The sequence below is a fragment of the Melozone crissalis genome, unplaced genomic scaffold, assembly GCF_028551555.1.
Source record: "Melozone crissalis strain CALT ecotype California unplaced genomic scaffold, PUWL_Pcris_2 ptg000056l_1, whole genome shotgun sequence".
NCBI lineage: Eukaryota > Metazoa > Chordata > Aves > Passeriformes > Passerellidae > Melozone > Melozone crissalis.
Window position 1 is genome coordinate 7688908 of NW_026535834.1, and position 70798 is coordinate 7759705.

Consider the following 70798-nt stretch of genomic DNA (forward strand, 5'->3'; position numbering starts at 1 on the left):
CACTGACCAGACAGAATCCTGTGTTTGAATGGAATTTATGCATCATGGATGAGGTGTATGAATATGCAACAGGCTGTTGCTTTTAAGGGTTAATCCTCTGTTAACGTGGGTCCTGTTTCAGGCTTATTTTGCCCAGAAAAGGTACCCGGACTGTCTGTAACTCTTTGTTCTTATTATCTTGTATTATCCTAAATCCTAATTGTCCAAATTTTTAGTACTGTAATTATATTACTATTTTTATAACCACTTTATTACCATTAAACTTTTAAAACTTTAGAAACAAGTGACTGGCGTTTTTCACGCCCGCCCTGCCCTTCCCAGCTATGGCACTAATCCCGAGCCTTTCCATGCCCGCAGAATTCCGTTAAACTCAGCAGAAACGCGGGCACGGCCGATGCCCAGCACATGCTGCTGGCGCCCTTCCCTTGGGAGAGAGCATCTGTTTGTGCTCTTCAAGGTCATTATTTGGCCTTTTCTGAAGTAGCAGGGATAATTCAGTGGTAGGAGCAAGAGCAGGGTGCTCGTGTCCTGGGCTGTGTTCCCAGGAGAGTGAGCAGCAGGGAAAAGGGGGGATCTGCCTCTCTGCTCCAGTTTCCTGAGACCCCACTGCAGTGTTGTGTGCATCTCTGGGACCCCAACATCAGGAGGTGGAGCTGCTGGAGCAAGTGCGGGGGGAAATGATGGAGCTGCTGCAGGGCTGGAGGCAGGCTGGGAGAGCTGGGAATGTTCCCCTGGAGAGGAGAAGGCTCCAGGGAGAGCTCAGAGCCCCTGGCAGGGCCTGAAGGGGCTCCAGGAGAGCTGGAGAGGGACTGGGGACAAGGGATGGAGGGACAGGACACAGGGAATGGCTCCCAGTGCCAGAGGGCAGGGATGGATGGGAGATTGAGAAGAATTCTTGGCTGTGAGGGTGGGGAGAACCTGGCATAGGTTGCCCAGAGCATCTGTGGCTGTCCCTTTATCCCTGGAAGTGTTCAAGGCCAGGTTGAACGGGGTTTGGAAAACCTGGGATAGTGGAAGGTGTTCCTGCCATGGCAGGGGGTAAAACAAGACAAGCTTTAAAGTCCCTTCCTGCCTAAACCATTCTGAAATTCAGTGGTAGCTAACAGGCATGAAACTGCAATGTTTTTACTGACTAATTTCCATAAATAATTACTACCCAAACTAAATGGGCATTTGCTCTAGACTTCATGCCATAGGGACATGACCACCTGCCCTCTGAATTTAAATAAAAGCCGCAGAAATTTTTGGGCTGACTTCACAGCTCTCACAATTGCCTTTCCGAGTCCAGGGATCACTGGGAGTTCCTGTAGGAGCAGCCCTTTTGGCATGGCAGAAATGAGCAAATAAGAATGAACCCAATGCTCCTCCCAGCTGTGCTCAGGGCACCTTTGCTTCTCCACGCTTCAAAGGGCAGCGGGGTGGGTGCTGTCCTGGGCTGCCAGTGGTGACAGCAGGAGTCCCCAGAGCCTGACGTTTCTTCCTGAGCAATCTGCTAGTTAGAAACCCTAATTAATGAGCAAGCATGCAGCTGACAACGGTGGTGATGTCTCACTTTAAATATCAGGCTGGGACTGCAGAAGCACTTTTAATCAATAATCTCACCGGCCAACCTCACTGAGCTTCACGTTAGGATCACTCAATGTGTAGAAGTAGAAAATGATGAATTTTTGAACTTTCCCCCCTCCCTTGGGCAAATGCAGCTCTTCAGCTGTGTGTGTGTATTTGCTGAAGGCTGTAAAATTAATCCCAGACTGGTTTGGGTTGGGAGGGACCTTAAAGATCATCTTGTTCTAACCCCATGCCATGGGCAGGGACACCTTCCACTATCCCAATTTGCTCCAAGCCCTGTCCAACCTGGCCTGGAACACTGCCAGGATTGAGGCAACCACAGCTTCTTTGGGCAGCCTGTGCCAGTGTGGAATTTACATTCAATTGATTCATCTCAGTGCCAGGAATAGGTCTTGGGAAGGGCTAACACCAAGCCCTGGCCACATCCTATTGCAAGATGTTAATTTGCACACTAAATTATGTAATGAAAGAAACGTTGGGGTGAAACAGTGAATTTAAATTATTCAGAAAGGCTGTTTGGTGTAGTAATGTGAGGGCAGTTCTTCATTGCAGGGCCTGCACCCTGCCTGTGTGCTCCAAGTGTTGGCCACTCTGTTTTTAGCTCAGCTGAGTGTAAATATTTGGGTTGGGAGGAAGCTCTGGTGTAACCTCTGTCTTAGAACAGGGACAGCTGTGAGCCTTGTCTGCCTGAGTTCTGAGTGTCTCCAAAGTCAGAGATTGCTCAACCTCTCTGGATGTTCCATGCCTGGGAGCAGCCCCTGTGAGAGCTGCCATTATTCCCTGCACCCTGTCAGACTTTCCCTTGCTGGACTCGTGGCTTGTTCTCCTGGCACGAACCTCTGCCCACTCAGTGCCACCCGCCTGGATGGCTGGAGGCTGCCCTGAGCTCCTTCCCAGCCTCTCTCCCAGCTCAGAAATACAATTTCCACAGCCTTTCTTTGTGCCCTGGCCCCCAACTGTGCCAGTGGCCCCTGCTGAACTCCCTCCGGTTTCAGCATCTCTCTTGTCTTTCAGTGACAAAATTGGGCATAATTGCCTGCCTCAGCCTTTGTTTTGGGGTAAAAGACCAACAGACAATACTTAAATTGTCTGATTCGGTACTTTTCAGGGACAATAGCACAGATCTTGAGCTGTGACAGGCATCAGAGGCAGGGAACTTTATCACACCCGGAGGGCTGTTCATGTCATGAACAGTAAATTCAAAGGAACAATAACAATATCTTTGTTGTACCTCCCTTTTACATCAGCCAGTCAGGAGGAACAGCACACAGTGCAGGCATCACTTTGCCATCCAACTCGGAAAAAAAAGGTTTTTTTTTTTAAATCAAGTTTAAAATTCTGGAATGTAACGTCAGCTTTCATTAAGAAAATGCCAGTCTCTTGCTGATGGGCTGGAACAGTGAGATGTAAGATATTAATCTTTAGTTCCAGTGTTGATTCTTACAGAGCGATGTCACTCGCTTTTCAATTCATGCTTCAGTGTGCTCTGTGAACATCAAGCACTCTGAAGAATTAGCTGAGCCACCCTGAAGCTAGATTTTAAAGGATACCAGATGGTATGTTCAGTGCATGTGGTAAGCTTTTATATGCTTTTCCCCTATGGCCAATCACTGACTGATCATTTATTTCAAAACTCTGATAAAATAAATCACTTTGAAAACGACGCTGTCTCTAGTTAATAAGTGCTCTTCCTCAAAGCAGAGGCTTGTTGCCATGAAGATAAAATCATAAAACTGGTTCAAAGTGCATGGGGATGGCAAATTCACCCTATTGAGGAGAGGAGATAAACTGGATTGAACTGGAAAGGAAGCGTAGCTGTCTGCTTGTTGTGAAATGCTGAGCAGGTGAACTGTCATTAAAGGCACTCCGACAGCCACTTTGGTACTAACACATGAGCTCTCTGTGACAACGAGTGAATTTTTTGGGGACATTTTCTTCCCACATCGGTGGATATGTAAAGCCTTGATCATGTGTCAAGTTGCTGTATGAGTTTGTTTTCAGGTTTTGGAGTTAGTGATTATGTCTGGCAGCAGAAAACAGAGCTCTCTTCACTTTTTTTTTCTTCTTTTTTAGTGAATAAGAAGTAGGAAACTCCTCTGTGGGTGACAGCAATGGAAGCCACCCCATCATCTGTCCTCTCAGAGAGGTGCTCACCTTCTCCTCACCCCCAAACTGGGAACCACATTTTCCTGGAGTGATCCAAGCCTTTGTCACTACTCTGTCATGCAGCCACAGAATCATTTAGGTTGGAAAGGACCTCCAAGGTCATTGAGTCCAACCTGTGACTGTCACCACCCTGTCACCACCAGACCAGAGCACTGAGTGCCACATCCAATCATTCTTTGAACACCTTGAGGGACAGTGACTTCATCACCTCCCTGGGCAGCCCTTTCCAGTGTTAAACTACCCTTTCCATGAAGGAATTCCTTCTGATATCCAAAATTCCTTCTGATTCCTCCTTGCCCTTCCCCTTTGCTCCACAAGCCCAGTCCCAGAGCGTGGCTCCCAGCACGGTGTTGCAATCCTCGCAGCCTCTCAATGAGTGTGTGACATTTGCTGGCTGGCTGGCAGCCACGGCTCCAGCAGGCAGACGATAATATAGAATTATGGCCCTTCCTTCTCTGAAGGATCATGTTTTCAAGTGCTCAGTGCTGTGCAGAAAAAGCTGGAAAATTTCTTTATCCAAAACCTTGAAAAGAAGATAAAAGGACCTCTTGTTTTATTTCACTCTGATGTTGCAATTGTAAACAAAGCTCTTTTTTTTCTTTTTTTTGGAGAGGGAGGAGGAGGAGGTGAAGAATAACTGGCTGTGGAGGCTTTGCCCTGGCAGTGAGGGCAGAGTTGATTTTCCCCGTGGCCCAGATGCTCTGGCAGATATAAACACACAGGCACATTCACACATCTCCGGGGGAGAGATTTTGGAACAGTCACAGTGGGACAGCCCAGAGGTCCCGTTGGCCTCATGAATGTGGGCAACACCAGGTCCTCAGGAAGAGGAGAAAGACAGGGAATGTGGAGTGATCCTCCCCTTGCCAAACCTCCAGGCCCCTGGCAATTGGCACTCCAGGGTTACATCTGCAGCAGCAGCCGTGGCACAGTGACATTTGTGCCATGGGATGGCTGCTGGTGATCCCTGCTGTCCTGGGAGCAGCTCCCAGCAGGAAGATGTGCCTGGATTGCCAAAATCTCAATCATTTCCCCGTGACACCGATAGTGGCTGTATGTTGTGTCTCGTTTTTATCTTTCTGTGTTGGGATCCATTTGCTCACTGGCACAGGCTTCCCTGCTCAGGCACTTTTCTCTGCAAACCTCTGAGGCGTGTGGTTTAGCACAGCCATGACACAAGCCCTGGGGACATGGTTTAGTGGTGAATATGGCAGTGCTGGGGTAATAGTTGGGATGATCTTAGAGGTCTTTGCCAACCTAAACGATTCTAGGATTTTGTACATGACGTTAAATGGTCGATACCAAGTTGTTCTGATGTGTATTGATGCTGTGGCCTTACTGGCAAGGTCAATGCTCCACTGATGGGTGCCAAAGAACACATTTACAGGCAAATGGCTTGTAGTAATGCAGGGAATGAGGCACGGAAGGATCGTTTGAGCTCCTGAAAGAGCTCTAAGTCATTGATGTGACAAAGGTGCTGCTGAAGGGCATGTGATGAGTTATCGACAGGAGTATTGAGTAAAAAACACTTTGAGCCGTGTTACATCCAGAGCTGATCCAGGGGAGGGGGTGGCAGCATGGGCTGAGCTGCATTCTCAGCTTTCCTGATGTGCTTCTGGTAATTTCAGTCGTTTTAGGAATCTTTCAGGGTGGGGGAATTTTTCCCCAACATTTCTTCGCTAAACTGGGGTGAGCATTTACCAAGCACCTGGTGCAGCTAAGAGAGTTTATTCCATTCCAGGACTGAGTTTTGTATCTTACCCTCCCTGCTCTGGGCAGGGATTTGATGGCTGCAATTCCTTTGCCAGTTTTGGGCTACTTCATCAAAAGAACCCGAATTTCACCCACTGCAACTTCATACAGTGAAACCTCGTCCCTATTAGCCATTTAATGCTCCAAGAAATTCTGTGGGAACAACACCCATGCTATTCCTCCTCCTTCTCTGCTTTCAGGCCCTGATTAAGCAAATAGCTTAAGTGCCAGGCTGAAGTGGTGCCTTTTAGTTGCTAATGCCATGCAAAAATGCCCTGAGAATAAAGCAGTTTTCATGATCACTGTTAAGAATCCACTTCCTTCTTTGGGTTTTATTTTTCCATCAGCCTGCTGGAAGAGTAGAGCCAGAAAACAGATTAGCCCGGGACAGACTTCTCAGCTAATAAACAAACCACAAATACACTTCTTAGTCATATTTTAGGTCAAATGGGTTTGTCAAGTCAATAGTCGCCCAACTATGAAGAAGTCCTATAAATAAATGAGACATATATTTTTAATATCTGCCTAAAAGAGATGCTTTAAAGTGCAGATAGAGCTGGAATTAACTGAAGATCATTTCCAGAGTCATTAAAAAAAAAAGAAGAAAACAATAATTTGAACTTTTTAACCTTGGGCTTGTTTCCAGCCACATCTCACAATGATAATAAATTCAGAAAATTCCATGAAAATCTCTGTTCTTTGGACTCTTGAGGCATTTAGCATAATGTTCTCAGTTCCTCTTTCTCTTATGAAAACAGGAAGAAATTATGCAGGGTAGTAGCTGTTTAAATACTAGAAATTCTCCCTGGGGAGAATTACAGCCATTTCAGTGATAAATTGCAAGTGAGATAACGGAAGGTTGGGAATGAGCCTGATCCAAACTTCATTTCCAAGCTTCCTCACTGATTTCAGGGCTTTTCGGATGAGGCTGCAGACGAGAAAGTCTCCACCCTGCTGAGTTTGAGTGGCAGGTTTGTCTTACGCTGGGGAGTTCTCGTTGGAGCAGGGCGAAATAATGTCAGCTCAGCACTGGATTTTTTTTTTTTTTTGCATGGAAATCCTACATCTAGAATTCATCCTGAGCCTTCCCAGCAGCCAGGCTGGGAGTGAGCATCATCCTTACCTCAGCTGTCCCTGCCTGGGGCCGGCACTCCTCCTCCTCCTCCTGTGAATATTTGCAATATTGGCTGTAGAAACAGACTCCAAATCCCCGCCAGGGGCGAAGGCATCCTAATTAATTAGCGGGAATACTCCTCTCTGCAGCCATTTAGGAAGCAAAAGGGACTGACTGTTGTGATAAAGTGCCCGGCAAAACATCCCGGGCTGAGCTCTGACAGCATCGCAGGGACCCGAGGACATAATTGCCTTGTTATTTCCGTGCTCCCCAGGGCTGTGCTGGAGGCACTTTAGGAGAACGGGCACTTCAGAAGTGCCTCCAGCAAACTCCGCTCCCCGCTGCCTGCTTTCCCAGATCCCTTGTTGCCTTTGCTCCGCTTGGCAGGAGCTCGTTTTCCTCCTCCTCCTCCTCCTCCTCCTCCTCCTCCTCCTCCTCTGGGAAATTCCCGTGCTTTGGTTCCCCATGCGGTGCCTGCAGCCCCGGCCGTGGTTAGCGCTGCAGAGCCCCGCTCCTGGAGCCAGCTCCTGCTTCCCACTGCGAAAAACGCCAATCGCACGGTTTTAAAATTTTAAAAGTTTAATAGTAATAAAATGGTTATTGTGGAAAACGCCAGTCGCTCGTTTTTAAAAATTTAAACGTTTAATAGTAATAAAGTGGTTATTGTGGAAAACGCCAATCACTCGGTTTTAAAATTTTAAAAGTTTAATAGTAATAAAGTGGTTATTGTGAAAAACGCCAATCACTTGGTTTTAAAATTTTAAAAGTTTAATAGTAATAAAATGGTTATAAAAATAGTAATATAATTAGAGTAATAATAATTTGGACAATTTGAATTAGGACAATATGAGACAATAGAAAAAAGAGTTACGGACAGTCCGGGTACCTTTTCTGGGCAGCACGAGCCCGAAAAAGGCCCCACGTTAGCAAAGGATTAACCCTTAAAAGCAACAGCCTGTTGCATATTCATACACCTCATCCATGGTGCATAAATTCCATTCAAACACAGGATTCTGTCTGGTCATCGTCAGCATCTTCCTCTGAATCCTGACAGCGCCTTCGAGGCGGGAAGTTCGTTTCTTCTGATAAAAGACCAATAAATTCTTTTTCTCTGAAAGATTTAGGTGTCCTGTGGCTGCTGTCTCAGTGCAAGTCCTTTCTTTAAAAAAAGTATCCTACATAGCATCGTTTCTATTGTAACATTTTTTATAACCTAAAACTATATTTAACACACTGCTTAAGAGAATTAATGCAGCATAACTTTCTAACACAACACATCTAATATTCACGTTAATATTTGCGAAAAGCCAATCATAAAATAAGTATTTTTCACACCGCTCGGAATTTCTTGGTGACGTGGAGCATCTCCTTGGTTGGGTTTGGTTTCGAGGTCTGCAGCACCGGGCGCCTGTTGCAACACAAATAAAGTGAATAACATCTCCCCGGTGACATTGCCGGCTGGTGACCTGAGAAAACCAGTCTGGTTCGGGAGCCGGGCACGCTCCTCCCTTCCCTCGGCGCTGCTTCGGCTCAACACATTCTGGGAAAACAACAAGGTATGCTGCCAAAATAGCAGAGAGCACAACTCCCCAAACAGGAGGCCTCCCCCGAGCCTGAAGCGCGGGTTTAATGAAGTAACAGGAGGTAAAAACAACCAGTGCAGTGCTCTTTAAACCTCTGAATAGCTCCTAATCACACACATTGTCTCTGAAGAACACGTAGGTAGGAGCCGGGATTGCAGGATGAGACTCCAGCGAAACCATTATGTTAGAGTGCAGTGAAAAATGAAAGGACTCTTTCCCTCAGCAAAGATTTCACCGAGGTTAGGTCTGTACTGCTAGGAATTACCTTTCTTTTAGGCAATGTATCCATCACACGTGTGCTAAAATGTATTTTCATAGTTAAAAACTGGCTGTAATTAGCAAATGAATTAAGTGCACTTTTGTGGAGATCCACTCTCATTCACTCACTGATTTGCAGTCAGTTGTTTGCAATGACTCTCCCTACTGACAGAAAATCTGACACTTTATGGCATTTAGCCCATAAATGCAGAATCACAGAATTGCAGAATATCCTGAACTGGGAGTGACACAAAAGGATCATTGAGTCCAAGTCCTGGCCCTGCACAGGACAGCCCCAAGAATCCCAACACGTGCCTGAGACCATTGTCCAATGCAAGAATTCAGTGTTTCATTCAAAGCAACTTCACACAATAATGCTGATTTTTATTTTGAGATGAGCAAAGCACACATTGATAAATTGGGCTGAGCTCCTCTTCCTTGAACCTTCACTTGTGGTCACTGTGGGATACAGAGGACTCGTCCATATGGACTTTTGGCCCAGCCTGGCATGGCCATGAACATGTTCTGCTTTTAGAGAAAACCAAGTCTTGTCTTAGAGTACAAAAGGGAATTTTGGATGTTCATGACAGCACTCCAGCCAGAAGGTGATGGAGGGAAGTGTACATGGATTTTTTGCTTTACTCCCTCCCACTGAGCATTTCAGGTTAAGGTGAATAAGACCCACTTGTGATTTCAGCTGTTACAGTATTAAATTTCATTTGCTGATGCCATATGTTATTTGTGTGCTAACAAATACGCCATGTTTAGCTCGTGAAGTGCTGAATGAATTTATCTGGAATAATTTCCACCCTAACATGGCCAAACATTTGGCAAACAAAGTTCCAAAGTGAGCTTTTGGGAGTTGTGTTTGATGACAGCGTGTGGGTATCGAAATAATTAGGAGAGCAGGCTGGGGGAAGGAGGACAGAAGATTACAGAGCAGGGACACAGCTCATAGCTTGGGAAGCCCTTGGAAAGAGGTGACTCCGGTTCCTCAGTTTCCCTGCCTCCTCCTTCTGCCTCCTTCCTCCCCTTCCTTTCCCCCTTGATAATCCTGCCTGTCTGGAATCAATAGAAGGAGCACATCAGATAAGGCAAGGGGTTATTTCCTTATGCTTTTGCTATTATATGAAGCACAATATCAAAGTACTCTGTGCATCCTCCCAGCTCCTTGTGAAAGAAAGGATCCTTTTATTCCTTGGCTGGCCTTTTGTCTAGCCAAGTATCTGCCACCCACTCAGGTAATTTGTACCAACAGATCATACCTGTGCTAGCAGAAGATCCTGTCAGGAGGGAATATCCAGCAGAAAGCAGGCATTGCTCATGTGTGAGGAAGGCTGGGAAGAGGAGGAGAGCTGATTTTTTTTTTTTCAATTCCTTTGGAGGAGGGGAAAACTTGGGAAGAGGCTTTTCCTCAAGCAGGGAACTTTTTTTTAATCTTACCTTAATAAATGTGTGTGTTCCTAGTGAGATGATGAAGTGCCTCATCTGCTGAGTACTCAAACTCACACCCTCCCACTCAGCGTCCCCCTTGGCCATATCTTCCCCAGTAAAATATTCTCTTATTTCCCCTTCCTGTGTGCCCTCTCCTTGGGCACAGCACCCAGATTCCTGGGTGTGACAGTGTTCACAGGGGTTTGAGGATGAGGGAAGAGACAAGGATCTGACTCCATGTTTCAGAAGGCTTGATTATTATTTTATTATATATATTATATTAAAACTGTACTAAAAGAATAGAAGAAAGGATTTCATCAGAAGGCTGGCTAAGAATAGAAAAAGAAAGAATGATAACAAAGGCTTGTGCCTTGGACAGAGAGTCCGAGTCAGCTGACTGTGATTGGCCATTAATTAGAAACAACCACATGGGACCAATCCCAGATGCCCCTGTTGCATCCCACAGCAGCAGATAACCATTGTTTACATTTTGTTCCTGAGGCCTTTCAGCTTCTCAGGAGGAAAAATCCTAAGGAAAGGATTTTTCAGAAAATATCATGGCTACACTGGTGTACAAGGACACCAGATCCAGCAGCATCACACTGGGATATAATTTGTCTCAGAGAGTATAAAAATGACAGGAGTGCAGAAATGACAGGATGTGCCCATGGCCAGCCCTTGGTGGCAGTGACATCTCAGGCAGCTCCCAGCCTGATGCCAGAGGTTCTGCTGGGAAGAGAGGGACAGAACCAGCCTTCAGCTTGTCCTCAGCTTCCAGCTTTGCCAGGTCAAAGATGTCAAAAACCTCCAGGGTGGGAGTTCCCATTCCCACTGCTGTGAGGCCATAGCCAGCACTGGCTTTTTGCCTTGCTCCAGCTGTTAACCCAGTTCCCCTCTCTTGCTCCTCAGTCTGGTTTTCCTTCCTGCTCCTGCAGACACCCTTCCCTCAGGCCGACAGCTCCCTTGGTGTGCTTGTTGCATGAGAGGCTTCTGGAATAACACTACAATGCTGATAAAGAAATTAAGTTTGGGGATGTGTGGGTGGATTAATTTCTAATATGCTAAAACCATCCAAAAATAGCCACAAATCTGAAATCACCCCAATTTGCAACTGAGCAAATGTCATATTTAATAGAGCTACTCCCTTTTCACTGCCCCAGGGTTCATAAAGACCTTTCCTCCTTCCCCTGAGTCAGAGGATGAGAAGTTTTGGATGGCTCCAAACAACACAGCCAGTGCTCAGATTGATTATTCTTGACTAAGTTTGCTTAATTTTTTTTTCTTTTTCAGGCTTTGGATATCAATTAAAAGAACACAACTCTTTTGTCTTGTGTGTTGTTCCCCTCAAAATAATGAACTGTTTAATACACCAGAGGCAATTTCAAATTATCTAGTTTAATGAGGAAGGTTGTGACAGAAGATTTATTACCCATTCTGATCTGCTAATGTATTTTCTCAACCATCCCAGCAGAACCAATCACTGTATTTTCATTATACACTCTATTTTCAGGGGTTCATTAGTTGTAGACTAAAAATAACAGCGAAGGTCTCAATCTGAAAGCTAATTCAATTTTTTTTTTAATTGGAAATAATATTTGATCAGACAACTTTCTAATCATAACAGCATTAAGCATCAAGACCCTTACTAGGTGTTTTGTCCAATTTGGAACTTCATTTGGCTACACATTAAGACCTGACCTAGAAATACAATCATGTAACTGCTAGGAAGGACAAACCCAGCCTTTTCCTGAACAAAAAAAAAATCCCACATTAGCACAAGCCATGGACTGTGGTCTAGTCCAATTGACACACATTAAAAATAAAATGTCTGGCAATGAACCTGCTCATCTGAAACAAGAGATGTTCTGAGGTACTGGCTCAACATCAGGCTTAAGAAATAACTAAGATTTTTTTTCCCCCAAAGAATTAAAAATGAGATTAAGGGAAATAATATGGAAAAGCTTCTAGATAGCCAAATTATCTCCTGCCTTCATTCTGGATTCAAATCTTTGGGCTGGCACTTCCCAGCAATGTTGGATTATAAGATGTAACAGGGGCCCAGTGTTTTTCCTGCTGCATCATTTTGACGTGCAAGAACCACAGGAATAACAAGAGGACAGAGAAGAGGGATAACAAGAGGACAGAGAAGAGGGATCCATATTCCCAAGGCCCAGCTTTGGCCCTTGGCTTTGTCCCTCTGCACAGGCCAGATATCCTTCCTGGGAAATGATGGTAATTATGTTCTGGGATGTTCCTCACAGGATCATGGAATGGTTGGGGCTGGAAGGGACTTTAAAGACACAACATTCCACCCCTGCCATGGCAGGGACACCTTCCACTGTCCCAGGCTGCTCCAAGCCCTGTCCAGCTTGGCTTTGGACACGTCCAGGGATCCAGGGGCAGCCACAGCTTCTCTGGGTACCCTGTGCCAGGATATCAAACCCCTCACAGGGAAGAATTTCATCCTCATATCCCATCCAAACCTACTCTCTGTCAGTTTGAGTCCATTCCCCCTTCCCTGTCACTCCATGCTCTTGTAAGAAAGTTCCTCTCCATATTTCTTGTGGGCTCCCTTCAGGTACTGCAAGGCCACAATTAGATCACCCTGAAACCTTCTCCTTTCCAAGCTGAACAATTCCAATTCTCTCAGCCTTTCCTCACAGGAGAGCTGCTCCAGCCCTCTGATCACCTTGTGGCAACCCCAGGAGCTGTGCTTGCTGCAGGCATCCCTCAGGCTGGTCCCAAACCCACCCTGTTCCAGGGATTCTCCACAGCCATAAAACATCTGGGATGCCCACACAAGGCCATCCAGGGGCAGCCATTCCTGAAGGATCCCCACAGGAAGATGCTTGCAATGACCTGCCTGTGGGCAGGCTGGGCTGAGGATGTGTTTTGTCCAGATAACACATCCCCCAGACACCCAGGGGATTTTTAAAAGGGATACAGGGAAGTTATTGCACCTCCTGCCAGCCCCACGCTATAGATTTCAGATGCATAAATTATATATTTACGTTCAAAACTCTATTATTCATAGAGTTGAGTAAACAGGTATCGATTTTTACACTGCAGCACGGATGAGGATTTGCAGCCATGCAGAGGCTCCTCTTTCCCCCTGCCTACCTCTGACCTCATCGGTGCTTCCTCAGCACGGAGCATCCTTCGGCGAGGATGATCAAGTTTAAAACCAGCCGGCTGCTGCTGCTGGCAGTGGAAATCAATGTGCATTTCCTTCTCAATGGACGCCTCTCCACCCACGCCCCATCACGAGTGGCTCGCCGGGATGCGGGGCCAGACAGAGGCGGGCACAGAGCGAGGGGAGGGAGGATGTGTGAAACCATCTCAGCTCCCTCAGCAGCCCCGGCTCTCCCGCCTCCCGGGCACGGGCTGTGCCAACAGAGCAGGAAAAAGCAGCCTGGGTGCATTTCAGAAGTGATACTACTGCAGAGATCACCTTAAACCCTTTGCGAAGCGTCAAGATTTCTCTCTATTAAGTATTCCTCTCTATTAAATATTGCTCTCTATCAAATATTTCTATCAAATATTTCTCTCTAATAAATATTCCTGTCTATTAAATATCTCTCTCTAACAAACATTTCTCTCTGTCAAATATCAATATTTCTCTCTATTAAACATGTGATGCCACCACGCACATTTAGGGGTGGCAGAAAAAAAGAAGAACTTCTTTTTTTCTAACTGCGTTTTCCAGTGCTCCGCTGTTTCAAAGGTTAACCAAAATCACTTACTTCATGGCTAACTTTGCTATAGTGAATCAATGAACAAGTTCCTTATTGGATTTTTATTGCAGGTAAAATTGACAGGGAAAATCACTGGGATATACTTAAAAATGGGAAGGAAATGTACGTTTCCAATAAAAAGGTCTCTGAAGGTCTCTTGTTTCATAGGAAGGAAGCTGTCTTTATAGTGCATGAACTATAAAAAATGATTAAAACTGAAGAGAGACAGGAAGCTGATAATTTGATTTATCATCTTAATGGCTATGATTCATGAATAAATAATATAATGGTTTATGTCTCTCTTGTAAAAGAAGTAGAGAAGAGCAATTTGTCTAATAAATGACTTCAAAAATTACAGCTGAGTCTTGTTTGCCACGTTTGTTCTATTTAAAAAGAATGAGCGAGTATCTTATTTCTTATTACTTACTAGGACATTTGTTGTATTATTTATAAGAGTCAAAAACCTTAACTAAAAGCCACTCATCTCTGACCACAGTCTCCCATTAGCTTTAAATTCAGGAAAGAGAAAAGGATTGATCACTAGATCAATAAATCTAACCTTGGATCTGACTAAAAGCTTCCTTTAACCTCCTTCCTCCAGCATCCTTTTTCAAAATTAAAGTATCCCCGTTTTTAATTATTTAAGAGCATGTCAATTTTATAGTAAGGCCCTGTATGACTGCATCATACAAGGATTTCTTCTTTATGCTGGAAGCCCACCAGCGTCTTTAAAAGGAAAAATTTAAATCATGATAATTTGTTGGTTTGGTGTTTTGGTTTTTTTTTTTTTTTAAGTTGGATGTGCTGCTATAGATACACGTATATGTATCCAAATACACAAATTTCTTGATGTGGATTTCATCAAGACAAATGCTAGAATAGGAAAATGGAGAAGAATTGTCATTCCCCATTATCAGACTCACAAACCACCCCAAGCCCATCAATGACTCTGCTGCAGCTGAAGTTGCTCTGTATCGATGGCCCCGGGCCAATGAGTGACATTGGTGCAGACCTGCAAAAAGTCATTCCAGGCAACAGCAAACTCCAGAGGACACAATTAATGGAAAGAATGTTTAATTTTTTCCTAAACCATCCCATAAAAATAACTTGTATGTGTAGTTTGCCTGGTGTGCATCAAGAGCCTGACCATTTCCCTCCCTCATATATCAAAATAATTTAGGAAAATCAGATTTTTTTTTAACCAGAACTGTTCACACCAATTCAATACACTCTGTTTCCACTGTGCTGCTGTGGGACAACCTTCAAAACAACTCAAAGCACATCTTGCAGACACAACTCCTGATGCAAAGCTGGTTGGGTGGCCCAAAGCAGGGAGCTGTGACCAGAGTCACCTCTGGATTTATGACCTTGCTCATCCACTGGCCTTCATAATCTTGAACACCTGGGTTTGGGCACATCTCTGCACCTTCCCTTGTTCCACTTCAAATCTTCATCCTGAAGAATGGAGGATTTCTGTCTTGGCAGGATTTGGGCTGAGAAGAGAAGCTGAGGATTCCTCATCCTGGGAAGTGTCCAAGGCCAGGTTGGATGGAGCTTGGAGTAACCTGGGCTAGTGGAAGGTGTCCCTGCCCATGACAGGGGGTGGAACTGCATGATCTGTGAGGTCCCTTTCACCCCAAACCATGCTGGGATTCTGTGATTCTAGAAAATAGAAGTTCTTACCCTGGTTTGGAGGCTAATTTTTAACAGGGTTTCAAAACTGAACTCAAGACTTGCTTGTCTTTGGGCCAAGGTGTTGTAAGGTGGCACTGGAATGAGCAGCACTGGTAGGACTGACAGTGACAGCAGTGGGAGGAAAACTTTAGGGTGACAATTCTTGGCATATTGTAAAACCAGTCCTGCCAGGTTTATTTAAAACAGAGAGGGAAAGAAGAGAAAAAAAGGTAAATGGACTGAAACAAAATAGACCTTTTGAGTTCTTCTCTTTCATAAAACAGGTATGAAACAGTTTATGGCATGGATCTTGCACAGAATGCATGTGTGACACAACTCAAGTGTTGTTAGGGACAAATGTCACACAGGTGGACAAAAATCAGGAAAAAATAGTGGGAGCTGTCACAAAATCCCATTTATCAATACTTTCCACATATGATTTCTCTAAACTAATGCAATTAACTGCCCCCCAGTCCAAAGGCACTATTTTTATGTGCCACACCTTCTTCCCCCAACTGCTGTATTATATAGGTCTCCTAAATTTGGAGTGCTCAAGATGTTTTTGGGGTAAGTGATGCATCAACTCATGTCAAAACAATGTAGGCTGAATCCAGAATGACACTGAAACACAGTGTGTTGGGGAATGATACCCCAAAAAAGGTTTATTTGGCCTTTCATTTTGAAGGGACACAATCTTTGCTGATTTTGAAAATGACAGTGGCCTTCACTAACTTCTGAAGCACAACTTTTGGTCAAAATCTAATTTTTGTGCTCCTGCCATAAAAATAATGCTAATCCCTATCTAAAATGATGAGCTTTTTTCCCTAATTAGGAGTTTCTGAAAGAGAATTTTAATCAAGCAGACTGCAAATATCTCTGATGTCACTCCAGATCTTGAACCAGAAACTCTTCCTTCCTACTGCAGCCCCCCAAATCCCAGCCCACCATCCCACCATGATGGGCACAGTGGGCAAGAGCAGAGCAAATGATGAACCTGGAAAATGGCAGTGACGGGGTAAAATGGACTTAGCAATACAAAGCTGCCCTTGATAAAACAGAGTTTATGCAAAAGGCAATGAATGGAAGCAGCACAAGATAAAAATTACTGAAAAAAACCCAGGGTGATTTTGCTGCCATCAGCCCCACAGTTCCATTTGGATATGGAGGAGGGAGGATCTCAGCTGGGATGAGCCACTGGAAGTGTATCAATAAAGCCACAGTGATTTATAGCAGCTGAGAATTGGTCCTGGAGCGCACTCACCCGTGCGCGATGCCACGGATTGATGTGTTAGCGTTTTCTCCCCGGAGACTTTGGTTCCAAACCTATTTAAAACCCAGGGAAAACAAACGGGCTGGTCTCTAGGCAGATGTCCCTGGAAATCTGTTTACATCACCACAGTGGCAGCAGCTCAGTGGAAGGGGTTTTATCTGCTCAGGTTGGCGGTAAGGGCAGGGTGGCAGCTCCTGGTGGAGTTGCATGGCAAAGCTCCCTTGGTAATTCCTGAGCTGCCACCTTGCAGCATGGATTTGATATCCACAAACCTACAGGAATTCATACAAGGTGAAATGAAAAGATCCAAATTGAAATATTGCTTAGTCTGAGGCTGCAATCTTGGATCCAGGCTCTACAGCACTGTTCTCTACTGCTCCTTGCCTGCACACAGATTCCCAAGGGATCAGTGATGGGTCCAGTCTTGTTCAGCTTATTCACCACCCTGGATGAAGGGACACAGTGTTCCCCCAGCAGGTTTGCTGGCGATACAGAGCTGGGAGGAGTGGCTGCCACACCAACAGGCTGTGCTGACACTCAGCCAGGCCCAGAGCAGGCTGGGGAGACGGGCAGGGAGGAGCCCAGGGAAGCTCCAGCAGGGTGCCCCTACCCTGGGGAACAATGACCCCGTGCACCAGCGCAGGCTGGGGCTGAGCTGCTGGAAGCAGAGCTGTGCAGAAGCAGCTGGGATGAGCCAGCACTGTGTCCTTGTGGCCAGGAAGGCCAATGGAACCCTGGGCTGCAGGAGGGACAGTGTGGCCAGCAGGTGACCCTGCCCCTCTCCTCAGCCCTGGTGAGGGCTCAGCTGGGACTGCTGTGTCCAGTTCTGGGCTGCTCAGCACAAGAAATGCAAGGAATTACTGGAGTGGGCCAGTGGCTGTGAAGGTGCTGAGGGGACTGGAGCATCTCTTCTGTGAGGAAAGGCTGAGGGAGCTGGGCATCAGCTCTGGAGAAGTGACAGCTGAGAGAGAGGGGAACCAGTCAATCCACACAAATACCTTAAGGGCAGGTGAAAGGAGGATGGGAACAGACTCCTTCCAGTGGTGCCCTGAGACAGGACAAGGAGCAACTGGCACAAACTGAAACACAGGAAGTTCCATCTGATTATGAGGAAAAAACCTCTTTACTGTGCAGGTGATGGAGGCCTGGAACAGGCTGTGCAGAGAGGTTGTGGAGTCTCCTACTCTGGAGATGTCCAGAACCCACCTGGATGTGATCCTGTGCTTGAGCAGGGGCTTGGATGAGTTCCTCTCCAGAGCTCCCTTCCAACCCCATCATTCAGTGATAACCTCACCCACAGGTCATTGCTGATTTTTTGATAGGATCCTTCACATGCATGAAATTCAACACATTTGTAATTCAGCAGGCTTGGGGCTCAGTTTCAAAAGCATTTTGAGAGGATACAAAGGCTCCCTGTAGTCAAAGGAGAGGAAACAATGTGGTTGTTGGAGTTACAATTACACCATCTCACATTCTTTTGGCAGAGGCGTTCCGAGCCCAGTTTGGGAGAGCAGATAAAGCAGGAACGGGGATCAGACCTGCAGCTGCACCCCGAGGCCAGCCTGGAGCTTCCTGCCTGAACCCACATCCACCGAGCCCCGTGGGATTCCACCAACAGCTCAGCAGCAGATCTGCCTGTCCATGCAATGTAAGTAATGCTTTTAGGAGCATTATCCATGCAGGGTTTTCCCGTACATGGAATTTGGCAGGAAGCCATTCGGCCGAATGCTTCACATTGCAAGAAAATCAGCAGAGTTGTTTTCTTTTTAAATTACACTTATTAAAAAAAAATAACCCTCTACTAACAAAGTAGGAAAGTTATTCACCATCACCTCAGGCTCAACCATGCAGAATCAGATGGTTAAATATGCAGATTTTAAAGGAAATATCTTCCTTCCCACCCTCCCACCCTTGTGCTTTATCATTTAAGCAGCGGCAGCTCCTACAGCAAAAACTGGGTAATTCATATAATGCAACAGTAACACAGAAACAGAGTTCCCAAGTCCAAGCCCCATCTATCATAAGTAACTACATGATTATCTCTTCCAGACACTGATCAAATCCCAGTTTATGAGCAGTTTGCTTTTTCCTGCTATTACACAAAATGAAAAGCTCTTCCAGGACCCTGCTGCTCTGACGACGATGAATCTTCCTCCTCTCCAACCAAAACCTTTCCAGGACCAGTTTATACATGTTTGTTCCTGCACTCAGTGTTGTCCTTAACTTGAATTGTTTTTCCTCTCCCTGGTATTTAGTCCCCTGATATATTTATAGAAAGATCATATCCTCTTTCAAACTTCATTTTGCTTGGAATAGTAATGTTAGAAATAGACTGACGAATTTACTGCAGTGGATAGGGACAGACAGACACACAGACACAGAGGCTAGAGCACTCATTTTAAAAGAAATGCAGAAAATACAGATGAGTCAATCTTTAGTTAACAGTGCATTATTTCAATCATGTCAGCAACACGTGTCAACTACAATAGAAAAGACAGATCAAGTTCAAAACTGATTTTCAGGGGGTTTTAGATCTAACATCTATCCATCTATAGAAGTACCAGAAAGCCTACCTGGAATTCCATAAAACTCTAGCCTAGGGACAGTACCAAAAGCCCACAATGAATATAATTTCTAAAAAAGAGAGCTGTGCAGACTCAAAAGTACATTTAAACAGAGACTAGTTTGGGTGGTAAATAATATTCAGAAAAAGAAAAAAATAATCAAGTCGCTATTAAAAAAAAACCTAGAAGGAAAAGACATTGAACATACTATTGTCTGTTGGGAGAAAATTTCTTTCACAAAAATATTTTCTAGCTTTGCTGCTCTGGTACATCAATCCTGAGCACTCTAACTTTTGACTTATAATGATATTCCTTGAGATACAGCTTCACCGAGGGAGGAATGGGAAGTGCATCGATACCATCATAAGTTGTACAGTTGCAAATGACCGTTCTACATATATGCTGGAGCGAGAAGGGAAAGGTCCTGTTCAGGGGAGTGGATAAAAGTGGTTCAAAGAACATACAGGAGCTCGGATCTTTGTAGTGTTCTAGGAGCCCCGTGATGTCAGGAGAATGGAAGACACAGGGATCATGGGCATCAAAGCTGAAGTTGTGATTCCACTGCTCTATCCGGGCGTGGAGGGAGCGGCTGTAGCGGCGGAAGCTGACGGAGAACAAATAGTCCTCCTGGGCAGAGTCTCGCAACAGGAACGTTCCCTCTGGCTTCCCTTCCAGCAGCGCCTCGGCGGCGTATTTATCCATGACTCCCCAGTAGCAGGGGTTGTTATTGATCTGGAGGAGGTCTGGCACTAGGCAGTGGACATAGTCAATCTGGGTGTGGTATTTCGGGGGCGTTTCCATCCGCAGCAGCTCGTCATCCGTTTCCCACTTGGGCTTGTTTCGTTTCCGAGAGCTTGTGCACAGGGTTATGACTTCATCATCGGAGTCCATGTCGCTCTCATCTCTGCTGCTCCTTGCCACCTTTCCTGTCACCAGCTCGGGCCTCGGGTCCCCCCGAGAGGAGCTGCTGTCAGTGAAGTCACAGGACTGGGAGGGAGAGTCCATCCCCCCATTGGCAACGTCCTCGTCTCGCAGCTGGTCCTCCCTTTCCCCGTGCTGGGATAAATCAGCAATTATCCATTCTTCTGCCTTTGGACTTATAGGGGCCGTGTGCCTTTTGATCAAGTGCCAGCGGAAAGCCAGCTCTGAGCGAGGAGGGAAAGGACACTTATCCAGCATCAGCTCACTGATATGGATCTTCCTTTTGGAGGGCAGTCCTGAGGCGTGCCGGCTGCTGCAGTTCTTTATGGGAAAGCACTGACCCACAGCATCCTGCAGCTTCTGCTTGAGAGAGCGCCCCAAAAACCTGTGCCCACAGGACCTGTCTAGATCCAGCTCGATGGACGAGCAGCTGTACTTCCTCTCTTGGCTCCTTAAATTAGTCCCTGACCTTCCTGCAGCATTCGCTGTTTCAGGATCAGGGCAATGCTCACTTTTCTTGGACCAGGAGAGCTTTTTCCCACTCCAGACGTATCCATCCTTTCTGTCCGCACTCCTGCTCCGGCTGCTTTTGGGCCTCACATCTGCGTTTTTCGCACTGCTGTCCTTGTTCTCTGCCATTGTGACAGCTTTGCTTCACGAGCTGCCAGGAAGCACACACTGTGTTTCTTGTGGGGCTTTTCTACATAAGGAAGCTTCCTCGAGGCACTTTCTGGAAATATCTAAGGAAAAAGAAAACACAGTTCAGTTAGCTGCTCTGCACACACACAATGCAACAGCAGGGCTGGTGGGTACAGGACAACAGTGACAATTAATTGCTGGCCACGTAAAAATCATGTGATTGAGGTGAATTCAGTAGCACACCCCACAAATACAAGATTCCAGAAAAAGCTCTCTTAACCCTTCCTTGGGAAAAGCATCCTCCAGAAAAAAACTACCCCAACATATTTGTTGAGTTTTCATTCTGATTATGCAGCATGTTCTTGCATGCAGAGCAGAATGTTTCAGGCGTGGGCAGCCCCATTGTGCCATGGCCCATTTCAGAAGGAAACCCTTCCTGGGGCAGGTGATACTGCTTTAGCTGCTCAGGGAGCAAATCCTGCATCTCTTCCAAATAACCTTTCAAGAAGGAACAAACCAGAACAGAAACAAGTAGGTCAGAGTACAAAGAGCTACTGTACCTAGATGATATGCCTGTTTGCTACTAATCCACAGGATGGGATGCCAGAGATCTTTTTCTTAACTGACACTTTTGGGTCACTTTCAGGATAAAAAACAAAAAAAAAAAAAACAAACCTAAATTTTATCAGTCACAGATGCTGTCAGTTTTCTGAAAGCTGTTTTCCTCTGCCTTTTCAAAGGAAGGGAGCTAGGAAATACTGAGGCCCTAAGGGATTGAAATATCTGGGGCTTTACATACTGAAAAGGATTAAAACAATCCAGCCCCTTACTAAAAGCAATTTTAAAAGGCTGTGAAAGATGGAACTGCTTATTACTCATTAGAGAAGGAAGTTTACATTATTAAAATCAGTGTTGCTTTGAGACCTACGGTTGCTGATTTCATTTTCTTTTGTTTCCAAAGTTATATTGAATTCTCAAATAGATAAGATGTTTCCTTTTGACTGCTGCACTTTGAAAAAAAGATGAAAAAAATCCTCTTTTGATTACTCAGTTGAAAGTGGAGCAGGATTTTTTTCAAGATACATAGATAGCAATATGGTATGGATGCTGTACCCCCTGAGGCATGGCAGGATGTAGAAATATTTCCCACCACTTATCATAATCAGGATATTCTATGATTCTGTGATGCTTCTGCACCAAAACCATGCACAGCTCCTCTGTTGCACCGGGGCTTTTTTTTCAGCTGTGGATTTTTCTGTGGTTTTTTTGGGGTTTTGGACTTTTTTTTTACAACTAATTGACATGGTAAATACTAAGCAGGAAAAGAAAAGGGCATCCACTTCCTCTCTCCATTCAATCCATTCTCATCATCAGGATTAGCCAGCATGACACAACCTCTCTGCAGTCCCCCGGGGCTGCTCTGCACAGGCAGGCTGAGTTGGAGCCTCTGCTTTCAGTAAAAGAACAAGACAGCCTTGCCAAAAGGCTCTCATGCAATCTGTGGGCCAAATGCATCCCAGATGGAACTTTCACCCAGGAATTTTTCACATTGCATTCCTTATTTAAAACCCGCAGACCTGAGAGCTGTGGGGGAAAGGAAAAAGGCAGGGGAAGGGAGGAGATGAAGAAATGTAGAGGGAAGGTAGGATAGGTTCAATATTGGGAATGTGCTGGGAAGAAAGATGGCATAAGAGCAATGAAGATGAATATCACCTCACTGGTACCAAGAGAATTCACAGGAAAGGGTCCATATTTCAGCAATTACAAATCAAAGATTAAACCAGAGATTTATTTTTCTTCTCTCAGGGTTTTGCAAATTGCTTTTCAGTAAAAGCATGGCGAGACACAATGAAGACAGGAGAAAGGAAACATGTGCATATGAAACTCGAAACATCTTTATTTAGACCAGAATTGATTCATTGATTGCTTTTGGAACCTTGATATTTTTCATCCAGCAATACCTAGAGTGAAGCACTGATTTTTCTCCAGTATTCAAAAAAAAGAGGGGAAAAAAGCAATTTCATTTACCCTGGTGATAGCCTGAAGTCACTGAAGACAAAAAGTTTTTAGATTCATCCTGTAGTAAAACACGTTAATTGTCTATATATGGGATTTTTAATTGGAGAGAGAGATATCACTGAGGTTGCAAAGTCAAGTACTTAAAAATTAGGATATGACAGTTTGTAATTGCTTTTGAAACCTTCAATTATCTCATTCTGCTCATTCAGCCCATATAAGGAATAAGAACATGCGGATTTTGGGCTTTTAATTAAAAACTGCAAAACATACAAAGCCCAGAAGTGCCTGTTATCTCCTAACTTCAGCCTTCCAACTGAGAGAAGCTTGGTTTTTATGGAATTTCTGCGCTGCTGTTGTATTGAGCTGTAAAGCCACCTTCCCCTTTGTACCTTTCTGCTGTCATGAATCATTAGTGGTACCTGAACCCTGCAAGAGAAGCTGGGGAAGCAGCACGTGATGCTGCAGAGCCACGCACCATTAGCCAGAGCTGCTTCCCTGGGGTTTGAAGGGCTGCTGGAGCCCAGGCGCCGCTGCTGCCACGTCAGAGCAGCAACTGCTCATCAGACAGAGCACCAGAGCTGTGAAAAGAGCAGGGAACAAATGAAGAAAAAAGGGATGTCTTCCTTCTAAAGCCAGGTTTGAACCTGGCCATGTGTTATAAGCTATGGGAGAGCTGCCTCCCAAATCCCACTGTTTGGCATCACAGTGAGGGATCACACCTTCACACCCTTCTGGATCAGTGATTCGCAGCCCCACCAATAAAATGGGGAGCAAAAATAATTAAAGTGTCAGGAAGAGAAAGGCATAAAGGGCAGGGGAGGCATTCAGTGCTCTATTATCACTTGGGGCCATCCATCTAAGGCAGCTCTTCCTTTCACTGCAGCATCCCAGGGAAATGCCACAGACCTCCATTAACGCCGAGCGCTGCTGGGAGAGCAGCACAGGAGGGCAAGGATAAAAGAGAAGGAACACAGAGTGTACTTTTCCCTAGAGGGGAAGGTTAAATGGAGGAGTCCAGCACTGTGCAGCTCACACACATCAGGTCTGAGCTCTTTTTGGGAGAAATAATGAGTGTTCTGCCTGCAAAAGGGGCACCTCAGGCATCTCCAATGATGGCAGATTTGACAAAACCCTTATGGTGGAAACCCTTTCCCCTAAGGAAACAGCAAAGATAAAACACATGGGGGGATGAGCAGAGTTCACTTGGGGCCACAGGACTCGGCTGGTACCCAGCACTGTCACACTACAGTCCCTGAGGACAGGCAGAGAGCTGGGTGGCTTTTGCTGTTGGTTTTGTGCTCCCTTCTTCAGAGGTTCCTCTCTCTTGTCTGCAGACAAAGTGCTTTTTCTTTCAGGAGCTGATACCTCTACCCTGAGACTTCAAACCCAGACTAAAACCAATATCCAGGTGCTGTTTGGAGGGATAACAATATTCCCCCCTAGCCAGGGCTAGGCTGCAACCCACAGCTGTGATAAGACAGCGACAGCCTCACCATATGTCTAATCAATAACCCAATACCATACATGTAGACAGCCTTTTTTTTTTCCATTTATTCAATAAATACTTGAACACTGAACTGCTTTAACCAAATACTTCTGTCCTAAACTGCTGGATCCTTGCCTCTAGCCCAACAGTTCTTTTCATCAAGCTGCTTCCCTTTCTGTGTAAAGAAGGAGCAGATGGTGGGGGGTCTCCAGCCCAGCCTCCCACTTGGAGTGGGATTGCTGCCAGTGCGGGCTCAGGGGAGCCTGGCCATGTCCTGAAAAGCTCCCAGGATGGAGGTCCCACCACCCCTCTGGTGCTCCCATGCTGCACAACCCTCCTGGTGCAGGAAGTATTTGGAAAGTTTTCTGCCCAAGCACCCGAAGCGTTGCTGTATTGTTCCTCTAATTAAACAACAAAAGAAGGCTCACAAAGAACAATGAATCAATTTTGGAATTGTTGTGGAAGTTGATTTTGTAGAGCTGATAAAATCTTGAGAGAGAAGAGCAAGCTGCAATAAACTGGAGTACTTTTTCTTTCATAACTTATATAAAAGTTAAAACAAAATCTCACTGGTCACAAGCTGCTTTCATTAATTTCACCCAATTAGATTTTGGCCACAAGACCACATTTTAAAACCTGACCTTCCCAACCTAGTAAGGATAACAATAAATCTCAATTCCTTTGTCTTAAATTATTTTTATTCAGTTCTGGCTTTGCTTTGATTTATGGCACCATCTAAAAATACCTAAGCTTGACTCCAGAGGCCTTTACAGCAAATTAAAGCAATTATCACACATACACACAAAAGAAAAAGACTTTCTAAAGGCACCATTTGCAACCTAAATATTTATTCCTTGGAAATACCTCTGATTTATCCCCAGAACTGTAGGAGGAAGGGGGGCCATGCCCAGCTAACCCCAACACGGGGGATATTTTATTCACTCCCAGGAGGTGGAACTGAGCTGGCAGCAGGTGCCAGAGGTGAGGGCTGCTCCCATCTCCTGCCTTAATGAAGCTCTGCTCATTAAGCGTGGCAGGAGAGATGCAGGCGAAGCTCAGCAGCCTCCCCAGCACTAAATCAGTGAAAGCTTTATGGTCCATGACCAACACTCCGTGCTCCACCCAGAAACCGAGGGGAGAGCAGCAATTCCCGGCTCGCAGCCACTCACACCTAATAATCAAGGCAGCCCCAGTTCCCAACCGGATTTAAACTCTTAACTTCACATTTGGTGCCTGTCACTCCGGGCAAAGCCACAGAGCCTGCAGTGCCCTGGATAAGTGACCACCCCTGAAAAGCCTCCCCCTGAAAAACCTCCCCCCATTTTTCCTCAAAGAGTGATCCCAGCAAGGCAGCACCTGCAGACAAGGAAATTCGTTGTTCCATAGAAGCGAATGTAAAATGGCTTTTGTACCGCAAAACACTTTAAGTGCAGTTTCTATCGGAGACTCTGAAAATTAAAGTGATTAAGGAAAATAAACACATTTGACAGGCATTTGTCTCCATCCCAGGCAGCGGCTTGCAGCAGGAATAGCTTGGTCTTCCCACTCATCTGATAAGCAGTTCAGCTCCGAATCATTTCTCTAGAACATATTATCCTCGCCAGAAATCATGATTTACTGAAATATGTAGGATACACCCATGGAAAACATGTCTCTACACAGCTTCCACGAGGTTTAATAATGAAATCTGGCCATATTTCTATAATTTTTTAAAGAATGTGCCTCCTTTGTAATCCTGCCACTTATTCATTCATGAAACTACCAGCAATGTGAGTGTTAGAGAGAAACACATTTCCAATATAAATAAATCACTCTGCTCACCCCAACAACCAATAACCCCGCTGCAGAACAAAACTGAAGATAAAAGGGCTTTTCCTGGAAGCAATTTTTTCTTAGAAACAGGAATAAACTGGGCCAGATCATTAAGGCTACATAAAGGGAAAACAGATAACGCTGTTTTCCCCTCTTTATTCCAGGTATGCTCAATTCTAGCATTTTTTTAATCCTTCGAGACATCAGCCAGGATGTTCTTCCTATTTTTCAGCCAAAAAAACCCCAAAAAGCTGAATGATTTTTGCAGTGCAATCACTACCTGCCTGACTACCACTGCTGTCAACTCCACCTCGCACAGGCATCAGGATGGCTGGAATTCCAGAGTAATTCCATAATGACCATAAGGATCTCCAAAGGGACAGGTCCTGCGGCTGGGTGAGCACAGTCCCCGCTCTTATGGGGGTGCTGCCCAAGGGGGGCGGAGGGCAGAGGCTTTTCCCCTGTGCTTCTGGAGGAGCTGCCATTGAATCCATACACAGAAGGATAAGCTGGGAATGTATGTGCCCTGTTTGTGTTCGGGTACACACGTCGGGCACGGGGTTTTTCAGAGGGGGAGCACACAGACCGAACCCCCGGTGACAGAGCGAAGACCCCGGACCGGATCCCCTCGCGGTGACCGGAGACCCCGGGCTGGGCGCCCCGAGCCCCCTGGGCACTGACAGCGGCTCAGAGCCCGGACCGAGCCTCCCGCGGTGACAAAGCTCAGCTCCTTGTCGAGTTACCCCGGTGACAGCAGAGCCGGGACCGAGTCCCCCCGGGGGACAGCGCTGACCCCGCTCCGAGCACCGCGGTGACAGAGGGCGGGCCCCCGGCCACCCCCCACCGGTGACCGGAGACCCGGTCCGAGCCCCCCGGGGACTGACAGGGCGCAGCCCCGAGCCCCGCCGGTGACAGGAGACCCCGATTTCCGCGGCTCACCCCCGCCTGCCGCCCCTCAGCCCCGTCCCCGCCGGCCCGGCCCCAGCTCACCCCGCTCTGTCTCTGTCCCCAGCCGGTGCCGGCGGGCTCTGCGCTGCCAGCCGCGGCCCCTCACCCGGCCGCCGCCGCCGCCATCCCCGCTGCCGGGGCCGCCCCGCGCCCGCCCCGGCCCCGCCCCGGCGCTGACGGCTCGGGCCCGGCCCAGCGAGGGCGGAGCGGCGGCGGCGGGCGCGGGAAGGCTCGAACCGGCGGCGGGGCCCGCGGTGAGCGGCGGGAGGGACAGGGACAGGGAGGGATGGCGGTTGCGGCCCCACCGGGACCCTGCGGGACCTTTCCGGAGCGGGGGCAGCCGCGGGGAACGGGGATCCCTGCCGGGGTCTGGCGGGCGGCCTCTCCGGCCTGCCCTGGGGCGGCCGAGGGAGAGGCCCCGGCGTGCCAGGCCCCTCCGGGCCTCGGTAACCCGGGCTCGCATCGCCGTGGCGTCCCCATGCTCACATCCCCAATCCCTGTGACCCCATCCCCGCGGAGTCCCCATGCTCACACCCCCAATCCCTGTGTCCCATCCCCGCGGAGTCCCCATGCTCACACCCCCAATCCCTGTGACCCCATCCCCGCAGTGTCCCCATCCTCACACCCCCTGTCCCTGTGTCCCCATCCTCACGGTGTCCCCATCCTCACACCCCCTATCCCTGTGTCCCCATCCTCACGGTGTCCCCATCTCCTATCCCTGCGATATCCCCATCCCTGAAATGTCACCCTCCCTACAGTGTCCCCATCTCCCGCCCCGTGACCTCATCAGCGTGTCCCTCATCCCCGCAATATCCAATGTCCCCATCTTCTATCCTCATGTCTATTTCCCGATGCCCCCATCCTTGTGGCTCCCCCGACCCCCTGTCCCCATCACCACGATGTCAGTGTTCCTCTCGTCCTACGTCCCTGTCATCCCTACAGTGTCCCCATCTCCTGTCCCCATGACCTCATCAGTGTGTCCTCATCTCCCGTTCCCGTGCCCCCATCCCTGCGATGTCACCATTTCTGCAGTGTCCCCTGCTCCCCTCCCAGCTATGTCCCCATTCCCATGTCCTCATCCCCACAGTGTCCTCATCTCCCACCCTGTGTCCCCATCCCCTTGGTGTTCCCAGCCCATGTCCCCATCCCTGCAGGTGGGTGTCCCAGCAGCTCTCACCTTGACCCCCCATGTGATGCTCTTCCCGAAGTGTTTCCCTTTAATTGATGTTATTTCTCCTCTTTTTTCCTGTCCATGAGCAGACAGGTGGGAGCAGAGATGCCATCAAAGCAGAAGCCAATGCGGTATGGCCACACCGAGGGACACACCGATGTCTGCTTCGATGACACCGGCAGGTAACAGAGCCAAGAGAGGCCTGGGCTTGTTCCTGTCTCATGCTTTCCCAGCAGTTTGGTGTTAGGAAAAAATTCCTCTCTAAAAGAGTGATCAGCCATTGGCACAGGCTGCCCAGGGCAGTGGTGGAGTCCCCATCTCTGGGGGGATTTAAAAGCTGTGTGGATGTGGCACTTGGGGACACAGATTGGTGACCTTGGCAGTGCTGGGGGAATGGTTGGACTGGATGATCTTAGAGGGCTTTTTCAATCTGAGTGATTCTGTAAGTTTCTATATCAGCCACTGCTGTGTGAGACACTGGGATGGATTTATGGCTTGGCATGGTTCAGGAAATCCTTTGAGTTTTGCCTGTGCTGACAACTGGCTGTGTGACATATTTAGGTGCTCTGATTTTAGAAGTGATTGATTTATAACTTAAATATAAGCATATATATATATCCCCATGTGTATACATATATATAGTAAGTATTATATATTTAAAAACTCTATGTGCACATTTTATGAGAGTGACTTCATAGATTTTAGCAGAAATCAGTGTAGTGTGGGAGTAAATACGTTTATGTATGCACTAAGAAATTAAAAATACAGTTGAAGGAAAGCAATATTGGGATTGCTATATTTTCATCTCTTCCTTGTGGTAGTTCTTGAATGTATAAATAAAAACTATATATCTAGTATTAAAATACAAACTATATATTTAGCAATACCTTTTTATAGACTGAAAAGTAAACTAAAAAAAAAACCCAAGCCCTCTCAAAACAAACTCAGGATATCCACCTTATATACTGGTTATGGTTAAAGTACCTATTATTTTATTCCTTTCTTAAGTTCATTATCATTGCAAAGACAGTTCATAAGAGATGGTCTGGTAACAATCCCTTGAAACCACAAAAAGCCTTGTTTGGCATTCCAACCAAATGCTTCAAAAAGGATGCAGATTCCTGGATGTTAACAGATCCTGTGTCTTTCCACAGCTGCATTGTGACTTGTGGCAGTGATGGAGATGTTAGGATTTGGGAAAACCTGGATGATGATGATCCAAAGTCCATTAATGTGGGAGAAAAGGCCTACTCATGTGCTCTAAAGGTAGGGTTGTTAACACAGCTGCTCACAGTTGTGGATCTTCCTCCAGATTCTGGATCTTCCTCCAGATTCTGGATCTGCCAGCTCAGGTTTATTGTTACCTCTGTGGGTAACAATAAACAGGAATTACCTCTGACAATTCATTCTACCCCATACACAGTTATAGAGGAATTATAACTTACATTAAACTTCTGTAATGCTTTTTTTCCTCCTCTTCTTCCTTCACATTCAGTTATATTAATTTCTGACTTTGATCTCCTTTCTGAGAAACAAACCCAGCAGATTAAGCTAATTATTCAGTGAACTTTTTAAGCTGTTTCAGTGTTTTCTCACCATGTGAGTTGCAAGAATTTTCCCAGCATAGGATGTGATCATCAAGTATTAGGAAGAAAGCCAAGAGGTTGTTTTATGTGTTAAAGTCCAAGGAGTTATAATCTGTATTAATCAAAACTTGCTTTCACAAAGTGAGTAATGGTTTGGTAACACCTTTTTTTTTAATAATTGGTTGATGTTTTGCTCTCAAAATTGTTGTTTGGCCTAAAGATGCCTCTGACCCCGTGTCCCTGAAGTGAGAAGATTTATATAATAGAAAATAATTATTTTTACTATGCATGTTCATGTATTTAGCTTGAGAATTGTCACATTTTTCCCTTCATGTCCATTTTTTTTATATTGCATTAATCATAGTGGGTCTAAAATGTCTTTGTGGCAATTTTAGAAGAGAAAACTTCCAGAAGTCTACATCAGTTCTACAAATATTGTGTATTTAACCTGGCAGTGATAAAGAGAAAATTTAAGATAATTTTTCAACTACTTGTGATTTTGTAGAGGAGGATGAAAGAAGAAATAAATGAGTATTAACATATTTGTATTGCATTATAAGAATTATAATGTGAAGTCTTATTCAGAATTACTGCCTTAATGGAATCCTCTTTCTAATGTCCTTTTTAACATACCTCATATACATGTAAAATCTATTTTCATCATTGATTTTTAGGATATTTTGCTGTAGATTCCCGTCACATTAATTATTGTTTCACAGACCAAGTGAGGTGACTTGAATGGGTTCTCTTAGCAAATCAGTGGCAGAGCCAGAAATTGCTAAATCTGTTAAAGAAAAGATGAGGAAAAATCCTGGAAAAAAATTGAAAAAGGTGCTCCTAGTTTTGAAGGATGTTTTATTTTTAAGCAGTGGGAGACTTAAATGTCAGGAAATCCTTTTTCAAAAATTACCCATCATTAATGAAATGCAATGAGGGACTGTTTTGAGATGTTGTAATCTAGGTAATAAATCAAATCTCTTATTTTTTTAGGTTATTCCCTACTGACTGCTGTTTCCTTTACCTTCAGGATTTTTTACTATAATTTTATATACCTTAGCAAAAAACCCCAACCACAATACTGCCCCCCCCCAAAAAAAATACACACAATAAAAAAGAAAATATGAAATTTCTTTACATTTATTTTAAAGTTTTACTGGTGTGTACAACTGGAGAATAGTATTGTCACTCAAACAGGTATTATTTTCCAAGAATGGGATAATTATTTCTTTTATTTTGCACTTTTAAAAATCTGGATTAATTTTTAGTAAACATCTGCCTTCTGTTTTCTGCAAAGAACTGAGCTATAGTTGATGAACTTCTCATCTTTCCCTGGTGGAATTTAACTGAGAATTCCAGTCCAAGGGTGCCCTCTCCTGATGCTGCAGCAGATCTAAATATCATGCAAGTTAGTTTGGTTAAAGTGATAAATTATTGAAGTTACTATGTTTGTCTATATTTTTGGGTGGAAAAAATATGAGTTAAAAAGTATTTCCTGTACTACTTTTACTATCAGACCTTTTTGAAATGGATAAATGAATGAATGAATAAATGAATGAAATGAATAAATAAATGAATAATTGGACAAAATATTTGGGACATCAGAGCGGGATTTTTGTCTCTGTGGCATAAATGTGTTTTTAGTGACAGATTTTGTGTCTGATTTTGTTGTCAGAATGGAAGGCTGATCACTGCAGTCTCCAACAACACTGTCCAGATCCACACATTTCCTGAGGGAGCTCCAGATGGGATCCTCACTCGTTTCACCATGCCTGCCAACCATGTCACCTTTAGTCCTGATGGCACCAAAGTTGCTGCTGGCTCCAGGTACTGTGTGAGGAAAAACTCTGCAGCCCTTCAGAATCTGGAAATTTCCTCCCAGGCTGGTTGTTACCAACGAGGTCATGAACCCACAAACCTCTGAGGGCTGGAAAATGCCTTCAAGGGGGTGGAGGGGAAGAAAGGAATGAAGAGGAGTTTAGGAAACAATGCTCTGGGAGATACTTGATCCACCAAGTAGTTTTACATGGGAGTCTGGTGTTGTGCAATAATTTCTTTCCTTTAGGAGCCTTGAGTGTTTTCAGCTCAGGTGTTCACCTTTCTGGATGTCCCCTCTCAGGGATGGTTTTGTCACAGGGAGCTGAGGATGATGTCCCTGCTGCTCAGGATCATGGGGCTGCAGATGAATGTGCACATCTAAAAGTTAGATTGCCTCTGATTTGTGTGAGAGCTTTGAGTCATTCTCTGGCGTAAGCATCACTGATCTGCCAAATGATAACAGATGACACTTTCAAGACTTGCCTGAGGGGAATTTAATATGTAGTTTAGCTCTTTTCTTAGGGCAGCATGTGTGCTTTTGCAGAATACACTCTAGTGCTTTAACAGAGGAAGCAAAATAGCCAACAGGCAATGGGTTTTTTGTGGGTTGTTTTCATGTATTTAAGGCTCAGGTGATTCTTAATTGGATTTGGTGAACTCTTTGGGCAGTCATAGCTAATTCAAACTGCCTGCTTGCCTCTCTTCTGGAATTTTGCTCCACAGGGGAGATGGCAGGGATCTGCTTCCTGACTCCTCTAAGGGTGAATTGAACCAGAAAAGCATTTTGGATGAACGTGCTGTGAACTCTGGCAGCAGCTCCAGCAGAACTGGGAGGCTGGGCAGTAACCAGTGTAATCTCCAAATCTGACAGGGATCATGGCTTTGGGCCCTGTGCCAGTGCTTGTTTCTGAGAGAACAGCTCTGCCCCAGGATCCAGCTTTGATTAGAGAGATTAGGCAGACAGCAAACTCTTTGCTGTTTCTAAAACTTTTATAACCCCCCCAGAACTCCTGCAGCCTGGCTGGGGCTCCCACGTTTTCAGGAAAAAGAGCTCACAAGACTGTCAGGCCACCCCTCACTGAGGTCTTTGTGTACCCCTAAAGGAGAATGGTGAAAGCCATGAAGTGTGGGAGTGCAGCTGAGAAGAATTGCTTTTATTTGTCCCAGATTTCTCTGTTTTTACATGAAATCTTCAAACTTCAGTTGTATATAAATTTAACATCCAACTGGCTGCCAAAGTTCTCGTGAGCTACATGGAAAAGATTAAAAGTAATGGTTAACCTTATAGAACTAGATCCTAAAATGAAATTTCTGAGGGTATTGCAATGAAGTTTCAGAGGGAGTGGTACTGGAAGTTTATCACAGGAGCTCTTTGTCTTAGGATTGATATTGTGAGTTAAACTGCAGCATTGGCTGCAATTTTGGAAGAAGGAATTAAATTGTTACAATTCCCTTATTGTATCTGATACACTAAATAGTCTTAAAAATCCTGTTAAAAAGTCACATAAAATAAACTACTTGCACCATCTTATTTTTAAAAGATACTTGGCCAAATAATTATATTAATGAATATTGGTCCCACTCAGTAGATACTTCTTGTTAAATCATCAGCTCTCTGGTATCTGAGCAGATTTTTATTAGATCATGTAGAATATAATATTGAAGAGATATATGGTCTGTGTGGGCATAATATCTTTTTCAAAAAACAACCATATTTTATGGATTTTGACATGAACAAAAATAATTTTCTGCTAAAACCAGTCTGGCCTGACTCCTATTGTAACAATCCTCAAGATTCTCATTTTCCATTACATCATATATTGTTGAGAGCTGTAACTTCCCCAAAAGATATTTAATGCCTATTTTTATTGCCATAAACCCGTAGTTTGTCATTGTTAATAGCAATGTTAACAATTTTATGTCATTGTCATCTGCAGTGACTTTATGATCAAAGTTGTGGAGGTGACTGATAGCAGCAAGCAGAAAACATTCCGAGGGCACGATGCTCCTGTGTTAAGCCTTTCTTTTGACCCCAAGAATGTTTACCTGGTAAAAATAAACTTTTCTTATTTGCTTTCTGCTTTGAATCTCATTTTCCTTGGGGTTGGGGGGGGAAATTAGATTTTTTTTTTTACCAGAAAAACCAACCAGTGGCTGGGCAGATGAGACAATTTCATTTCATCTGACCTTGCTGGTGGTGGAGTCTGTCACAACTTGTTGCCTCCCAGGAGAACTCAGTCTGTGCTTTACTAATCAGTTACTGTCTGTGTTCTTTTGGAATCTAATTTAGAGGAGGAAAGGTGCCTCACTAAAGATATGTAACATTAATTTTGAGCCTCTTTTGCAAATAAATAGCTCACTTGAAGTATGAGGGTTTGTAATTACAGCAGCTTGGAGCTGAGTACAGCTCCAGGATGACAGCATTGGAAATTTTTAAATCTTAAAGTGGTTTAAACAGAGAGGTTTTCTTAAAACTGCCTGTGTATCCTGTGTGTGTGGCATTGGTTGTAGGGATTTTTCAATTCTGCAGCATTAATTTCTCCATGTCTTTAATTATTAATTTGTTTACTCCGTTCTCTCACCGAGGCCTCGGCGAGCTGTGATGGTTCTGTCAGAGTCTGGAGCATTGCAGATCAGGTAAAGGCTGCCCTTTCCATGTGAAATCTTTTCTAAGCAATCCAGGATTTCACAGACAGCAGGAAGAGCTGGACTGAAATAACCCTCCTGGAGTAGGATTTTCCTTTTGGGGATGAAATCTAGCTGCACTTCACAGAATACTTCTCTCTGCTTCTGGGAGAAATTCCAAAACCTGATTATGAAATGTTGCCTGGGTAGCTGTGTTTTGTTCTTCCTGCCTGTGAAATCCCTGATTCCTTCTGTTCATCTCTTCTAATTGGCCAACACTACAAGTGCCAAGGACAAAATGAGGATAGCAACTGACATCAGAGTCCTCATTTCAGAATTTCAGCACTGAGGAATTTTGATTATAATAAACATTTTATTAACTGTAGTAAACACATTTAGCCTCTGCTCTTAGAACTCTAAGGAACTTGAGAATTTCAGGTGAAGGCTTTAATAAGGCAGTTCTGCATATGGGTATGGAATTAGCTTTGCTGAATGCCACTGACTGGAATAAGAATCCCTGTGGAATTATTCCTGTAAGTGCAGTTGAAAATATCCCCCCCACACTTGTGGCTTGCTCCTTTTTTATGACACAAGCATAGTTGTGTGAAATTTCACGTTCCAGACTGACAGTGGCTGCTTCTGGGGAAATAACATTGAGAATGTTCCAGGGTTGGGGCAGTTTGATGCATGAATCTGTGCTGGGATTTGAGATTACAGCCATTCATTCTTTCTACAGCTGGGACCATATTCAGGCTGTGCTGTGTCACCTTGCTGCAGTTGATCTGGGTTTGACAAATGCATTTTGGCCAGATTTCTCTATAACCTAATAATAGATGGGCTCATTTGTTCTGTACTTGGTTAAAAATACATGTTCTGTGATCTTATTTCTGTTACAAGTAGTTTTATTGTCGTTAAAATAGCTTCAGGGCTACATGGACAAATTATTTTTAAGGCAGTATGTACTACTGTATTTTTATGAAAGAGATTATTTCAGTTCAGATATATTTCTTCCTTTTGGTTTTTTTCCCCACTCAAATCCTTTAAGAATTTGTCCTAACCAGCAGATTTTTGCTGAGCTAAAAAGCTTATTTTTTAAAATTTTGTTTTCAGACATGCACAACAAGCTGGCTGCTGCTGCAGAAATGTAATGATGTGATAAATGCTAAATCAATCTGCAGGCTTGCCTGGCAACCTGGCACTGGCAAGGTAAGTGACATTCTTTTATCACATCTTAATCCTTCTTTTGCCTCTGGTAGAATTCAGTCTGGGCAAGCCCAAATTGCACCTCCTGAGAGTAAAGAGAATATTTGGGGTAAAGTTCCCTTTTAGGAAACATAAAAAGCTGGAAATGGCTCCTTGTTTAAGCTCCAGACTGAGTTTGGCAGGAGTTCAGCTGTCAGCCCTAACCAGCATTGAACAGTCTTGCTGTGCTTGAATAGGAAGGAACATTGTACACGAGGGAAGTAATCAAATTGAGCACAACAGAGCATCAAAGCAGTCCTGTCCTCCTCTGCTTGGAGTCAATTTTGCTCTAGTCAGTAAATATTTCCTCAGTAAGTTCCTCCCTTTCTTTTCACCTGAAGATCAAAGTTGCAGCCAGGTGGGGTTGGTGTCTTCTCCCAGGTCACAAACATCAGGACAAGAGGAAATGGCCTCAGTTTGCATCAGGGCAGGTTTAGGTTGGATATTGGGGAAAATTTCTTCACCAAAAGGGTTGTCAGACATGGCCCAGCTGCCCAGGGCAGTGGTGGAGTCCCCATCCCTGGAGGGGTTTAAAAACTGTGTGGATGTGGCACTTGGGGACAGGGGACAGTGGTGAAGATGACACTGTCACATTAATGGTTGGACTTGATGACCTTAGAGGGCTTTTCCAACCCAAGTGATTCCATGATTCTTCAAAGTCCCTGGCTGCTATGACAGTGTTATGTATCAATTTTCCATGGAAGAGTGAATGTCACCCTCAGTACAAATTGTTTCAATATCCATATTGCATAAAACCAAATACTTTGCATTTTTTAATTCTTCACACACACATGTATTCAAAATGTAAGCAGCTGTCTTGCTTCTCTTACAAAGCAAATTGTTGGAATCCTAACAAAAACAGATCCTAAAGAAATAACCAGCCAGTAAAATCAATGTAGTTTTATGGAAAGGGAAATGAGCTGGTTTAGGAATCAGCTATTCAAATCAGATTTATTGAGAAATTGTATCCTGATCAAAAGGAGTTTGGGGAGGGAGGTAAAGGATCACCTAAGTCTTGTGCTCAGGGCATTGAAAACTATGTGTATGTGTGTGTGTCATGTTTTGATAAATAAGAACCTATAACCTTATGGTGCAGTTTTCTGCCAGAAGGAAATTAAGATTACAGTAAAAACAGGCATGTTTTGCTCTGTTGCCTGTGGAAAGCATTAAAGAACCTTGTAATTTAAATTACTTCAGCTTGCTCTCTCAGTTGGCATGGTTGGGATGTTAGAAAGCTGTTAAATCCTGAGGCAGTCACATCTGTGAGGCTCCTGAATGAGGGAAATGTGCAGCTTGAGTGTTCTGTTTGACAGGTAACTTGTTCTAAATGGTGTAATATTTTTCCTTTGAGCAGCTGCTGGCAGTTCCTGTAGATAAAGTTGTTGAACTGTTCAGAAGAGAGACCTGGGATAGTCAATTTGATCTGTCAGATGCCTCCATCACACAGGTAGGTGCAGAAACCAGGGGCTTGTTAAATACTCTGCAATTTAAATCTTATTCTGCTAAAAATTGTCTTCTGCACAGTACCTCTCCCTGGCCCCCTTCTCTTGGTAATTATTGTTCACATTTTCTGTTTAATTTCTGCTTTCTGTGGGAAAACAGGGCAGAGATGCTGAGTGGTGTCAAACACCTCCATGTGATTCCCCTCCTTCATTTTTAGTAACCCACCAGGTCTCTGAAGTCTCCTGGTGACTCACCCACTGCAGCTGAAGAACATCTGTTTCCACAAATTGCTCTAAATACAGAGCTTTTTAGAGAAAATGTCAGGAGTATTATTTCTGTATGGAGCAGAGATGTCACTTGCTCACTTTCTATTTTATTGAGCTGAAATTTAGTAGACCTGACTGTGCCACCTTCTTTCTTTTGGTCTCACTGTGTACTTGGGAATTTTTGGGTTGAAGATAATCACCTCCTAGTGTTATTAAGATGCAGAACACACAGCCTTGGATTTTAATTTGTGGGACTGCATGAAGTTCAAAATAAATAAAGCAATGTTTAGTGCTGAGTTTGCAAAATACACTCTGCTTCTTCCTGCATGTCTAGAATTGGGTTTTGTTTGGCCTCATGGCACTGTTTAATGCCAGAAGATGCATATTCTGAAACAAAAATATGTGTGCTATCTTAAAGAGTGTTTTTTTAAAAGCTACCATTTTTATAATAATTTTTAAAGAAAAAGAGTTGCTTAACCCCATCCCATATACAGGAGGCTGAATATAGTCTGCTAAAGATGATTACTAATATTTTTATTCCAGAATATCTGTCTGTTTTAAGCGCCAGAATAGGAATGCTGGGCATGCATTGGTTAGTTTTTATTATAATTTGTTTTATTTTTTTCCTTAGCCCTTGAATGTTGTGGTCTGGTCTCCCTGTGGGCAGTTCCTGGCAGCTGGAAGTGTGGATGGGAATTTAGTGGTGTGGAATGTGGAAACCCAGCAGTGCATAGAGAGGTATTCAGTGTTGTTCCATAAATCCCCAAATTCATCTCTTTTTCTCAAAATAGAATTTTATGGTCTTTTCTGTGCAACTTTTTTGGTGCAAATGCAGAACTCTGCCTCTTGAAAAACTCTGAGATTTTCAGTGTTCTGGTTTTCCAGGCACCTTAGGGAAGGGACTTGAATGTGGATTTTGTTCAAATCCCAGAATCTTTCTTTTTGTGTATATCTGTTATTATTTTTGAAACTGATGATTGATTAAAGGATAGCTTTGATGGAAACAAATTTTCCTCTCACCCCAGGCCCCAGTAACAAGTTTTCTAGAGGGAAAGGGAAACACAGCTCAGTCAGTCAGCCATCCTCACCTGTAGGCCAAAAAGGACAGACTGGCAAATGCAATTTAGTTAATTAAAGCTCTTAAAGAACCCTAAATATCCCCCCAGTTAAAATCAAAGGTGTTATTAAATGAGGTAGAGAAGAAGAGAATTATCTGAATATTCTGTGTAAGAAACATGATTGTAACTGCAATCCCTATGTTAAGAATTATTGACAGATTATGTAAATAATTAATGGGATGATTTTTGTAAGCATAAAGGGTGGAAAAGATAGAGGATTAATTTCTCAGTTTATTCAAGAGAAACAAATAATGTTCTTTCTATGACTGGATGGTTCTGGAATAAATGAGTGCTGAGGAGTTCTTTTGTCTTCTAAATGTGTATCAGGAAGCTGTTGTTTTAAGAATATGATTCTGATTGATTTTTAAACCTTAAATTATTTTATTCATAGAAAAGGAAGACTTGCTCTATTTTTATAGCAACTGTTTACTCTGAAGTTGGCCTATTAATTATCTTATTATGTGTAATATCACTTTCTTGTACTAAATAAAAATTACCTCTTTTTGCAATAACTCTTGGAGGGGAAGGTTCTGCCCTGAGGAGCTTACTAAAATCCATTATTTTCATATTCTTTTTAGGATGAAGCATGAGAAAAAATACTCAATTTGTGGACTGGCATGGCACCCTAAATATAAGCAAATTGCTTACACAGACAATGAAGGAAATCTGGGGCTGTTGGAAAATATTGGTGATGTAGAGAAGCCAAATGACAAGGTGCTCAGTGCCAATGACTTCTTGAATTAATATCATTATTTAGGTTATGTGGAACACTTTGTTTTGTGCTTTACAAGTTCCCTCTTGTGTGTTAATTTATTTCTTGAGTTGCATTCCAAAGGAAGTTCTGTGCTGATGGCTGATCTGCTTGTAGGTTGCCAGTGCAGTGGCCAAAGACTACAATGATCTGTTTGATGGAGATGATGATGATTATTTAAATGGGGATGTGATTGAGCCACCTTCTTCCCCAAAAACTGGAGATCATGAGGATGATGCTGATGACCTTATGCAGCCCCCAGGCCACGTGAGACGGGCAGTAATTGATGATGATGATGATAACTCACTAGGTACACAATGAACTGATTTTCCAGAGCTCTTTTACTGGGATGATCTTTTAGCATCCTCCACTCAGATATATTCTGCTTTGTTTTTCCAGAGAAATCTTGACCGTTTTAAATTTTTTTAACCTGTATTGTGTCATAATACTGTGTGTGAGATTATTTTATTTTTCTACTTCTAGATATTGGGTTGATAAAAGCTAGTTCCAGTCTTCTTGAGAAGGAGGATGATGGTGATGATCAGCCTGGTGGCTTTTCAGCTTTGCCACCATCATCTGCACAGCAGCCTTTCTATGATGGGCCAATGCCAACCCCCAGGCAAAAGCCCTTCCAGTCTGGCTCCACTCCTGTGCATCTGATGCATCGATTCATGGTAAATCTGTGTGGTTATTTAGATTTAGATGCTGGTTATTTAGATTTAAAATGCTAATTTTGTATTTAATATTGTCCGTTTCATGTCACGTTTTAATCTAATCCAATATTTCTTAATACTTTACAGTGTGAAGCTAAATAATGGAAAGTAGCTTTGTTTTCATGCAAGGACTCCATAATGTTTTGCTTTACATTTCAGTTGCTTTAGAAATAAATACTTTGCTTTGAGATAAAATCAAGCTAAGCAGTTTGTACCTGTGCTACTCAATTCTAGCAAATTGAGTAGCATGGGGAAAAAAGTAGTTTTAAGTCAGAACTGTGGATAATTTTGTGCTGTTAAGACTTGTATGTTAATCATTCACTATTTCTTTCTATCTGCAAGTTCTTTACACTTAATTTGGTGGGGAGAAAGATGGCTGAGCAGTAAGAGTGAAACTACTTTCTGCCTAATTCAGCCATCTTAGGAACCACAAGTCCTGATTTCACAGGTCTCCAATCTTTCTCCAGCCTGCCACCCACTCTGGTTCCAGATAAAATAATTACAACAGGCTGGGTTAGGGCAGTAGATCTGCTGGATTTAGCACATTTGATTTGATGGGTTTCTCTGGCTGTGTGTGGTTCCTTCTGCCAGGTGTGGAATTCGGTCGGAATCATTCGCTGCTACAACGACGAGCAGGACAACGCCATAGACATCGAGTTCCACGACACCTCTGTGCACCATGCCACCCACCTGCCCAACTCCCTGGGCCACACCATGGCTGACCTCTCCACTGAAGCCATCCTGCTGGCCTGTGAGAGCACAGAGGAGCTTGCAAGGTAAGTCATGGCCTTGCTCTTCAAAACCCATAACAGGGAGCTGCTTTTAACTTGTTTCAAGTATTTCGGCTTTTGTTGTCGGCTTCTATCAATTCTGAGCTTTTTGGGTTTTGAGCATGCTTTTTATTTATGGGTGTCTTGGTTTGAAAAGACAGGTGTCTACTGAGGAAGACAGGAGCCTTCCTTGAAATGGAAAATGCAAACCCCCTCCCTCTGAATTGTTATAATTTTGAAATTAGGCGAAGATATGGGAATAGGAATAACAGTTCTTTACTAGGATAACTAAAAATACAAATGCAATATTACAAACAAACAAGCAAAAAACCAAAAACAAACAAAAAATACACTGATAGAGTCAAGGCATGCCCTGCCCCTTGTGTGTCAGGGAGGTGTCCCAGCCCCATCCCAGGGGGGCTCAGCCCTCCTGCAGTGCCAGCTGTGACTCTGCTGCAGCAGGGATCCTGCACAAGGGGGGAGTTTTCCTCTGCAGCTCCAGGGCTGCTGCAGATGGGCCTGGGCTCCCTCTGGCAATGCAGGGCAGCAGAAAGCTGCTCCTCTGGCAATGCAGCGGGCAAAGGCTGCTGGGGTGTCCCAAACCTCAGATTGGATCCAGGTAGGAATGCTTGGCTCCTCCCCTGGGCGGAGCATCTCCCCATGGGATGCTGGGATTGGATCAGCCCTGCAGGGACACTCAGTGGCCATGGACAGCAGAGATCTCCTGGAGGGAGGGTTGGCTGTGGGAGAGATAAAGAAAAAACTGCCCAATGAACAGAGGATATCTGCCTCACCTCTGACAGATGGGAATAGAATATACACCCAGCTAAACCTGAGACAATGGGACCACTCTCAATGGAATTTTAGCTTTCACCTACTGGAGACTTCAAGAGTATTGAAAAATGTAACCTGTTTCTTAAGATTTTCTTCCTAATTCCTTTTCCAAATGTATGTATACTGGAAAGTACACAATGCAGGCTCAAAGGAAATGAACAACAATTTTTCAATCTGCTCAGACCAAAGATCAATCATAAGGGTTCAGCTATTTCTTTTCACACTGTTGCTAAGAAGATATTTGGAGATACCCATAAGAATTTCAAGTGTGAAGAAGACAAGTTTATGAAAACCACAGAAAGATTTAAGCAGCTGGGCCAGCTAAACTCTGTTCTTGCATTTAAGAACAATTTCAACAGTATTTTATTGTTGATTTCTGTAGAAATATCTTGAGGAAAGAGCTTTTTTATTATTTTCACACGTACAGCCTTGTAGTAAGTTGAAAAGCAACTTTTAAAAGTATTATTTGTTACATATTGATTGTCTCATTTTGAAAGTGTCAGTGTTTTCAGTGTCAGTGTTTTCCTCAGTGGAAATGGGTAACCTCTCAAAAGGCACCATGTCTGTGGATTGGTCATAGGCAGTTTTCAATTATTAAGAACTGAAGTTTCTAATGTTTTTTCCCTTTGAAAGACAGCATAACATGAATGACTTCTAATGAGGGCTGACATTCAGGGTGCCAAGGAGGACATTTAGCTGCTTCCATCTAAAAAAATCTCTCAGACCTTTCAACTCTTTCTGCTTCAGGCTTTAGAGACTTTAAATCTACAGTGCTGGTCAAGCTGCCTCTTCAGTTTTTGAGTAATAAGAGCAACACCTTTGCAAATGACCACTTGAAATTTGTAGTGCCACCTGTAGTTCCATCAGAGATCTCTGACAAAAATTTATTTTACTGGTGTATTTTCCGATATTGTATTTACTTCATGTTGAGATGTTTGTTTGTTCTTTGTCTCTGCCTTAGCAAGCTGCACTGCATCCATTTTGGCTCCTGGGATGCCAACAAGGAGTGGACAGTGGATATGCCAAAGGATGAAGAGATTGAGGCCATCTGTCTGGGTCAGGGCTGGGCTGCCTGTGCCACCAGTGCCCTCCTGGTCCGTGTGTTCACAGTTGGAGGAGTCCAGAAGGAGATCTTCAGTCTCCCAGGCCCAGTGGTGTCCATGGCAGGACATGGAGAGCAGCTGATGCTTGTTTATCACAGAGGTAATTTCTCTCTTTGTTTCTTTTTTAAACTGGGATTGTTTTCAATCCTCACCTCTCACAGCTTCACACACTGGTTCATTTGTTTGTAATCACCAGAGTGTTTTCTTCTTCTTTTCTTCATGGTGTTTGTCTTTTTCCTCTTCTTTTGTCCTTTTACAAGCACATCCATCACAACCCACAGACCTGTGACTTCTGACAGCAGAGCCTGTGTTTAATATTGGGATGCTGAGATTAAACTGTGGGGAAGGGGAGCATTTTGCAACAATGAAATTAATAAATTAAATTTGGATTTCAGATGTGCCAGAAGGAATTACTACAGGAAATTAAGGAAGTTGTTGTTATGCACATCTTGTGTGTCCAAAATATCAAATACTTGTGTGTCTGACAGTGGTATCCATGGGTAATGCTGCATTAGAATTCATTTTTGATTCAAAACTAATTTAGCCAATTCTTCTGTTTTCTAACACAATCATTGAACAACTTCTTCCTAGGTACTGGGTTTGATGGGGACCAGTGCCTTGGGGTACAGCTGATGGAGCTAGGAATGAAGAAAAGACAGATTTTGCATGGAGACCCTCTTTCCCTGACAAGGAAATCCTATTTGGTGTGGGTTGGATTCTCTGCAGAAGGTATGAACACCTGCATGAGAGAAATACTGACACTGCTGGGGGGATTGCAGGAAAGCTGGAGAGGGACTTTGGGCTAGACAAGGAGGAATGGCTTCAAACTGCCAGAGGGATTTTGGGAAGGAATTCTTCCCTGTGAGGGTGGGCAGGCCCTGGCACAGGGTGCCCAGAGCAGCTGTGGCTGCCCCTGGATCCCTGGAAGTGTCCAAGGCCAGGCTGGACAGGGCTTGGAGCAGCCTGGGATAGTGGAAGGTGTCCCTGCCATGGCAGGGGGTGGAAAAAGATAATTTTTAACATCCGTTCCAACCCAAACCATCCTGCTATTGTATGGACAAGTTTGGCTAATTAATGCCCTTTTAATAATGTAGATCTCAGGAATTGGACTTTTTCTTCCAATCTCCTCAACAGCAAAATTCTATTTTTATATTCTTTCAATATATTTATCAGAAGTCTTTAATATTTTCCCATTCCAATGCTATCAGAACTTGTTCTCCTGATTGCTTTTCCTGCTCAGCCAATAGAAATAAACTGTTAATACACCATAAGAGCACCCCAACCCCTTAAAGTTGGTAGCTTTTATAATAAACATAAAAAGTAATTGTATAATAGCTGATTTCCTTTGGGAATCTGCCCAAGCAGTATAAATAAGTTCGATTTCTCCATAAAATATTTAAATTTGGAGCCTGTCAGTTGGCCCGCAGTGGTGCTGGCTGACAGAAGGTGGCGCATCTCTCCAAGGAAACTGCCTTTGCCAAACTGATTCTGCTGCTTTTGGGAGAGAGGATATCTATCTGAAATATGTAAACCATCATTTCCCAGCTGTACCCACCACTCCAAACCTGGCTGGGCTGTAATTTGCTGCCTGTCAGAGGAAATTCTCTCATTTGTCCCCAACAGGAACCCCTTGTTACGTGGATTCCGAGGGAATCGTGCGGATGCTGAACCGAGGGCTTGGCAATACCTGGGTTCCAGTGTGCAGCACCAGAGAGCATTGCAAAGGGAAATATGATCATTACTGGGTCGTTGGCATCCATGAAAATCCCCAGCAGCTCAGGTTAGATAATTCATGCTTTGTTTGTCTTGGTTTTTCAATCCTAGAGAATCCTTTTCAATCCCTTTTTACAAGACTGCAAACTTCAGCTGGTGCTGAAACAGGTGCCTGGTAAATATTCACAGCAAATGGTAACTCCCCAAATGGAATTCTGCATGGAGGATTCTTTATAAACTGGCTTTGAGTAACTCATTAGAGTTTTCTAATTTGTGACTGATTAATTGACTCAGAGGTGTGTGTGCACTTTATTGACACATTCATAAAACTGCATTTTGCTAGAGAAACTGTCTGAAGTTATGGTGGCTGTTGGACATCTACTTCTCCTTTTGATGGTTTTGGTTGTTTTTTCTTTTTTTTCCCCAAGTTTTTTGGGGTTCTTGGTATCTTTTTTCCCCTTTTTTGACTTTGAAAATAATCCACTCCTGTAACTCATCTACATCATCAGACATAGATAAATCAGAGCTGTCTGTTATTACATTAATATTTAAACTTTGACCTTGAAGAGCCATTTTGGATTTAAAATTGCTCAAATATTCAGCTGAAAGCTAACCATTTCTTTATAAAATGTTATACTGGTGTGTCTAAATAACTGTTTCTCTTTAGTGTGACATGTGTGCTGGACATTTTGTTGCTAAGCTTTATTTGTAGCAGTTTTTATTCAGCGGTCTGTGTCCTTTTCCTGCCAGGGCAGAATCCATCGGCTCACATATTTTATTGAAGTTTAGACTCTCATGCTTTACTATATACAGACAATTTTAGAGTTTGGTGGGAGACTGAATTTTATTAAAACTTATGTGGCATTCTTCATAATACACTGTTTTTTTGGAATAAGGGAAATAATTTGATACCTCTGTTAAAATGTCACTTCCCTGCCTGTTTTTCCCTCCAAATCATTATGTTTGCCTCCAGAAAATTCACCAAAAATGTGCAGGTCACATCACATTGATAAGATGGTCAACTGTGAGTCTCTCATCCTGAGTTTTTCCTTCTATTCCAAGAAAGATGGTGCTATTCTCTGAGTTGTTAAGAACATTTTACTCAAAGCCAGCAGCATAATGAAGATAAGGAGGGGGAGGGTTGTTGTAGAAACACCACATGCCTTAATTAAGAGATAGCCAGAACACTGATGCTTCCTGTTCTTTTTTTTTCAAGTCTCTGGAACAGCAGCTTAGAAACCCAGATGTTTTTGTCAATGCTGCATTGGTGCTGCAGGAAACACAGCTCTTCCCCAGTCAATGGTTTGCTTAAGTGATTGTTACCAGAAATTACTCCTTAAATATAATAAAGCAATAAGTCTGTCCCTTCAGTTGCTCAGTGGTTTCTGATTTTAATATATTGCATTTACTCTTTGTGGCAGCTGTTAAATCAAACATTCTGTGAGATCAAGATCAGAGTGTGTTATGTGCCACATTTGGAGTTTAAAGTGTGAACAAGAGCAACGTGTGCCTGGCTGGTTTTGAACACTTTTCTTGCTTGCCATGGGAAGATTACCCTTTTTCATGCAATCTTACACATTGCTGTATTTAAACCAGTCATTTAATTGCTACTTTCCAAAGGACAAATCCTCTTGAAGTTTCTTGCTGCTTGGGAGGCCTGGTTTGGATGTGGAACCTGTGGTGAGTGTGGCTGTGTTTTGTTTCTGTGCCCAGGTGCATCCCCTGTAAAGGAGCTCGCTTCCCTCCCACCCTGCCACGACCTGCTGTAGCAATCCTGCCTTTCAAACTCCCTTATTGCCAAGTGGAAACAGAGAAGGGACAGATGGAGGTATGGAATGGTGGGGAGTCCACAGCTGGGAGGCTCAGGTGTCCCTGGAGTGGGGATGATACAAGAGGAACAGTGCAAACCCTGAGTCAAACACGTGGCCAAGGGGTTATTTGGGTTCAGTGTTCTCTGGTTTGGTTCACAACTGTTCCTAGAAGAGCACAAAATAAAACTGGCAGAGCTGATGCAAAGCTGTATTTACACATTATCTGTTTCTGACCACTGAAGTCTTTCTTATCTTGTTTTTTAATGGGTTGTGATACCAGATTTGGGGATCCCAGTCAAGGTGCCCTTGATTATGTCTGGATTTTACTATTTTAATAATAACAAAATTTCTTAAAGATATACTAAGTATCCAAATTCATAATCACTGAAAACACAGGTCTTCGGGCTTGGCTTATTGAGAGGTGTGTTGTAACAAGATGTGCCTGTGGACAACTTCTAGACAAAGAACTGGTTTTATCCTTCTTTTTTATTGGTTCTAGTATTTCAAACTTGTGGTGCTCAGCTGTAATGCACAAAAGAGAAATGAACATAAAATTCTAAACTCAGCCTTTGAAGAGTTGAATGCTATTTAAAATTTATTCTCTTTGATAGAAGTGTAGATAAAAATTTTCAATAGTAAACACCCTGACATTTTTAATGAATTCTCCTTCATTTGGTTAAGTGTTTTGTTCTTTATCTGGGAGTTTGCCATTCCTCCCTCTACCCAAAATAATGGGATGAGAATGCCAGGAACTGTTGATTTGGCTTGAGGGAATATGTGTAGGTAAAGAAAAGTTATTCTAATACATCTGATGAAAACATACTGCTTTTGAATAAGTTTATAATTATTTTGAACAAGGCTAGCCTGTTCTAATAGCCATACTTGTATTATAGTTTTTATTTGTGTTTCTCAGATAAACTTCTAAGTTTACTGAGTTATTCTGGAACGCTTTCAGCTTGCTGTAGGACAGCAGATAAAATGATTTGTTCTAGAATTGTCTATCCTGATAGTACATTGGTGAACATGTAGCTTTCATTCTGTTGCAAGCCTGTAATATAAATGGAATTCAAAATGCATGGCAACGGTTTGGATCAGTTTGTGTAAGTGTGGTTGTTCTCCATCTTTTCCTTGGTAGCATGGACTTGAAGGAGAATTCTCTGCCCCTCACCCTCATTATCAGAGGAAAGGAATGTTTCAGAATAAGTGGATAAAATCCATTGTAAATTATTAGGCATTGTGTATGGACTGTTTTTCCCCTCTGAATTCCAACACTGATCCTTCTCCCTTTATTTCAGGAGCAGTACTGGCGTTCAGTTTTGTTTCATGGCTACATGGATTACTTGTCAAAAAATGGATATGAATTTGATGAAAATGCAAAAAATCAGGCAGTGAAAGAACAGCAGGAACTTCTAATGAAGCTGTTTGCTGTAAGTACAAATACATAACAGAAAGAATCCGTAAGATTTATTCCTGAGACTGGAGGTGCTAAGGGCCAGGTTGGACAGGGCTTGGAACAACCTGGGATAGTGGAAGGTGTCCCTGCCTGTGGCAGGGGGTTGGAATGAGATGAGCTTTAAGTTCTCTTTCAACCCAAACCATTTTATGATTCTATAATTTATTTGTAGATGGCATCTGATGTAAATGCTGATGTGATTCTTCTTCTTAGGAGTCTGGCTGGTGATTGGCAACCAGCTGGTTCAGACTGATAAAAGGTGGGCTGCAGTGTGAAGGGTGGGGGAAGAAAGAAATAACAAAGCTTTTTCTTTGATCTGTAGCTCATGATTATTAGTGTCTTATCTTTATTCATTCACTCCACCAAGACCATGATGTGCTACTCGTGGAGTGTTGAGGGAGTGTGGAGGTGAGGTGTGTGACTCCCCAGGCTCCCTCTCTTGCAGCTCTCCTGTAAGCTGGAGCGCGAGTCGCGCTGCGTGGAGCTGGCTGGGCTCATGACCCACAGCGTGCTCAGTCTGGCCATCAAATACGCCTCCCGCTCCCGCAGGCTCAACCTGGCCCAGCTCCTCAGTGAGGTGGCTGTGGAAAAAGCCTCAGAGCTGGCAGCAGCACAGCAGGATGAGGAGGAGGAAGAGGATTTCCGAAAGCGCTCGAGCACTGGGTAAGGCGAATTTCCGTGGCTAAAAACTGGGATGGGTTTTGCTGCTCTGTTGAGGTTTTGATGCATTTCTGTAGCCCACAGTTTGCAGGGTATTTGTGGGCTAAGTCCCTGAACTTTCTGTGGCCCACAGTTTGCAGGGTGTTTGTGGGTGAAGTGACAGCTCGAGTTGCTCTGCTTGGCAATGATACTTGTGGAATGACACATCCTTGCTGGTGTCTCGTGAGGGTTCATTAGTCCCAGGAAATGGGACAGCACAGAGGGAAATATCTGCACTCCTCACTTCCTGTGTGCTGTGTCCAGCAGCCTCAGAGCCAAAGCAGGCTCAGTGCTAAGTTGCTCTGACTGGAATTTTCTCTTCCCACATTTCCCTACCTTTGGTTAACTCCCACCTATTTTTTTTCCCTCTTTGTCTCAATCTCTCAATCTCAATTCATTCCACACCTGTTTTAAAATCCTATCTTTCTCCACCCATCCCTTTTTTTCAATATCCCATCTCAGTTAATTTTATTTAGTCTTATTCCCCCCTAACTAATCCCAGCTCCTCAAACCTATGGAACATATTACAGGTTGGCTTTGTATTTTTTTCCTCTTTGTGCTATCAATCTTTCCTCTCCTACCTGAATCTGCTTTGTATAACGTGATGAGGCAAAAGGTGTGTGTTTGTGTCTTGGTGGTTTTTTTTTTTTAATTGTTATGGGGTTACTTTTTAACATATTTAAATTCATAATAATAATAACATATATTTATATTCATTTATGTAATATTGTTGAAAGCAATGTCTTCCTATAGTAATTTTATGTATGAAGTTTGAGACTTATTTAAGCAAAAGGAAGTGATAAGTCCCTGAATTTATCTGTAGCCTTTCCCTTATTCTTCTGTGTTAAACTGCTCAGTCAAAACTAATTTCTGAATAGTCTGGCTTGTTCTTCTGGATCCTGTGTGGAAGCTTTAATCCCATGTCTGCAACTTCAGCCACTCTGAGGGCTAAAATACATCACCAACATTATGTTGTTCTTAGTGCCAGAATAATCTAATACTGATTGTTTTGGTTGAAAGAAATGGGCCTTTTGTTTTTGTATATTATACAGATTTTGGTAATTGGCAAATTTTAGGAGGAAAATGCAAGAATTGTACATCCTACTATATTGGAAATTTAGAGAATAATTGGATTAAATGTTCAAACTTGATGCCTTCAGTATGAAATTATATATCCATTATATATATAATATATATATATACATACATATATTATATATATGTATATATATTATATATATAATGGATATATAATAGAATACATATATACAGTATATATGAATATACTGTGTGTATATTCATGGATGCAGAAAAAGTAATTGATAATACTGGACGTATATGTGTTTACATGGAGATTAGAGAAGATCTTTAATATTTGCATTTATATTTGTTGCAAAATGTTTTGGCAATAAAATTATGGAGCGGTTAATGAATCTTTAATCGTCACAGTTTAATCAAGGTATAATGCACATAAATGCCAAATGTTGTTGTCCTTATTGCCTAAATTAGGTAAGTGAGCTTGCTATCTGTTGTTTCAGTTTTCCTTCTGACTTGGTGACCATTTCCTTTCTGTTGAATTCCTTCCTTTAGTTCAATATTCCATCTCACTTTATTTTATTTAAAATTTTGTTCCAGCAGCTCTGCCACCAAGTGGGGGCAGCTGCCAGGCAGGAATGTTCAGCAGGACCAAGAAGTGGAAGATGAGGAAGAACCTGATGCCTGTGAGGAAGCAGAAGAAACCCCAGAAGTGCATAAAGAGAGTAAGAAAAATATATTCTCTGAATAGACTGGGAGTTATCCAGAAAGCTTTTGCAGACTTAATAAGGAATTAAGTGGCTCCATATTCCAGCCTGTGCCTGCAGTGACTGCAGAGAAACAAGTTCACAGTGTGTCATCTGCTGTGTCACAGCTGTGTGTGCTTTGTATCCATTAGAGGGGCCCTGGGGGATTTTTTCCTGTTGCTTGATTTTATTCCTAAAGGACTGGCTCACCTTCTAATCAGTTACTTTGATTTCAGCTCCAGTCTTGCAGGAGGTAGATTGATAGATGAGTAGTTTGAGCACACTTTAAGGAATAAGCTTAAGGTTTAAGAAATAAATTTACAGCTCTAAATCAAGGTAGAGGTGACAGATGTTTTTGTAAAAGTGTTTGTACTGTCTGATAATTTAACTGTAATCATGGAATCACAGAATGGGCTTGAAGGGACCTTAAAGATCATCCAGTTGCAGCCCTGCTGCCAAGGGCAGGGACACCTTCCTCTAGAACAAGTTGCTGAAGCCCCATCCTTCCTTACTTGTCAGCTTGGTTTGATTTTTTAAAAAAGAATTTATGCTACAGTATTTTATTGTATTTAAATATGTTCTCCTTTCCTTTTTCAGAAGAGCCAAATGGTTTCTCCAAAGGTGTCACTTCAGCAGAGGTGACTACTCCAAAGCCTGGTGAGTAAATAATTCATTCCAGGATAAAAGGATGACACCTTTGTCATTCTTCATAAATCTCCTCCTGTTTTTTATCCTTTATTTTCCCATTACTACCTAAATTTAGTGCATAACAGTGTTGTCAAATGGTAAATTCACAGAATCATGGGATGGCTTAGATTGGAAGGGACCTTAAAGCTCATTCCAGCCCCCTGCCATGAGCAGGGACACTTTCCACTATCCCAGGCTGCTCCAAGCCCTGTCCAGCCTGCCCTGCTCACACAGATTGTTTTTAAGAGGTTCCCTCTTCCTGTCCTCAGTACCTAATGGTGTTCACAGCACTGCTCTGATTGCCTCAGCTGTGCCAAATGCTGAATCAGTGCCAGCCTGGCTGTGCCATGAAGGCTTTCTTTGGGACAAGGGAGGAATGAGGACACTGATCAATGGATTTGTTTCACTACCCACAGGCACATTAATTACTTGCAAAGCAGAGTGAGAAATCCTGAGCTAGAGCTGTGAGTGTGGGCAGGCAGGGGCAGAATGTGACCTCCTGCAACCTGCCAACCCTTGAGCAAGAATAATAGGAGTGGAAACGGATTTGGGAGTGGAGGAAGTACTGGGTCTTCCTCTGGGTTTGTATTTTAAGCTGTTGGTCCTGTGTGGCATTTCTGATAACTAAGAATAGCTGAGCACATACAGCATAACCTTCACAGGGTTATTAAAGTGTCTTTCTACTCCTCTAAAATGTGCACATTGCCTCAAAGATTTGGGAATATGTGTGAGTGCACACATTTTTACATTCTTTTTTCTCTCCTGTGAAGCAGCTCTGGTTGCATCCAGCAGCAGAGGACGGGTGAATCCATTTAAGGTGAGAATTTTGCAGCTTCGATTGTGATGCTCTGGAAACCACAACAGATTCTGTCTGCAGTTTCCAATATAACAGATACCTTGGAGGGGAACATGACAGAAAATAAATAAAACACCTATTTTCTTTGTTTTGCTAGGTGTCATCCAGCAAAAAGGAGCCAGTGGTCCCCTCAGGAAATGTTTTGGACAATATGACCAAATACTCAAAGAAAACATCTTCATCTGGCAGCCGAGCTGCAGACAAGCAGAACCCTCCAGTAATAAAGCCTCTGACTCCCAAACCCAAGACCAAGCAGGTAATGTTTGTAGCCTTTCTTGCATCATTTCAGTGAGGAAAGAACAAAAAATGGAATTTTACCAGCTTTTATCAAGTATGAAACCCTGTGAGTAAAGCAGCTTAGATAGCAGAATTCATTAAAGCATAGTGCAAAGACTATGACAGCACATAAAAACAGCAGAAAAAATCAATTTTAGAAATTAATTTCTGTGCTGAGTCTTGTGCTTTTATTTGAAATAATGTAAACATCTGCTGTGCTGAATTGGATGGACTAGATACTCTATTAATGCAATTATTATGTCTTTAGGAAAGGCTTGGGGTTTGTTAGGCTACATGTTACATGTTGTCTGAGAATGAGGTGATTTGACTTTTTTCTTTCTTATTCTCCATTTCTGTAGGCTTCAGCTGCCTCCTTCTTCCAGCCCCGCACACCTGCATCTAATCCTGGGGAAAAAACAGTGGAAGAAAGAGAAGAAAAAGCAGGAAATGAGTCCCAGGAAGCCAAAGTCACTGCACAGGAAAACAGTGAAAACAGAAGGTGAGAGACACTTGCATCTCAGTGCCATATTCCAGTTTTGATAGAAATGCAAGTCCAAAATCTGTTTTATTTCTGAAGATGCTGCACTTGCCAAAGAAAAATAACATGAAGATTAAAGTTTAGCTCACAATTTGTCACATTTGTGAACCCACTTGAAAAATGTTGGAGGGAATAATAAATGAGCAGTTCAAAATATAATTTTGAGGCTCTAAGCAACAATTTTTGCCTTGATACTGCTTGTAATGACCTTTGATAAATGAAACCATGCTGCTGTGACAGTCCCAAGCATAGGAAATAGTGAAAATTTCAACAGCTCTAGAAAATCACAAACAAAATCACAAAGAAAATCTCAAAGCTAAGGGTCTTATGTGAAAGAGTAAAACCTTTATTTTGGTGGGATTTTTTTAAAGAGAAGGTCCACAAAATCTTCAGTCACCTGAGGAGCTCATCTCTTCCTGGTTGAGGCTCTCATCTGTCATGTTCCTGGGAAGCAGATGTATTTCCTAACAACCCCAATCCTCATGAAAGCTGCATTATTCCAATCATGTTTCATTTAGGCTTCATTTAGCTGAGGAAGATGAAGGTAATTATTACTCTTTTGGGCTGGCATTCTTTCAGTTAACCTTTACAGATGATGTTCTACAACAAGTGGCAAGGAGAGCTGTGAGAAATGAATGTGCTCTATTTTTAGCTTGATGGGACCCTGTCAGAAAGGGAGAGAACCATTATGCTTTGTCATTCTAAAAATGTTAATCTCCATATATTTATCACAGTTTTAATAAAAATGCTTGGCTTAGTCTTGCCTTGTCAGCATGTTCTGAGAGCATCCTGCATGGGAGAGAGGAGGCTGCTGCCCTGAGAGGTCTTCTGAGAGCAAAAATACCACTTAGGTGCTGCTCAGAGATGTTGTTTTGGGAGGATGTGGTTTTCCTATAATCTTCTTAACCAGACAGTTTTTGTGTGCTTGCTTTAGACCAAGGACAGGTTTCCAGATGTGGCTAGAGGAGAACAGAGCAAACATTTTGACAGATAATCCTGATCTGAATGAAGCAGAGGTAATAAAAGAAGGAATGAGTCGATTTAGAATGCTGACATCAGAGGAAAGGATGGTAAGAAAACATTCTCTAATTCTGTGGGTTTGATACTTTTTTTCCTCTCCAGTGAATCCCTGGGTTATTTTCAGTTAGGATTTTTTTTTCCAGAAATTCCTCTTTATGGATTTCAATTTTTAATTGTGCCATGATCTATGACTTATAATTTATGAAAATATAAACTGAATTATAAGCAATATCAAAAAGCAGCTTTTCCAAAATGAGGCTTGTGAGAGGAAGGTAATCAATAAACAAATAACAAAAGGAATGAGTTCAAAGTCACATAGCCAGGCTTAATTCACTGGGGATTAAATTTGTTCTCATTTAACTTGTTGAATCTTTTGGGTTTCTCATTTCTCCAGAAAGACAATTTAAAGCTTCAATTTCATACACAGTTTCAGAAGAAGTTCAGTTGTGAAGGAGAATGTTGTTAGAAAAAAGGAAAGAGAAGAAATAGTTCCTTACTTAATCCCTACTAGTTCATCACAGGAATTATTTCAGTACCTAAAAATCAGATTAACAATGTGTATAAAACTAAGTGGTGAGTTTTGGGACCTAATTTGGAGTTTTCTGTTTTCCTTCAAAGGTGTGGACTGAGAAAGCAAGAGGAGGAAGAGTCGATGACTCAGCAGAAGACAAAAAGAGGAAACGTCCCCCAGCTGAGGAAGATGAGGTGAAGAAGAGCCAGGAGCAGAAATCTGAGGACACAAATGTATCCAAAAAATCCAAGCCTTTAGATCCATCCACAAACAACAGATTGTCAGCTTTTGCCTTCAAGCAGAGCTAGATGAGGTGGTGCCTTCTCAGTGTCTGTGTTCTGAAAGAATTCATGGAAGAAATTCCTCTGTGTTGAGGAGTTGGCTGCCATGCTTGAAGAGCACTGGCAAAAAGAGTGCCTGGCTCCAAATAGTCTGTTAGAAAGTGGTTTATTATCAATTTTTGAGAGGAATGTTGAATCCCCTCCCAGTCTTTGACAAGATCCTGCTCATGGGCCTGTTCCTTGGCAGCACACCCTGAGCAGAGCTGTGTGGCTGTGGTACACCCTGTGTGCCCTGATACCACTGATATTGGGTGCTAAATCACATTAATCCTTCTGGGGAGGGTAAACTATGTCCAGAATCTGCCCTGTGGTTTTAGAGAGGCAAAATAATGCCATCCCTACTGCCTTGAGAGTAAGACACTCCAGGAAATGGGTGTGAGGGGGACAAAGCAGAACACCAGCTACATGTTCAGCTGCATCTTCAACACCTGTGGCATTGGCAGAGCCTGATATGGGCAGGGGTAGAAAACCAGAGCAGAAACTGAGTTAGAAAGGTCAGGTGTGCAAAGCCAAACCATGCCACACTGTGCAAAGGTGCTTTCCCAATCCCTGCCTCAGCAGGATCCAGAAACTGCTCAGAACTTGTAATGTCTCTAACATTTGTGTCTGTAATGTTTGTCTCTTTAAATAAAATGGCTGTTTCTTTGTTTAAGGTGCTAGAGTCTTCTTTGCAGTTGTAGTTAAAGTAAACAGATTTCTGCCTACCAGCCCTAAGGCAGTCAGTTGGTTTTACCCTGCTCTGGAGACAGAGCACTGTGTCTGATAAATGTAGCAAATTCAAATTTGAAGCAAACTCAAATTTTGAAATGTTTTCTAAGATCAGTTAAAAGTTTTTAGCACAACAGCTGAGACTGAAGACTTCTCCAGTTCATTTTTTGCACAGCTTTTCATTGTTTTCTTTTTCCATCTCTCTTCAAACTGGGACAGGGTGCCCAGAGCAGCTGTGGCTGCCCCTGGATCCCTGGAAATGTCCAAGGCCAGGCTGGACAGGGCTTGGAGCAGCCTGGGATGGTGGAAGGTGTCCCTGCCATGGCAGGGGGTGGGAAATGGATGAGCTTTAAGGCTCCTTCTCACCCAAACCACTGTGATTATTACTGAAAATACATCACTATTACTGAAAATACATCAGTTGGATTTGATCTTGAAGATCTTTTACAACCTTAACAATTCTTTGGTTCTATAAAAGGCAAATGACTTTCAATTCAAAACACACTTTAAACCTTGAAATCTGTGGATTGAAGATTGAGATTTCACTAAAAACCATTAATTTTTACCATAAGAAGTGTTTTATTAGACTATTTTAGCAATGGCTGTTGGTAATTTTGGAGAAAAAAAAAGAGGAGGGTTGTGGTGTCAACCAGGGATGGGAAATACCAACAGAAAATCCTGAAGACCTGACAACTCCAATATTTCTGTCATCCACAGTTCTTATCTATCAATTCACAATTTATGTGTTTAAGCTGATAGCGGGCAGCAAGTAATATTTAACATAAATAATCAGGAAGAATTCTGATTTTTCTGCATCCTTTGGGAAGAAAATATTGTATCAGAGACTGGGATTTATTTTTAGCTAGTAAAGCCTATTTGGGTGTACTGTGGAAAAAATGGGGTTGCAGTGGTAAGGAAAACATCCTGATGAAAAATCACTGGGCTTGGTGAACTGAAATGTTTTCTTTCTCCTACACTAGGTTGTTCTGAGGGTGACTTGAGCAGCTTGAATGTGGTTCTGGGAGGTTTTCCAGGTAATTCTTGTCATCCACATCCAAAATCCATGTTTGGGCTGCCTGTCCAGAGCTGTTTGATGTTGGAAGCGGGCAGGGAAAACTTCCAAGGGATCTGGGGAGGCATCCACTGCTGCAAACAACATCCTACAGAGCATCCAAAGTCCTTTTGGCTCCCAGTGGAGGGGGGAAAGAGCCAAAATAAACTTCCAGGGGAGTTTTCTGGGAGCTGGATGTTTGCAATCCCACAGTTCTGAACAAACACACCAAAGGTCAGTGTAAAAGGAGGCTCCTGGATTTAGGGGTGGTTTCATGGAAATCACTGGGGATTTTGGGCACCATCCTGCAGGGCCCTGATTTCCATGTGATTTTTTCTCCCTGCATAACAATTTTTGCAGTGCAACGTTTGGGGGTTTCATCAGACCCAACGTCCCCAGCCCTGGGGTCACAGCCTGGCTCTCAGGGCAGGTCAGAGCTGGCAGAGCTGTTTCCAAAACCAGATTTGAAAATTTGCATCAGAGCTGTGTGACTGTGGGTAGGATCAGAATTCTAGAATCAGAATTTTTAAGGTTGGAAAAGACCTCCAAGGCCATTGAGTCCAGCCATTCCCCCAGCACTGCCAAGGCCACCACTGACTCATGTCCCCAAGTGCCACATCCACTTGGTTTTTGAACACTTCAAGGGATGGGGACTCTACCGCTTCTACTGGAAGCCTATTCCAATGCCTGACCACCCTTACAGTGAAGAAATTTTCTCCAATATCCAATCCAAGCCTCCCCTGGCACAACTTGAGGCCATTTCCCCTTGTCCTGTCCCTGTTCCCTGGAGCAGAGCCTGATCCCCCCGGCTGTCCCCTCCTGTCAGGAGCTGTGCAGAGCCACAAGGTCCCCCCTGAGCCTCCTTTGCTCCAGGCTGAGCCCCCCAGCTCCCTCAGCTGCTCCTCCCAGGACTCATTCCCATGGTGATTTTAGGTCCCTAAAACAAACCCCAAACAGGCTCTTGGGACCACGGCAGTGAATATTCCAGCTGGTCATCTCCCATGAGGCTGCTGGTACATTTCTACCATCAAAGATGGGTTTTGCTCTATTACACAGCTCCAGGCAGGGCTGCAAATGCATCCTCCATCACCTGGAGCCTTCCAGGGAGCTGTGCTGAGCTGGCCAGGAGCGGGGTGCACTCACCCAGCAACAGCAGGACAGGCAGAAGTATAAATCCTAATTCGAGTGGAAATGAAATGCCAGACCAAGAAACAGAAAACGTGGAATGGATGGATTTTCAAGTGAAAACAGGTAAATCTCCACTACCTGGTTTTCTTTTTTTTTGTTTGTGTTTTTTTTGTTTGCTTGTTTTCAATTTTTTTTTTAACAACGTTGCTAAATAATTCAATAGAATTTCACTGAAGTCTTCAGAAATGTTTGTTTGTCCTGAATTTGCCACCTTTCTGCTGGAAAACCAGGATCTTGGAAACTGTGCCAAGGAATCTGGTTGATAGTTGTTTTTTGGGTTTTTTTGGCTGTGCTGGAAATCCCAGTGATTGAGTTTGATGTCTGGACTTGGTGATCTTAGAGGTCTTTTCCAAGCCAAATAATTCTGAGGAATGGGAGAGTCCGGATGGATCCATCACTTTTGGATTCTCAGGGTGGAGCTGGCAAGGGAGAACCTGTATTTGGATAAAATTTCCCCTCTCAGAGGTCCTCTGGCTATGAGATGCACCTCAGCTTCCTTCCAAAAAAAATTAATTGTGCTGGTCATGGAGTGACCTGGTGGTCCTGGCTGGATAATCCAGGGAGGAGATTAATCCAGGAGATAATCCAGGGCTGAGAGCTGCCTGTGAGGAAATTGGGTGCCTCAAGGAGCTCTTTGACAGAGAACAGCAGATCTGGCTTCTCCCTCTGCTTGTTGTACTAAACGTGCTCAGCTGAATGCTGCCAAACAAATTTGATAGTAAACAATTTACTTAAAGGCAGACAAAACACAAATACCAACCCAGGCTGTGAAAAGAGCCACTTGATCCTGACTCAATTGGACACAAATGGCAGGGGAAATTTGCAGGAATGGTTTCAAGCCATGTGTTGCCAGGGAACAGCCTGGTCTCCAAATCACATTATCGATATCTTGGGGTAATAGCAGTGAGGAGCAATTGAGGGGAGCCATGCAGGGACACGGCTGCTGCTCCCATTTGCTGGGCTCTGAGTCCAAAGCCACCCTTGGTGATGGAATGGGATGGGATGGAGGGACCTAAAGATCATCCTGGCTGATGTCAGGTACCTTCTGTTGGGAATAACTCCATGAGAGCCATGAAACTTTTGTCATATATCTGGTTTCACATTCATAAATATAAATTCACCTGCTACAGCCTACCCAGGCCAATCCTTCTGAAGTTTTCTAAATTTTGGGGAGGAAACACCCATTGGCAAGACACCCTGTGTCCTTGCTCTGTGAGGGCAGGAAAGGAAACCTGGGGCAAAGCTGCTGCCTCCACCTCCAGCCTCATCCCTAAAATGTGGGACCCCCACCAAGCAAGCTAAAGTGCAGATCCCACCTGCAGAAAATCCCTCAGGGCCTGGGCATCCTCTGCCCTCATGGAGCAACAAATCCTCCTGTAACAAATGAGCGTTTTAGGAGCCTGTAACCAATTCTGCTCGTTCTTCTGGGTAATGGAATTAAACTGCTCGTTATTCACTCTTTCAAGTGAACCACTGTGATTCCAGGGGCTGATACATCTCAGGCTGTTTCCAGAGCAGAGGAAGGATATCTGCAGGCTGGGATGTTGCCATCCATGGCCTCTGTGGGCTCAGCTATGATCCCAGGATCACGCTGGGGCCACGTCCTGGCTTGCTGTTAGCAGCAGCATTGAGCTGCTTTGCTCCTTTGCTGAGGTGCTGGGTGGGCACAGATGGATTCAGAGAGCGGAATTCATCATCTCTACCTTCAAGCTCTGAGCCCAGCCCTGGATGATCCCATTTTGTAGCCAACAGAGGAAAAGCAGGTGTGTTCTGTGCATGAGTCCTGTTTATCCTGACAGATTTTAGCAGCTGCTGGTGCAGAGATTCCCTTTGAGACTCCTTTTTGATGGATTCACCTGCCCCAGTGAGGACTGCCCAGGGTGTTTCATCCTTAGCCTTGGCACGGAGAGGTTTCTTTTGGGAACTCCACTCTTGCAACCCTGAAAATCACATTTCACACACAGGGGATGATGCTCCAGCCCTTCCCAGCTGGGTCCCACCAAAGCTAACACAGACTAAAACAGGTCAAGGAGTGGAGCCTCAACACAGACCTGCTCCATCCTGTCCCTTTTAGATATTTTCCCCACTTTCAAAGACAAGAGAGGCCTCTGAAGGGCTTTCCCATGGACCTTGCCCCCCAGCAGCATCCCCTGGCTCTCTCAGGGACCCCCAGCACCCTTCAGTGGCTGCACAGGGCTTTCACCTCCTCTAAACCTTGTTCTACATTTGAAAATAATCCAAGCTGCAGTATCACGATTTTTTGCACTCCTTGTTCTGTTGATCTTTAAGGATTTCTTCTCTTTAAACTGTGAAAAAGCCCTCCAAGCTGTAAGCAAGCAGAGGAGGGCAAACCAGGGCACATTCCCTCTAGGGGAGGGTCTGGAGCACCAGGAGAGGCTGAGGGAGCTGGGCAGGGGCTCAGCCTGGAGCAAAGGAGGCTCAGGGGCCCTTGTGGCTCTGCACAAGTCCCTGACAGGAGGGGACAGCCATGGGGATGGGACTCTGCTCCCAGGGAACAGGGACAGGACAAGGGGAAACAGCCACAAGTTGTGCCAGGGGAGGTTTGGATTGGATATTGGGGAAAATGTCTACACTGAAAGGGTGGCCAGGCATTGAAATAGACTTTGGAGTCTCCATCCCTTGAAGTGTTCAAAAACCATGTGGATGTAGCACCTGGCGACATGGGTTAGTGATGGCCTTGCCAGTGCTGGGTTAATGGTTGGACTTGATGGTCTCAGAGGTCATTTCCAACCTTAAATATTCACTGATTCTTCTTGTTTATAGTCTGTATTTCACTTTTTTGTTATGTATTCAGAAATAGCAAAGAAAAACTTATTTGAGAAGGCTTAATGAGAACATGGGGTGTAAATAACAGGGAGCTATCAATAAAATCTCATCATAATATACTTCAAAAACCCAAAAGTCTCAGTGCTTCATCTCACCCAGCTGATGTAGGTTGTGTTTCAAAGGGAGAGGACTCCACTGTGCCTGGAAATGGGGCTGTGTCCTTCCCCATCCTGGCACAAATCCCAATTACCTGAACCTACAAATTCCATGTTGGCAAAGGCCATTAACAGAACTGCTGGCATCAGCTCCTGTGTGTGCAACCCCTGCTCAAACACCCTCAGAAAAAGTGATTTTCTGCACAGCCAAGCAGTGATCAGGCTGGTAAATAAGCTGGAACCTGCCCTTCTTGCCCCATAAATAGGAGAATTCCAACCAGCTCCCACAGCAGCTCAGCTCAGGCTGTTACAGCGTCGGGGCTGACTCCAGAGGGAGCTTATCTTCTTTCCCAAGGAAACAAAGAGAGCAGAGCCTGGGGAGGGCCAAGATGCCTAGATGGCCTTTGCTAAGCCCTTTTCTGTGTGGCTGGCTGGGTCTCAGTGGTTTGAAGCTCCTCGGGAGAATTTCCCAGCCCTCTGATCCAAAGGGAAGCGTGGTCCCTCTGCCGAGGCCCACAGCAGAGTGAGGGAACTTGTCTGGTTCAAAGAGAGGATTTGAGCACCCTCAGAGGATTGGGAGATGAGCAGGGAGTCTGGGGAGGAGCAGGGATGCAGCTCAGGGCTCCAAACCCTTGTGGAGCAGCAGTTCCTGTTCCTGAGCAGAGCCCGGGGCAATAACACAGAACAGAGCCGGGCTGGCTGCAGGGCCCTGCATTTCACCTGAGTCATCCTGGCTCTTCTGCTGAAACCTGTGATCAGAAACCAAATTATAAATGTGGAAATAGTGTGTTACAGCTGCTGGGGTATTTTTTTTCTTTTTTTTTTTTTTTTCTCTTGCTTGGCTTAGTTAAATGCAGCTCTTGTGTCAGGAGGAGGAGGAGGAAAGCCAGTGAGTCACACCCCACCCTCTGCCAGCTCCTTCCCCTCCTTATCTTCCCAGCAATTCACCATTTCCTAGGCACAAGAGGGGGACAATTTGTCCCTGCTGCCTTAAGGATCAGTGGAGTGAAGAGAAGGGTTTGTGGCTCTTTTAGATCCTGGCCATTTATTTGATTGCAATCCAGAAAATGTGAGTCCCCCTGCTCGTGCTTGGGTGATGGAGCATTCACCCTATGCTCAGCTGAGCCTTCAGACTCAGTTTCCAGCTCATAAAATCCCAGAATAGCTCCAGCTGGAGGGGACCTGTGTTCCAAAAATCTGCCCCAGCATTTATTTGTTCACCAACTCCTGAACCCAAGCTGTGCTCTGTCTGCTGGGTTTGCCCCAAAAGTGCCCAGGAGGATGCAGGATGCTCAAACCACCTTTTAGGGTGGCACATCAATAAGTTCCCCATGGAAACTTCAAAATATTTGGTCTTGGTCGTGAGAGTTAGCACATTTCCAGATTCCTGGGTGGGAATATGGGAACATTGGGACATGCCAGCCCTGCAGCAGGAAGGTGCCTGCAGAGACCAGGGGTTTGGAGGGATGGATGGAAGCCCAGCTGGGATCGGGGGTGGGAATGGTCACCAAGGAGGGTCAGTCCATGCCTGGGATCATTCTGGTGACCGCATCCCAACCGCAGGGACCTCAGAATGGTGGTGGTGGCATTCCAGCAGTGCCAGGGAGTGACTGGGCAGGATGTGCCAACAGCACCCTGTGGGAAAGGGAGCAGCTCTAGGAGTTTGAGGGGATGGGGAGTACATGGAGAATGATGCTGGGAGCTGCTGTGAAGGGCACGAACCTGTGGGATCTCAGCCTCTCAGAATTGGGGTGCAGGGTGAACAAGACCACCCCTGGGGGGCTCGGGAGTCCTGGAATGTTGCCAGAAATGTCTGGTGGCTGGACTTTGATCCCACAGGGGAGATGACATCAGTATGAGGATAGGAGGATTTCACCGGGGTGAATGGTGAAGGGATAAGTTAATTGGAGTGTGAGACAAAGGGTTTAAGATTTCTGTACGGGGGGGTCTAGAGAGGTAAGATGGAGGAATTGGGACGTGCCCTTCTCCTTCTTCTTCTTCCTCTAGGCCTCCATCTTCTGTGGTGATGTTGGCATTCTGGGATTGCACCTTACTAGGGGAACACTGGTTAATAAGGGTAGAGGGTATTGGAGAAAAATGATAAATATTGTATACGTAACTCCAAGTATAAAGATAGGTGGCCGCCCCAGGGGCTCTCAGTGTGTGCCCATGGCTGACTGCTGAGCAGAACTCTGTCAGGCCAAGAGAAAATCTTTTAGATAAGCAATTAATAAACACCGAGACCGAGAACAGATCTGAAGTTTCCTCTCGTCCTTTCGAACCCGGGTGGCCCAAGGCCATCTTCGGGCTTTTTCCAGACCATCTAAACAGCCCCAAATCCGACACGAACCTGCATCCCAGCAGGACCTGCCCCATCCATCCCCATTCCCTTACTGCTCACCCTGGGCTCCTCACAGCCCTCCCCATGGTGGGGAATGAAAGGGGAACCCCTACAGCAGCTTGGGGCTGAATTCCCAGCTCCCCCTCAGCCCTGAATCCCCCCATAACCCCAACCCACACCTCAGCCTGCAGAACCCCAATACCCCCAGCCTGGGGGGTCTCCCTGCACCCTCCTCTCATGCCTCAGCCCAAGGATTCCCACTGTGCCCCCAGCCTGGGGGGTCCCCCTGTACCCCATCACACATCTCAGCCTTGGGGGTGCCCCACATCCTCAGCCCCAGTGATGCCTCCATGCCCCCAGCACACCTCAGTCTGTGGGATTCCCTCCTGGAACCTCTGGACCAGGTTTGAGCCCAGGGGTCCCTCTGGATGCTCCCATAGCCCCAGCCCAGGGCATTCCCCGCTGCTCGAACACCTCATCCTGGAGGATCCCATATCTTGGAGATCTCTTGGGATGCTCCCACAGAAAAGAGATCCCCCCCATGCCCTCAGCCCGGGGACCCCCCTGCACCCCCAGCCCGGCTCTCAGCGTGGGGGGGTCCCCTGTGATCCAGCAGCCCCCCCGCACCCCCAGCACATCCCTCAGCCCCGAGATCCCCCGTACCCTCAGCCCAAGGATCCCCTGTGATCCAGGAGCCCCCCGTACCCCCAGCACATCCCTCAGCCCAGGGATCCCCCCGTACCCTCAGCCCCGAGATCCCCTCGGATCCCCCCGCACTCCCAGCCCGGGGATCCCCCCGGATCCCCCGTACCCCCGGGTATCCCCAGCCCCGGGTATCCCCTCGGTATCCCCGGCCCACGCCTCAGCCCAGGGACCCTCCCGCACCCCCAGGCAGGCTCCCAACCCCCGGGGATCCCCTGGGACTCCCCCAGCCCCGGGTGCCGCCTCCACCCCCAGCGCTCACCCCATCCCCTCAGATCCCCCGTACCCCCGGGAATTCTCAGCCCCTGGGATCCCCCGAACCCGGGGCACCCCCTCCACCCCCAGCGCTCACCCCAGCCCGGGGTCCCCTCAGATCCCCCGTACCCCCGGGAATCCTCAGCCCCCGGGATCCCCTGGGGTCCCCCCAGCCCCGGGTGCCGCCTCCACCTCAGCGCTCACCCCAGCCCGGGGTCCCCTCGGGTCTCCGCTGTCCCCACCCAGTCCCCATCCGGGGGATCCCCCCTGTTCCGTACCCCCATCGGGAGCACCCCCTCCCCTCCCGGCAGCACGGCCCCGCACGGCGGCAGCGGCGGCAGCGGCGGCGGCCAATGGGGGCGGCGCGGGCGGGATAAAAGCGGCGGCGCTGGGGCCGGGACGGGCAGGGCCGGCCCGGGGGCTGCACGGCTCGGGCACGGCTCGGCCCCGCTCGGGCACGGCGCTGCCCATGGAGGCGGCGCGGGGCTGGAACGGGTGCGCACGGCGGGAGCCGCCGCCCTCCCCGCCCGCGGCCGCGGAGAAACCGCGCGGGGCCCCGGGCACCGGCACCGGGAGCGGCAGCAGCGGGGAAGGGTGGCGGGGAGAGCGGCCCCGCAGCGAGGAGGACAACGAGCTGAGCCTGCCCGGCCTGGCCGCCGCGTACACCTCCATCCTGCGGGCGCTGGGCGAGGACCCGCAGCGGCAGGGGCTGCTCAAGACGCCCTGGAGGGCGGCCACGGCCATGCAGTTCTTCACCAAGGGCTACCAGGAGACCATCGCGGGTAGGGAGCGCTCCGGGGCCGCGGGGATGGAGCTGGGATTGATCAATTGATGAGAACTGATCGTTGCCCTGTCACCGCGTCACCCAGCTCGTTATCACCTGTGCGCCTCGCTGTCCTCTCCCTCCCCAAATATCCCGATTTTTTTTTTTTTTTTTTAATTAAACTCTGTGCAGGTAAAGTTTCCATTCTGTCGTAAGTCTCTCGTTTGGGCGAGCACAGCAAGTGCTTTTGCTTTCTCTCTTCTGATGGAAACTTTTCCAGCCCCGGCTTAGGAACTCGTGGGTTCCGTCCTTCCTCCCTCCCCGGCCGAGCGAGGCTGTGCTCGGACACGGTGGGAATCCAATCCAACCCAATCCAATCCAGGTTTATTCCCATTAGCAGACAGAAGGGGTTTGAATTTTCTCAGGAAAAGTCCCGTTCTGCCGATGCTTTAATCAAGTGAGGTTGTTCAAAGGTGGGAGTGAAACTTAAGGAAGCGAGGCGAGGGGAAAGGAAGAGGACAGGGAGATCCCTTCCCCATCTCAGGGTCCCAGCAGCAAGTGCAGGTGTGCCGAGGAACCCCAGGCTCACATCCCTGCTCCAGCTGGGTGAGGGTGTGAGGAAAGGAACTGGCTGGGATATGTTCTCATCAACAATTCATGACTCCAATGCAGGGTAAATACTGCTTGAAAATGCATCTTTTTACATCACTTTTCCTCTTCTCAGCCTCTTGGACTGTACCCAGTACAAACAGTAAAAAAGAGCCTGGAGAGCTTGGGAATTCCCCTTTCTGCTCGTTCTTACAGTGAAGGCGAGTTCCTGTCAGTGAGGGATGCAGAGAGAGCCAGCAAGGATCCCTGAGTGTGGCTGAGGAAGGGCTGCTCCTGCCCTGCTCTCTGGAATCGGCACTGGGGTGCTGAGCCTGCCCCAGGCTCCATCAGGGTGCTTTGCCCAAAGCAAAGGCTGCACTGTGCTATTGATGGCATCAGGGAGCTCCTGCTGCCACATCAGAGCCCTTTTCTGAGGGCACCGTGCTTCAACTTAAAGGCTGGGGGTTGTGTTCAGTTTCTTTTTTTATTTCTCTGCTGTAGGCTCTTTCGAAATCAGATTTCTACAACTTCCAGCATTCACTTACTCACGGCCAAGAGCTTAAACTCTTGTGCCACTATTGTGTCCCAGGAACAGCATTTCTGCCCTGGAAGTTGCTCTGCCTTTCAGATCAAGCCAGGTTTTTGGTTCACAACTGGGAGCAGCTCTGGGCTGCAGTGACCATCCTTGTTCCTCTCTTAGTCCTGCTGCACGGTGTGTTTGAGGTGAGGTTTCATTAGGTTTCATCTTTTGTTTACTGGGATTAACTTTCCTGCTGTAAAACACAGGAGGTCTCTCAGCCATCCTGCCAGGCTCTAGCACAGGGAATGTTTCCAGTGATAACTTGAGCACGAATTTCTGTGCTGAACCTGGATGAGGTTGCTGCCCTTCTCAAGTCCTCTCTTACCTCGCTGCCGGTTTTGTGTGCTCACGTTACCTGAAGTAATTTTAAAAACTTTTTTCTGCTCCAAGCTGGGTTCTCTGGGATCTTCTAATCTCTCACATTCATTTAATTAAGCAGAGTAGTTCTGATGCTCCCCTCTGATTATCCATGGGGGAGATCTGTATTATATCCAAGGACAGAAAATGTCACTGCTCGTGCTCTGCTCCTGGACTGCTTCTTTCTTTTTAGGAAATCATGTCAGGCTGGGACACTAACATTCCTTCCTGTGTCAGGAGGGGAATCCTTTTACTTTCCAGCCATTCACGCCTTCTTGCAGGATGCTCAGCTTCCACTTTTCCCAGCCAGACAGAAGGAAGAGCTGCAGCTGAAGCACAAGCCCACAGCAGATAGCAAAGTGGTGGATGAAGAGTTTGTTAGGAGAATCAATATGAGTAAAGTCTTCTTACAGAGTTTTAAATGACTGATGAATCCTACAGAACATTTGGGCACAAGAGTAGCTGTGGGACTGCTGCTGTCCCTGCTGCAGCACCCTGCGCTGTTCCCTTGGATATACTAATCCAGCTCTCTGCCTGGCCAGGCTGGCAACTGGACCAGCAAATGAAAAAGAAAATGAACCAAAACCAGCCCAAACCCTCCCCAAAATCCTGACAAGAAGCAGCCCCACCTCTTGTTTTCCCAGGCTTTTATTTTGCAGCTTATTCAGCTCCTCCTGTGGAGCTGTCTGGGTAGGCAGAGGTTAAAGCAGGGATTTTCAGGGTGTGTTTTGAGGAGTGTTTCCATTTTATCCCTGCAACAGGCATAAGATGAGGGGCTCTTACAATAGCTGCAAGTTCCATCCTCCCAGGAAAGGTTCCTCAGGTAAAAGCTCAGTGGTGGTGGTGGTTGTACAACCACATGGCCAAAGTGTGTGTATGTGTGTTGCAACAGGTCCCTGCTGAGCTCACAGGGCTGGAGGTGCTGCCAGAGTGTTCAGCCAGGAGGGAGTGACACAGGTGACCCAGGGCAGTGAATGTCAGAGCAGGGACAGGCTTTAAAATCAGCCCTGTGACCTTATCTGCTGCAGCATCTGCCCTGGGGAGGGGGAAGCAATTAATGTCTGATGGAGTTTTCATTTTCCATAAAGGAACACAAAGGAAGATGTGATATATACACCCAAATTATGGAATTATGTTGGAGAAGCCCTCTAAGATCGAGTCCAACCATTCCCCAGCACTGCCAAGGCCATCACTGACCCATGTCCCCAAGTGCCACATCCACACAGCCTTTAAATCCCTCCAGGGATGGGCACTCCACCCTTGCCCTGAGCAGCTGTGCCAATGCCTAATCACACTTTCAGTGTAGACATGTTCCCCAATATCCAATCCAAACCTCCCTGGTACAACTTGTGGCCATTTCCCCTTGTCCTGTCCCTGTTCCCTGGAGCAGAGCCCCATCCCCATGGCTGTCCCCTCCTGTCAGGAGCTGTGCAGAGCCACAAGGGCCCCTGAGCCTCCTTTGCTCCAGGCTGAGCCCCTGCCCAGCTCCTCAGGGATTCTGCAGCCCCTGCCCAGCTCCTCAGGGATTCTGCAGACCCTTCCCCAGCTCTGTTCTCTCCTGAGTGTAAAGCTGCTGTGCACTGCCAGGTCTGTGTTGGGTGTGCTTGGCTTTCACCTCCCTCCCTGTGTTATTGCAAGGGGATGGCCTTTAGGGATCCCTTCCAGCCCAAACCATTCCATGAGCTTTTTGGTTTCTGTGTGTCTGATAACATAATAATAATAATAACAACTTGGGGCATGGTTCAATGTGCTGTCATTTGATCTCCTGTGCTGGGTGTTGTCACTTGGCTTCCATGACACCTGCTTGTATTTGTATGTTTGTATTTCCCAGAGCTTAGCTTTGTAGTATTGTAGGGAAGATAACACCTGAATTCTGGCTCTCCATTCAGATTTGTGAGCAGCTGAGAAGCTGATTCTGCTTTCCAGCTTCTACTCTGTGTATTTCCTGCCTTGTTTTCAGCAGTGCAGAGTGGCTGTTCTGCCTTACCCTCCATTCATCTCTGCTATCTGTGCTCTGCAGCTGCTCAGGGCTGTGTGTCAGAGCCATTAGCAGAGTTTACTTGTTAAATATCTGTATCTGGCTCTTTCTGTTAATTCCAGATTGTCATTTATTAATCCTGGCTTTACCAAAGGCCTCAACCTCTTTCATTGACAGGATGTACTCAAATGTGCCGTTCCCACTCTGTAGTACCAGTCATCACACTTGGCAAGAATGTCTCTAGTGATTTCAAATAAAACCCACCTGGGGACCAGATTAAAAAGCCTGACAGCTCAGTGCTGACACTCCAGCACTGGTGTAGACTGGCAGCTGCTGCAACAGAAACCTCTCAATGTGTTGGTAAGGAAGGCAGAACAGGAAAGCCACCAAAAAAGTAACTCCCAATTTCATGCAGTGCTTCTGTGCCAGCATCCAGGAACATCTGTTCTTCTCCAGGGTCAGATCTATCAGCTTCCTATTTCTGGGTGTAAATTGTATTTCAGAACAGCCCCCTTGACTGGTGAGGACTAACAGCAGGGCTGTGAGAGCCAGGTGCCTTCAGCTTTTTGGGAGCTGGTTCAGGCAGATACCTACCTTCACACAAAGGTGAAACCTTGTCCCTCCTTTTTGTAAAGGCTTCATGGCATGCTCAGAGGTGCTGTCTGAGGGTCTGACAATAAATACTGCAAAGCACAAGTGTGTGCAAAGGCAGTAAATGAGTGTAAAATGAGAATAAATTAGTAAATGAGAATAAATGGAAATACAAGGTTGCAGACAGCACTAACTCAACTGAAACTGAAAGTTTCAGACCCAAGCAACCCCGTAAGTTACAGAAACAGTGTCAATGATTCTGCCTTTGAAAGGTGAATCACAAATGAGTTGGTTTGGATTGTGTAATCCTGTAGGAAACATTAGGCACAGGGCTGGACGAGCTGTATCTGCAGGAGGAAGTTAAGTTGTTCTCATCAGCCACAAACACTCAAAGCAAAACTTGTTCACCAGTCTGGGGTTGGTGATGGTGGGAGCTGCTGCCAGGGGACTCTCCCAGCCTTTATTCATGTGAGCAGCTCTCAGGCATGTTGGCAGGTTCACCCATCCTTTCAGTGTGTTCAACAGGGAAATGAAAATCAGAAATACTGGGAGGGGATGACTTTGCTTCCTGGACCTCTGGGGTTTGAAAGGCTGCAAGGCAAGTGACTCTGCTGGGCAGCTTTTATTTCAAAGCAATAAACTAGTTAGGTCATTTCCTCACTCATCAGTTTATATGCTTTTCCTACAGTGTGGGGTGAAAAAATCCAACCTTAATAATCTTTTCTTCTAGACTGTGTGGATTTGATATTTTTACAGAGGACAACAATGGTGTAAATTTTTCCAGCCTGCTTGGTTTGCTGTGCTGAGGTGCTAAGCATTGCTGTGTCAAAACACACAGTGCCTTGAGCAAACAAGGCTGTTTGATCAGCAGCCCTGCCCTTTGCCGGAGCTGGGGAGCTGCTGTGCTTTCCTGGAACTGAGGAGCTGCTGGCTCATCCATGAGCACATGGCACGTGTTTCCTGGAACTGAGGTGCTGCTGGCTCATCCATGAGCACATGGATGTGTTTGATGGAATTGTGGAGCTGCTGGCTCATCCATGAGCACATGGATGTGTTTGATGGAATTGTGGAGCTGCTGGCTCATCCATGAGCACATGGCACGTGTTTCATGGAACTGAGGTGCTGCTGGCTCATCCATGAGCACATGGATGTGTTTGATGGAATTGTGGAGCTGTTGGCTCATCCATGAGGATCTGTCAACAGCTGAAACCTCAGCCCTGCTCTGCTCCAGCCAGGGCAAACCAGAGGGTGGGAAATACAGGGCTGTTCAGAGAGAGGTTTTTTGGGGTTTCTTCAACCTCTGCCCCCACAGAAGGGATGCCTACCATGCTGGAACACACACTAATTGCAGTGAAACTTCTGGAAACTGGGATTTTCCTGGATCATCTCCCCTTCCTGTCAATGCTCAAGTAACACTAAGCTTGGTTGGGTTTTGTTAGGAATTTATTAAATATTGTGACCTCTTGGATCTGAGCTGTTGCAGGCTTCTGATCTTTCATGTTGCTCTTCTAAAGAGTTTTGTTTTTGATTTTTCCTTTGTTTCAGTTTCTGAAAGAAGTGTGGGTGAGCACCTTCTGTCACATGGGACACTGAAATGGTTATTGAAAAATCCTGATACATTTTAATGAGCATCTCCATAATGCTGCTTTCCCTCACATTAATAAACCTCCTGGCAGAGGACAACTTCTAGAACCTAATCTTGGCTTCATCTGTCTGCAGGAGCTGGTCTGTTATGAGCAGACTCCAGTCTCCCTACAACATGGAGGGTATCTCACAGGAAAATAAACAAATCTGTACAAATCACAGCCAGAATTAGCTGAACAGCAATAATGCTGCTCCTTTATCTTTGTTTCTGTGAAATGTCCCTTGAACCACACGTCTGGTTCACCTCCCTCCTGGTAACTGAGGGACTGAGCTTTGCTTCTGAAGCAAATGTCCCTGTCTGAAGCTGGGTGTCTGTTTCTAGAGCTTTGGTGGTGAAATCTGAAATAGTAGCCAGAAACTTGTAAATTCTTTTGTTTCTAAGGTTTCTCCTGCTTTCTGCTAGAAGGTGTGTTATCACAAGGGTTCATTTCTCAGCATCTTTTGAACCCTATTGCCTATTTCAACAGTCATGTGGCATCCCAGGCTGTGCCTCTTTCTAGAGCTCTTCAAGACTTCTTGAAGCCAATGACATACCCAGAGCCTCCTTTTCTTAGCAACCTGAAGTCATTCACTTTCTGCAGCAGTACAAGCCCTTTACATTAATGTTTTTAAAGCCTGGGTCTCTGCATGCATCACAAATTCCTGGTGCCTTTTTCATACTCAAAGGCTGCAATAATTTTCTTGTTGCTCGTCTGGCATCTTTTCCCTAACTACAGTTACCTGTAATGTCATCCCATGAATAATGAAAAACAAAGCCAGGTTTGACTTTACATGTTACTGCTCACCCAGCAGTAGCTGAGAGGTTTTCCCAGCGGTTCCTTTCCAGATTTCATCCTGACCCTGCAGGTTTCCCTGCCACACATCCAGCTGCTAACTGGTGTCTCCTGCTGCAGTCACATCTGTCCTCAGCTGGGGAGGGACTCTGGGAAAGACAACCAGAAACATCTGCAGCATTCCCCAGGTGCTTCTGCCTTAAAGACCTTAACCTTGGCTGGCTCCTGGCACTGCTGTTCTGGAGCAATGACCAAACCATGACCTGCTCCT

General features: G+C 45.1%; 3 protein-coding genes across 4 annotated transcripts in view; 2 read left to right on the forward strand and 1 right to left on the reverse strand.

Annotated features, from left to right (window-relative positions):
• Positions 1 to 18494: 18494 nt before the first annotated feature.
• SOCS4 (suppressor of cytokine signaling 4) lies at positions 18495 to 20767 on the reverse strand. The gene has a single exon (XM_054286774.1). The coding sequence runs from the start codon at positions 20676 to 20678 to the stop codon at positions 19368 to 19370; it is 1311 nt and encodes a 436-aa protein (XP_054142749.1). The 5' UTR covers positions 20679 to 20767; the 3' UTR covers positions 18495 to 19367.
• A 7452-nt stretch (positions 20768 to 28219) lies between these two features.
• WDHD1 (WD repeat and HMG-box DNA binding protein 1) lies at positions 28220 to 54039 on the forward strand. Of its 2 annotated transcripts, none has more exons than XM_054286795.1 (25): positions 28220 to 28296; positions 29269 to 29380; positions 31373 to 31524; positions 33453 to 33564; positions 34102 to 34152; positions 35251 to 35346; positions 36737 to 36829; positions 37723 to 37829; positions 38788 to 38923; positions 39078 to 39270; positions 39444 to 39634; positions 40265 to 40449; positions 42239 to 42480; positions 42972 to 43109; positions 44004 to 44160; positions 45807 to 45921; positions 47200 to 47331; positions 47803 to 48023; positions 49689 to 49816; positions 50435 to 50494; positions 51298 to 51341; positions 51478 to 51636; positions 52016 to 52155; positions 53129 to 53264; positions 53833 to 54039. In XM_054286795.1, the coding sequence occupies exons 1-25, from the start codon at positions 28220 to 28222 to the stop codon at positions 54031 to 54033; spliced, it is 3378 nt and encodes a 1125-aa protein (XP_054142770.1). In that variant the 3' UTR covers positions 54034 to 54039. The 2 variants fall into 2 exon arrangements, with proteins under 2 accessions (XP_054142770.1, XP_054142771.1); XM_054286796.1 differs by having other exon boundaries at positions 50438 to 50494.
• Positions 54040 to 63722: 9683 nt separating this feature from the next.
• Positions 63723 to 70798, forward strand: part of GCH1 (GTP cyclohydrolase 1) — a 19778-nt gene continuing 12702 nt past the window's right edge. Inside the window, exon 1 of the mRNA XM_054286850.1 lies at positions 63723 to 64035. Coding sequence (XP_054142825.1) covers positions 63723 to 64035 — 313 coding nt within the window. The remainder of the gene's footprint in view (positions 64036 to 70798) is intronic.

Coding starts and splice junctions, on each gene's coding strand:
- SOCS4 (XM_054286774.1), bottom strand. CDS start 20,678: ATGGCAGAGAACAAGGACAGCAGTGCGAAAAACGCAGATGTGAGGCCC.
- WDHD1 (XM_054286795.1), top strand. CDS start 28,220: ATGCCATCAAAGCAGAAGCCAATGCGGTATGGCCACACCGAGGGACAC. Junction 43,110..44,003: donor GGTTGGATTCTCTGCAGAAG/GTATGAACACCT, acceptor TGTCCCCAACAG/GAACCCCTTGTTACGTGGAT. Junction 51,637..52,015: donor CCAAACCCAAGACCAAGCAG/GTAATGTTTGTA, acceptor CCATTTCTGTAG/GCTTCAGCTGCCTCCTTCTT.